Consider the following 72,089-nt stretch of genomic DNA (forward strand, 5'->3'; position numbering starts at 1 on the left):
TCACGTGGATGATGATACAGTAGGTCAAATTTCTCACAATGGTTGTGAAATGCCCAGGGATGCCCGATTGTTCATTAAAGAATACCTTCAGTTTGGAAAGAAACTGACTTCAAGTTAGTAAAACAGGACATTTTCACATGCCAGAAATGATTTTCAGTTTTAAAAGTGTTGTTCAGAATCTGTCTAGATGACTTTGAGCAATTACATAAAATATAATTTTAAATTTCTCCAGATTTTTCCTTTCATATTTCCATTAGTCCTACTTTATCACTAATTATCATTATTAGTCTCATGCTATATGGAGAAAAGTTATATTTCAAATTCGTATCTGTCAATCAGTTTTCAATTGATCATGACATCTTTGGGATCCTTCTGAATAACAAGTAAAATTATTATTGACAAATATAATACTTGCAAAGCTAGAAAGGATGTTGAATATTATGTATTTGTGTGTGATTCATTTATTAATATAACAAATGTTGATTGAAACTTACCATGTCCCAGGCACCATTCTAGGGACTGGAAAATAGCTTAGAATCTCTGTTCCCAGAGAGCTTATATTTTAATTTGTGGAACATTAATGATAAATAACTGGAATGTGAGGTATGTTAAAAAAAAAAAAGTAGGGGCCAACGAGCGGATAATAGCAGGAAAGAGAGATATGTAATACAGAGTGAGGGGTACTTTAATATGGTGTCTAAGGAAAGTCCTCATTGAGAGGTTGATTTTTGAGTAAAAATGTGATTGCTGTGGCTCCAAGAATGGAAGGACTGACAAATTAGGAAAAATTCAAAATCTTAACAATACAAAATCTTAACGGGGTAAACTGGGAAAACAGGAACTTCCATATATTGCGAGTGGTAGTACAAAATGATATGACTCTATAAGGGAAAATTTGTCAATGTCTAACAAATCTATTCTGAGACATATCTCCATGATTTTCAAACAATATATGCATATTATGTATAAAGGCAAATTACTAGAAAAAAATATTAGAAACAACGAAATCTTTAGGAGCATGTATCAAGAAAATATAGTACATAATAATAACCATTATTGTTTTAAGCTACTAAATTTGGGGACTATATTTTTCTACAACCATAAGAACTGGGACAAACGATGGATAATAAACCACTGATTAATAAAAGAAAATTCATGAGTTCGTAATGACAAGAATGGAAGGAAGAAAGACGGGGTTGGGGGAGGAATAAAGGGATGCAAGACGGCAAAGGGAAAGAAAGCTCATTACAAAATACCAGCTAATAAATATAGAATGAATGACAGAATTATATCTCCATTTTGCAATCACCAAGGTAACAGTAATTTAAACAAGGATCATCAATGGATATTAAATCCTTTGGGTGAAAATTAGAGAGGGCGGGGAGCCATGTATTCATCTAGTCTCAAAGTATCATCCACAAATTACTTACTAATTGCAAAGGGAAACAATCAACCTTTATAACGGAGAGAGCTGCCAGATACCAACTTCACCAAATGATTCAACGTAGCATCACCAATTACTGGAACAGCTGCTGGTATGAGCTACCTTAATGTGATTAATATACATCATGTATACTTGCCAAACGTGTTTAACCTGAATTTATTCACGAGAGAAAAAAAATAAGGCAAATCTAAAATGGGGGATGTTGTCTAATACAGCGGGTCTGACATTTAAAAGTTAATGTTACAACAACAGCAACAAAAAAGACTGGGGACTCTATTAGATTAAAAGGGACTAAAATGACACAACAAGCAAACATAATGCATGAACCTTAAATGTGAAGAACTGCATGTTAGATAATATTATCAAATTATTTGTAGTTTTCTCAGGTGCAATAATGGTGTTGTGGTAACATAAGGGAATATACTATTTCTTACAACTAATTTCTTACATGCTAAATTATTTAGGGATAAAATATTATGATAGCAATCTACTTTCAAATAGTTTAGCAAAATTAAAATTAAGTGTGGGGTGTATGTGTGTGTGTTTGACAGTGAGTGAGTGAGAGAGAGAGAGAGAGAGAGAGACAGAGAGAGAGAGAGAGTGCAAATATGGCAAAATATTAACAATTGGTGATTCTAAGTAAAGGCTATATGCTTATTCATTTTATTAACGTTCCTGCTTTTATATAGGTTTGAAGATTTTCAAAATAAACTTGAGAAAACAAGAGAATAGAGGAATTGAATTGGAAACCAACAAATATAGACAAATATATTTTGTGGAATTCTGCTCCAAAATAGGAGAGAATTAGGACAGTAAATGGGGGAAATGAGAATCCTTAAATTTCTTGATTTTTAATTTAAAGAAAATTATTTGGAATATTTACACATAGATATATAATTTATATGTAGAAACCCTACAAAGCTTTCTACCTTTGTAGTAACCTTTGCTTTATCATGTTCTCACAATGTTTTTCTTTTTATTTAAAAATATTCCACTACAATAATTAAGACAATGTGGTATTGGCAAAAGAATAGATATATAGATCAATGTACATGATAAAGAGCCCAGAAATAGACCCACATAAAGAAATCAACTGATTTTTGACAAAGGGTTAAGGGCAATACATTGAAAAAATATATAATCTTTTCAACACATGGTATTGGAACAACTGGACAACTGCATTCCAAAAAGTGAAACCAGACACAGACCTTACTCCCTTCACATAAATTAACTCAAACTGGATCATAGACATGAATGTAAAACACAAAACTATAAAATTCAAAGATGATAACATACGAGAAAATCTAGATGACCTTGAATATGATGATGACTTTTTAGATACAACACCAAAAGTACAATCTGTGAAAGAAATAACGAATAAACTGGACTTCATTAAAATAAAATTTTAAAAAATTTCTGATCTGTGAAAAGACAAGCCACAGACAGAAAAATATTCGCAAAAGACACATCTGATAAAGGATTATTAAAAAAATATACAAAAATATGAACAGACACCTCACCAAAGATAACATACAGATAGCAAATAAGCATATGAGAACATGTTTTACTTCATGTCTTTAGGGACATGAAAATTGAAACAATGACACTACACATATATCAGAATGGCCAAAATTCAGAATACTGACAATACCAAATGCTGGTGAGGATGTGGAACACTAGAAACTCTCATGCACTGCTGGTGGGAAAGCAAAATGGTACAGCCACTTCGGAAGACAATTTGGTGGCTTCTTCCAAAACAAACTTATGCTTATCCCATATGATCCAAAAATCACACTCCTTGGTATTTTCAATTCCCAAAAGAACTGAAAACTTATGCCACACCAAAACTGGCACACAGATATTTATAGCAGTTTTTTTATAATTGCCAAAATTTGGGAGCAATTAGGATGTCTTTCAGCAGGATAAATAAACGGTGGCACATCCAAAAAATGGAATACTTTTCAGCGCTGAACAAAAGTAAGCTATCAAGTCATGAAAAGATATGGAGGGACCATAAGTCCATATTACTAAATGAAAGAATCCAATATTAAAAGTCTACATACTGTATGACTCCAACTATATGACATTCTGAAAAAGACAAAACTGTGGATACAGAAAAAACATCAGTGCCATAGGTTAAACAGGTGGAGCACAGAGGATTCTGATGGCAGTGAAACTATTCTGTACAACACAGTAATGGTGGATAAGTGTCGTTATACATTTGTTAACACGTGTAGGATGAACAACGCCAAGAGTGAATCCTAATGTGAACTATGGACTTTAGGTGATGATGATGCATCAGTGTAGGTTCATCAGTTGTCACAAATGTACCACACTTGTCCTGGGTGTTCACACTGGGAGAAAGTATGAGTGTTGGGCGGAGACAGGGTACATGGGAACTCTCTCTGTACTTGGTGCTCACATTGCTGTGAAGTTCAAACTGTTCTGAAAAATACAGTCTATCGAAAAGAAAAATAAATACATCCAACATTAGGACAGGTATAAGTTTGAGGAATAAAATAAAACCTAATTTTAATAACCAATATAATTCACTAAATACCACATGCATTATTTTAATAAAACATTTAATACATGTCCGTGAAAAATTCTACTTATCTTTTAATCCTCTTTAACCAAGAAATCTTACTTTTTACTAAAATATTGTTTTAGTATATGGAAGCAACCCAAGTGCCCATTACTAGATGATTGAATAAAGAACATATGGTACATACGAGTACGTACAATGGAATATTACTCAGCCATAAAAAATAAAATCTTACCATTTGCAACAACATGGTTGGACCTATAGGGTATTATGCTAAGTGAAATAAGTCAGACAGAGAAAGACAAATAACATATGATCTCTCTTAAATGTAGAATCAAAGAACATAAGAAACAAACACAACAGAAACAGACTCATAGATACAGAGAACAAACTGACGGTTGCCAAAGGGGAGGGCAATTGATGTCCTGGATGAAAAAGGTAGGGGATTAAGAAATACAAATTGATAGTTACAAAAGAAGTCACAGGGCTATACGGTATAGCATAAGGAATATAGTCAATAATATTGTAGCATCTATGTATGGTGTTACAAGAGTACTAGACTTATCAGCATGATAGATGGGAGGGGAGATGATGGCATGGTAGTTACACAGTAGTTATGAGGATGTAAAGTACAGCATAGAGAATATAGTCAATAATGTTGCACCAACTATATATAGTGCCAAGTGGGTACTAAACTAATCGGTGCTATCTCTGCATAAATTATATGTTTCTAACCACTATGCTGTACACCTGAAATTAGTGTAAAATAATAATGAATGTCAAAAAATAAAAGTTAAAAAAAATTAAAAATAAATAAAAGACTTTTATTTTTGCGTGCTCAGATGTATTTTCAGTTTAAAAATCAAGATACTAAGAACTATATTGAAAATATTTTCACATCTTTTTATTTCTCTAAACATCTATGACTAGGATCCTTTTTGTACTTAGATTATTGAACCTCTCCTGTTGTGGCTAAAAAGAAAGAATAAATACATCAATATTCACCAACATGGTAAGCATAGGAATGTTGTATCATTTTGAATGGGCTAAATATTTAGAATACAATCTTGTGGTTGTAGGAGTGGTATACAGATATGAGAAAAAAATACATGAAGACAAAGCACGTGCATTTTTAGGTAAAAATTTGAGCACACAGAAATTTACTACGTGCAGAATTTATGAATGAGAAGCCGGACTCATAGACTCGTGAGTGATGAAATCATGATGAATAATGAATGTGAATGTCACAGTTGTGTTAAAGGTAGCCTTCTGGTAACCTCTGGTAGTTCCTTCTCTTTAGCTAAATTCGTCCTGTCCATTCTAATGATAGGAAACTCTAGGGTTTATTTTATGCTGTTTTAGGTCATTTGCGCGCCTCACAAAAGGTTTTTTGAAAAAAGTCTTGGCCCTGCTTGAAGGTATTCCTATACCTGACCTCCAGGGATTAGAAACACTAGTTCAGCTCTTTAATTATTTTATCAAATGTCAGCCATGCTACCTAAATGCCGAAATTTTAAAGCATGGAGGTTGCCTTTCAATCAATACGACAAGACATCTATACTCTTTCGATTCACATCAGAAAACTCACTGAGACAACTGCAGTTCCAGGTAAGGACAGACGAGCCTGTTATTTACAGAGATTCTCTAATTTTCACCTTTTTATCAGTTCAGATCATAAGAAACGCCGCATCTGGGTTTACTGTATTACATTAACTCTTTCAACATAGAAATGCCTTCTCAGAACTACAATTTAATATAGTACTTTGCCTTTTATCAGGAGAAGTGTATGAAATAATGACACTATATGGCACATTCTTTCATTTGTTATTGTTTTCATATGACAAGTGCTCATTATGAAGTTCCATATCATTTATAATGTCACATGATACATTTTTATGAGTTCAGAACCAGAACATGTTGCCTATTCTAGTGATTTGGCATCCTTTATCAAATGAGAATTTTTCAGCTCACCACTGTTGTCTGTTACTCAGATGCTAGGAAACAAAGTGATCTTTTCTGATCTTTTCATCAGTTAATCGCCTGCCTCTTGTTATTCTGTCCTTGTTTTCATTTCACAGCAATTCATTTTATCTCTACAATATTACTAAACACTTTACATATTCTGTGGAAATAAATCTTGGTATGTTTGCTGAGCGATTTAACTATGTGGTAATCCATGGCACTAAATGAGAACACATAAGCAAAAAGTCAGATTCAATCTCTTGAAGGAAGCCCCCTGAGACTCACAGCAAGTCAGACATCCAAGCAACAATTGATATAAAATGAAATATGAACTATAATAGAAATAGGTACAAGGTGCAGTGGGAATATAAAAGGAAAATGCCTATGGTTTGATAGAAGAGAATGAGAACACCTCACAAAAATGTGAACTCTTAACCTGGGTCTACAAGGATGAGAAGGAATTTACAAGCAAATATGTTTGTAATATATAGCGGGGCATGAATCCCAGGGCACAAATGCAGGATACATGAAACAACATCATCTTTCCATAACCAAATGGTACTGTCCCTTAATCTGAGTAATTTGGTCTCTCTCCTATGAGCCTATAAAATCCTCATGTGATCTAGGGAGTTCAAGAAAAACGTGGCTTTGATTCATTTTATAGTGATTTCACTCTAGTGTCTTTCACTTGGACATGGCCTCTTGAAACTCAAAAGTCAGGCATTTGATTATTTTCCTTCTCTTTGTATTTTTGTTGTGGCATCCCTTCTCAATGGGTATAACAGCAAGAATACAAAACTGCGAGAAAGGGGGAAACTGGATACTCTGCTACCCAGTAATGGGTACCATAACAAAATATTGTCCTTTACCTGAGAGGAACCTCAGTAGCGAAAAGAACCTTAGATGTTATTTAAGTCAGCTCTTTCACCTTCATTTTTATGGAATAAAAATTTGCAGCGAGAAATGTCCAAGTGACTCTCCCAAGATCACCCCAGTCGATGAGAGTCATGCAGTGTACTTCTGACGCCTGCATCAGCATTGTTCCTGGTCTCTTCAGTACATTCCTTTAATCTGGGACACAAAAGACTCACCAAAGGAGTTTGTTAAAGTGTATTGAACGTACACATATAAGGGCTCTGACGTTAGAGATTCCAATGCAGAGAGGGCAGCCAGAACTGCAGTTTAAACAAGCATCCCAGGTGATACTAATGCAAATGACTGGCCCTTCCAAAAAACTCCATAAGGGCAGACGCCTGTTTCTCTTAATGTTTTCATACCAGGGCCTATCAAGCACATTAGTGTATAGGAAATGTCTAATGTTGAATGGATGAGTAAACCATATTTCTAAAAACACACACTCCTTGCAAACCTTGGGGTTTGTTTCTAGCAAAAGTACTGCCAAATTCTTCTTTACTGGATTATTTTTCAATTGTTGTCTTGGAAGTGTAATGCTTCTGCATTTCTTTATAGATTATGCTTTTCAATACAAATTCCAGATCAAGCTTTTTCAACACAAAAAGCCAGCAACCTCAACTAAATCCCAGAATGTGAGAATTCCAGCAGCAAAAGAGAATGATTAAGTTGCCATTGTTCACCATTTGAACATGTAAGATGTAATTCCAAACCAAAGACAAAGTCACCTTTTTGGTATTTTGTGATTTATTATAGCATTACCTTTATTTAAGAGAATATAAGAACCCCCCACCCCTGTTAAATATGTGACTACTAAATATTTCAGTCTACAGAGTGAATTTATATTTTATAAACGAAATATTCTAAATAACAGCAACATTTTTTAAAATGAAGATAAGTGAGGATAATGATACGACATGGAAAAAATATATTCATTGGCTTCTTCTAAAGAATCAATTCTTTTCTATAAAATAAGTTATGATAATTTAAAATAATATCTGGGGAAAATTACCACAGATAAATAGCTCATTAGGAAAGAAGTTTACATGCAAATCCTGAAATCAGGACTTTTCCAACATTGTTACATAATTTGTATAGTAATTAGTATATCTTCATTTTATAATGATTTGAAGAGAGCCTCAACCTCAAAATAATCAGCCCGTAACATGTTATCTCCTAAATAGCCATGTTTTGTATCTCACACCACATGGCCTCTGCCTTCCAACTTTAATTCACATAATCTGGTTATCTGGTTCTGTAAGAATTACAAAAGTCCATTTCAGTGGGGTAATTGCAGGTGAGTGATATCCAAGACTGAGAAAATGTAGATTATTAGATTTAGCAAAATGTTATAGTATGATTCATATTTGTTGATTGTGAAAATGCTTTGGGGAGATTGAATTAGCAGAAAGAAGACCTTTTAGGAGGCTCAGAGAAAAGAATCTCAGGAGTGTAATTTTGGAATGAATTAAGTTATTTGTAGATCTAAATGAGCATGTCTGAAAATTAATATAACAAAAGATTGGTACATAAGAGCTGAAAGTCAGCATATAAGCCAGATTGGTTTTGACATTTGACAAGCAATTATCATAGTAAAAGTAATCATAAAATCTCAGGATGACTAGGTATCTAGTGATTGATTTTGGCTAGAGTTTGACATAATTATCTAGATATTCAGACAAAATTAAAAATGCTAATTTGCTTAAACCATATTTTTTTCTGTCTTATTTGGATAACTTTCATATATTACTAAACTTTCTCCAGATGGTTCATAATTTTGGTTTTCGAGTAACTATTTTTCTTAAAAACTCCCATCTTTTATTATAAAACATCATTTATGGTGATAGCCCAGAACAAAATATTAAAATCACAATTCTTAAAAGTATTCTACTTCAAGGGTACATCTTTATTTCAATTCATATAATAGTAAGTTTTACACAGTGTAATGATTCTCCAGTTATTTAAAGTGAATTACAGAGTAGCAAAATTGGTACGGAGAGAAAGGCCTTTAGAATAGGCATGAATTCCAACCAAAAGCTTTATTCCTCTTGACATAATTGACCCTGATGTTTAGGATAATGCAGCTTAGATAAAAGATATCTTACTACAGGCTTTGGCAGTGACTACACTTGTACCAAAAGATACTAGTGAAGAAATTAGGTTTAACCATCCAGCCACTTAGCCGCCCACTCTGTAGTGTTCCCCAAAAGCTTGCATGGTGGACCCCAAGCCCACTCCCTTTCATAGATGGAAGCAGAAATTTCATTTTGAACAGTGCACGAAGTCACCAGGATAGGAGATTACTTTGTTGATCACTATAGGCTGCAGCATTCTTTGCACTAAAACAATATGGGTAAAGAAAAACTGAAGAAAGAGAAATCTATATTGAATTAATATATTCCAAATGAGAAGTGTTATGTTATTTATTGAAAGGACAAAATATGTTAATCCAAAGAACCACTTTATCATAAGTGAAAATAATCTTACGTTTTTTTCTCGAAAGTGTATTTGTTCACTTCATAAATAAAGTGATAGACATTTAAAGGTAAATAATAGACGAGAGAAAAATTTCTTAATCTCAGTAGACAGTATTTGTGGGTGTGGGAGAGGAGGGTTCGTTTTCATTCATAGACCTACAAAAAGTAATTTGTGATGTTTGCTCAATACCTTCCCCATGCATATTATCTCTGTAAGATGAATCTTCTCTAAGACATGTATTGCCCTTTTATGCTGACTGCATGTGTGCGTATGCATAAAATGCCACATTTCCAATTAGGATGTGTACACTCAGGAAGGATAACATATCAGGGCTGTCAGGCTAAAAGCCCTATAGCTCAGGAGAATTTTCCATATCATTCTGTGGGCCTGCCAAGGTTATGGAACGTGGCTGTTACTTTTCTTCCTCTTCTCTGTTCTTACCTTTGATTCCAAGTCACCCTCCCTCTCAAGATAGATATTGTTTCTTTAGATGGCTCTAGAATTAAAGTGAATTGGTGATCTATCTTACTAAAACTTAAGTAATGCTTTGGTTTATCCCAGTAAGATACATTCCCTGTTGTTTCCAATATGGATTAGTTTCCAACAATTTGGCTTTACCTCTTCATATAAAAAATATGCTGTTAACATGCTACTGAACAAGATTGCTTTTTGTGGAAATAACTACAGGAAGAAATTTGTATTGAAGTCTAGCACTTTATGATGTCTTCTTTGAAAACCTTAACATTTTTCAAGTGGAAATGTCACAATATTACTGTGTTATATATGTATTAGGGTGCACTGTTTTGGCAGAATGACCTAATAGGATAATAATGTGAGATTTTCAAAGAGACATTATAAATCCTTGAAAAACAAATATGGTGTTTGGGAATACACAGTGTGTTTTTTTCTCTGAAAATTTTAAATCCTTACATTGTTGACAGTCAGGGAAAACATAATAAGATAGATGGGGAAATGTCAATATCAAATTGGAATGTCCAGTAGAAATATAATTTATTTGAGTATACTGCTTTCAAAAAGTTATAAAAATATTCCAAATCATGATTCAGATTTTCACTAGGTTCAACTTAGTAGTATATAAAATTATAAAGTCAAAGGCCAGATGTGCTACATTTTAAGCTATGTGTCTGAGGCAGAGAATTTCTGCTGTTTTTTGAAAGCCTTATTTAAGCACCATAGATATGGACATCTCCAAATCATCCAAAAGTATCATTTATATCTTTATCACCTGAGAGAGTTAGATAAGATCACAGAACTTGAAGAGACACAATAAACAATCTGGTCCATTTTTCCTGCTATTCACAGAGTAATCACCATATTTTTCCAGGCTGCACAGTCAATAATGCATTCGAATGCTTTCCATTTGGTTCTCTACAATATTGGCTTTAATATCCTCATCTTGCAGTTAAAAGTTCCTTTTCCCTAGTTTTCTAATTGGCCTATGTTGATCTTTTTACAAGGAAAGAGGCAATAACTAGCAAATTGACGAAGCACATTTGCTCTCCTTCAAAGCATGTTACAGAGAGCAGCTCAGCCCATCGCACTTAGTCCCGATGATTTCAGAAGAGGGGGGAATTTTATTATTCCCAGGGGAAAAACTCTAGGCACATGAACAAGAAGGGCATTTTCTCTAGGCATATTTACTCAACGTAAATGTGGGCTTACATTTAAGACTGCCTATTTTGTTTATCTTTCAAGTTTGACACTACCATTTTAAAGCTATAAGTCAGCTCTTAAAGGCTTTAGTTTTATTAAAAGTTTAATGAAACAAGATTTGTTAACTCAGACATGGTATGTTTAGGCTTTTTTTTGGGCATAATAGATTCTTGCATTGTAAGATATACAGGCTCTCTTGCTGAATTGATGGAAGTACAGGGAAGGTTAAATGACTTATCTGGGATCACATCAAACTTTAGTGGTTCTATTCAAATCAGAAACCTGGATCACAAGTCTTTTCTCTAAGCTTCAGGTCATGAAGTTTATGTTCCAAAAAACAGTTATTTTCTGCATTAAATGAGGAATAGTGCAATTTATTCTTGATGTCAACTAAAGCATCGCTGTTTTGTTGTTTATCACAGAAGGATGTGCAACCACAGATAAGATTGAAGTTGGCTTTACAAGATATTTTAATGCAGCATTATATCTTAAAATAAAATTTAGGGCTTATCTGACAATTAAGTTCGCGAACTTGTTGCAATGCTATTGCTAACAATTTTTGATATCAGAGGGATTATTCATTATGAGTTTGTACCAAATGGACAGTTTACTTATTTGTAAGTGCTGAAAAGCATGCATGAAAAAGTTAGATGACCTGAACTTTTCACCAACAATCCATGGCTCTTGTACCATGATAATGCACCAACTCACACGGCACTGTCTGTGAGGGAGTTTGTAGCCAGTAATCACTGTATTGGAACACCCTCCCTACTTACCTGATCTGGTTCCTAATGACTTCTTTCTTTACTTGAAGATAAAGGAAATGTTGAAAGGAAGACATTTTGATAACATTCAGGACATCAGGGGTAATACAATGACAGCTGTGATGGCCATTCCAAAAAAAGACTTCCAAAATTGCTTTGAAGGGTGGACTAGGCACTGGCATCGGTGCATAGTTTCCCAAGGGGAGTACTTCGAAGGTGACTGTAGTGATATTCAGCAATGAGGTATGTAGCACTTTTTCTAGGATGAGTTCTTAAACTTAATTGTCACATCTCGCATATTCAGTGTATACAGATTTAAAAATTCTTACCACACTAAGATGAAGGAACTACTTCACAAAATCATAATGAAAAATTTCAATGACTGCATGTCCCTAGAAATAAATCCAGGAATGTTATTCTAATCATTATTGAATAAACAATCAATATCACTCAGGTTTTACAAAAGAAATGGATGAAAACTGATTCTTGCCCTGAAAGAGTTTACAATCACCTTTAGTGGATGGAACAAGACACAGTAAACAAAAACAAACAATGCAAGACTAGGTGTGACTAAGCACTAAGTTCTGTTTTATAGATGGAGTCTACGTTCAGTGACAAATCAGGAAAGATGAAAGAATGACTGGCAATGTTTTCCTGAAGAAATTCAGGAATTAGACCTTCCTGAAGAAGGTCTAAGTTAAACTCGTTTTCAGTGGATGGATACACAGGCAGAGGGACAAAGGAAAGATGTTCCAGTTTGGGTATGGGATAGTAAACATGGGATGCTTCTGAGATGGTAAAAGATATGTATGAGACAGTAATTAAAATGAAGTCTACATGCTTATTTGGTCATCAATTCAGCAAATATTTATGGAGGTCCTACTATTCTAGATACCTGGGATATAGTCCTGAGAGTAGAGGAAAAAGAAGATAAAGCTCATACTCGTATATCATTTATGGTCCCAGCAGGAAACACGTGACTTATCTAAACAGGGTGGAGAGTAAAATGAGAAAAACTATTGGACTTTGGGTAACAAACACACGATGCAATATAGATCATGTGTTATAGAATTGTACACATGAAACTTATATAATTTTATTAACCAGTGTCACCCCAATGAATTTCATTTAAAAAAAAAAAAAGACTTTTTAAAAAGATGTGAGCAGGTTTTAAGGAAATCAGTAAAGAATAGTGCAATACCCTAAGGCTAGCTATAGTGAGAAGCAGTTCGTATTTTTAGGTTTGAAAGAACAAAGGGAGCAAGCAGTTACCAGAACCCAAAGAAAAGATACAGGAAAAGGGCTGCCTGACAAGAGGTATGGCCTTCAGTAAAGGGTCCCTACCAACTTTCTGAGACCAAATGGGAATGAAAACTGCTTTTTGCTTTCCCCCTAATACTCCGCATTAGCTAAGTGCAACTGGAAGGCAGAAAGCAAAGGAGCCACTCAGTGCAGTCAGTACGGGTCTATGCAGGGCCCCAGAGAATGGTGAAGAAGAATGGAGGCAAGGTTTGAAGAGGCAAACAAATATGCAATATAGTCTCTGTATCAATCAGGGGTCTGTCTACCAGAGAAATGCAGCCAGAGGATACACACATACACATACACAGAGAATTGATTTACATAAATATATATTTTACATATATAATTTATAATTATATTAATTTAAACATATAAATATTAAATATAGTCAATACAGATAGATATATATAAATAAATACACACACATATATACATATATATATACATATATACACACACACACACACACACACATATATATATATATATATATATATATATATATATAGAGAGAGAGAGAGAGAGAGGAGAGAGAGAGAGAGAGAGAGAAAGAGAGAGACAGATCAAGAAAGTGGCTTTCCATGATTGTGGACATTGGCAAGTCCAAAATTGACAGAGCAGGTGGGCAGCCTGGAAAGTCTCAAGGAGAAGCTGAAGCTGAAGTCCACAGCTAGAATTTCTTCCTCAGGGAAACCTCAGATTTGCTCTTAAGAACTTTCAACTGATTGGATGAGGCCCATCTACATTATGGAGGATAGTCTGCTATCCTTAAGATCAACTGATAATAAATATTAACCATATCTACAAAATAACCATGGTAACACCTAGATTCATGTTTAATTTAATAACTGGGTACTATAACCTACCCAAGTTGACACATAAAACTAACCATCACAGTCCCTATTCTTACGGAGCTTATCTTTTAACAGAGCAGAAAGAAAAAAAATAATTTTTAAAATACACCTCTCAGGTGGTGATAATTGCTAAGAATGAAGCAAGTCTACGGTAGTGATGGGAGGTGCTATGTCTTAGACGGGGTGGACATCGAAATGGCTAAGGAGCTGATCTCTGTGCTGAGATCCAAATGAAGCCAGCAAGAGAGCCATATGGATATCTGCACAAATTATTCCAGGTAGATGCCCAGACAATGGTTGAAGTTTGACCTGTTAAAGGTACTAAGAAAGACAGTTTTAAAGCAGAGGTAACCAGGAAAAGAGTGGAAGAGATTAGATAGTAGCATGGGTCAGATTAGAGCCTTTTAAGATAGAGATGTTTTTGGATTGTAGGTTGAATGCAATAGAAAGCGTTTAAATTATTTGGAACAAAAATGTAATATGACCTGGCTTAGACTTTTGTTTTTTCGTTTTATTTTGTTTTGTTGTTGTTTTGAAAGAACCACTTTGGTCTTTCAGTGGAGAAGACTATCGGCGTCAGGAGTTGAAGGGGGAAACAGGTCAGAAGCTCTGGCCTCCATGCAGAGTGGATTACAGTTGTGGTGTTGGAGACTAATATAATTTGAATGTCAAGTCAACATGATTTGCTTCATAGATGTGAGGCATATAAGAAAGAGAGAAGTGAAAATGGCTTGATGTTTGGCCTAAACAGCTAAGTAGAATTATTTATTCATATGCTTAGGAGTAAAATATATATATATATATAAATACACACATATATATAAACGCATATAAGATGTAAAAGACTAGGGAGAGCTAGGTTTGGGGTTAGGAGGATGAGGATTCAGGAGCTCTATTTTGAGAATGGCAGTGCTTATTGGTCATCTAGTTGGAAATGGTGAATAAGCTGTTAGTGCAGGGAAGAGGTTAGGGCTATAGAAATATATTTAGTGCTTGCAATTAGGTTGGTACAAAAGTAATTTAGGTTTTTGCAATTTTTTTTAACCTTTTAAACTATAATTACGTTTGCACCAACCTAATAACGAAGATATTGAGAAGAGTAGGACAGAACAAACAATGGGTATATGATAGAGGATTATGACAGAGGATTAGTGGGCCTTATGAGAAAGGGCAACATAGCCCACGGAATCATACAGTAATAGCTTACACATTTGTCTTACTACTCTGTGAGTTCCTTCAGAAAATAAATGTTGCCTTATTCATTTTGGATGCTTAGCACACAGCTAAGTAGCTAGCTAGCACATGATGGCCTCTTGATTACTATTTATTGAATAAATGAATAAACGAATGAATCAGTTAAGGGATGGAAGACCACTGAATGTTGAGAGCAGACGCCTGGCATGATCAAAACCACTTCCCTCTGCCTTCAGGATACTACACAAAACAAGAGACTTCCCCGCAGATCACTTGGCAGTTGCTCAGTTGATACAAGTGTGTAGTGAAGGAAACAAGGTCCTTAAATGTTGACAGAATTGAATTGCAGCCCCAACTCTGTTACTCGCCATGTGAACTTGGCAAACTATTAAGCTCTGAGAAATTCTGTTACCTCAATAAAATGCCTGTGCTTCTGACATAGTGCTTGGCACATAAAAGGTTTCTAATAAAAATTAATCTCCTTGCTTGCCTCTTCAAGAACCTCATTTAAAAGACCTGGAACTCCAGAACTGAAGTACTGATACATGCTACACCATGGATAAACTTTGAGAACATTATACTAAGTCAAAGAAGCCAGTCACAAAGGAACAAATGTTGTATGATTCTATTTATATGAGATGTCCAGAATATCTGTAGAGACAGAAATTAGATTAGGATGTCTTAGGGCCATTGTTGGAGGAAAGAGTGGAATGGGGAATGACTGCTAATGGGCACGGGCTTTCATTTTAGGCTGATGAAAATATTCTCAAATTAGATTGTGGTGATAGTTGTACAACTCTGAGAATGTACTAAGAAACACTGAACCGTACTCTCTAAAGAGCTGTACTGAATGGCATGTGAATTATATCTCAATTAACTTTTAAAAGACCTCGAACCCTTTATGAATTTTAGAAAACACTTATCTCATGGTTTACATAGCCCAGGAAACCAGTTACAGCTCTAAGTCATGCAGGTTTTGCTTTGTTCTTTAAGAATGTCAGAACTCATTTAAATCTACTCGTCTAATTAATACAATTACTTCAGTGATTCTCAAAGTCTTTTACTTTTTTTCCTCATTGTAGGCCCCATTCACATATTCAAATAACATTTACTGAAAACTGCATTGTAGATACAATGGGAATCCAGTCCCATCTTAGATTCAGTCTGGTCTTGTCAGTGGTTGAACCTCCAGTTTATAAATTATATTTACAATAGAACCATCGATTTGATGGTTAATTTTAGGAAATGACTTTCTACGTCTCTCACTTTCATAGATAAAAGAGAACTGCACTGATATCACAAAAAGTTTTGAAAAATTTATGGTACACCCTTACTAATAGAAAATGAAATATAGGTCAGTGTGGGTGAAACAGGTATTGAGAAGGGAACTTCAGTGTCCATTCCCTACAGGGAATTTTTGAGATGTTTTATACATAGGAGTCACAGGAACAGATAATTCTACTAGGTATTAATTTCATGAATTTAATGATTTGCAAATAAATACAATTGCTCTCTACTCATAAAAATCTCCTTGGAATAACCTTTTGGGTAAATCTTTATTATCTAAATATTGCTTATAAAAATTAATTTAAAAAGTAAAACCTCGAGAGAAAAACAGGCATAGAAACTAAAAAATGAGTCCATAACATAAATACAAATGCTCTATTTACATGAAAAAACACCTCACTAGTATTCAAAACTATGAACTAAAACATGAAAAAATCTTTAGTTTTTTTTTTTAATACCTATTTCTACTGTGGAGTAGAAAGAACATGAAGAACATAATGATTGAAGAACATAATGTAAGCCTTCTGGAAAGAAATTTAGCATTGTGCTTTAGGAGCTTTATCAATACAATTACACTTACAGAAATGTTTAAGGAAATAGTTAGGAATGCAATTAAATATCAATATATAACGACTCTCACAGCTAAAACCTGAAAAGATCATTAATAGTCAACAACAAGGAAATAGCTAAATAAGGGATAGTTCACACAATGGAAAACTATGCAGCATGAAAAATAATTTTGATGGTAGAAGGAAATGTTCAATATAATAATTGTTTAAAATTATTATTTAAAAGCACCAGGACCTCAAATATACACTTTTTAAAGTTAACTTATTGAAGGGGAAAGGAAATTTTTAAAGAACAGTCCCTTTAAAATTCCCACAATATTTTTTCCTACTTTAATTTAGGGCCTGCCTATAAAAAAGATAATGTTTCACCTTGCTGAGCATCATAAGTGAGTGATTTTTGAATATAATCACAATAGTAACTTTTCTACACTCTCTACCCTAAGTTTCTGCCATGCGATGTTAAAATGCAAAACAAAATAAAATAGAATAAAAAAGCAAATAAAAACCTCACTTGGACTGTAAAACAACAATATTATTAATTAAAAAAATATTGAGTCTACCATGACCCTGTCATTGTTCTGGGTGCAAAAATACCCAAATATTGGGGCCGGCCCAGTGGCTCAGGCGGTTGAAGCTCCAGGCTCCTAACTCCAAAGGCTGCCGGTTTGATTCCCATATGGGCCAGTGGGCTCTCAACCATAAGGTTGCTGGTTCAACTCTTCGAGTCCCGCAGGGGATGGTGGGCTGTGCCCCTTTAACTAGCAATGGCAACTGGACCTGGAGCTGAGCTGCGCCCTCCACAACTAAGACTGAAAGGACAACAACTTGAAGCTGAATGGCATCCTCCACAACTAAGATTGAAAGGACAACAACTTGACTTGGAAAACAAGTCCTGGAAGTACACACTGTTCCCCAATAAAGTCCTGTTCCCCTTCCCCAATTGAAAAAAAAAAAAAACAAAAAAACCAAGTATTAAATTTATTGAAAAGGGTTTGACCATTTTGATGCTGGGCTCATAGTCCTTAAATCATGAAAGTGATTATTTAAAATACTTTATAATGTTGGTCACTGAAGGCGATGGCTATACGGGGATTGATTACATTACTCTCTCTAACTTTGTGTATTTTTTTCAATTTGCACAGTAAAAAATGAAAATAAAATAATTTACAGGAACCAGTGAGACCATGTCTAATCCAAAATGGTTAGTTTTCTAAAACAAATTCGAAAACCTTCTCAGTTATACGCACACATGTCAAGTTAACAGAATTTGAAAGTACATGTTTTTTTATTTAAACATGGATAAACAATATTCGTAGGATTTAAATTGTGTGATACTTTAACCATTATTTAATATATGGAAGATGTTATTTTATAATCATATGCATGTATCAAACTTTGTATTAGACAGGCCTTCATTTTATATAGGAAAAAAAATTGGCATAGAAAAGTTATATCATATTAACAGATTCATCTTTAATAACCTGACATTTTATTTTAGGCTCAAAATTCTATCTAAGCAAACTCATTCCACTAGGCAATTCCTTGTATGCTTTTATTATTAACTTTATCTACAATTTGATAAAATGATTGCTTTTCCACATTTAATACACTATCTACCATAAAATAATAAAAACATCTTAGAGCTATATGAACCTTAGAAGTTATCTAAACTATGAAATAATTAAGGGCAGGGCCAATGACTTCTCATTGTCACATCCCTAATTGTGGGCATTCAATAAAAATGTGGCATTGACTAGATTTAGTCTACTTCCCCATGGAGTGTAGTGCTCTTTTCCAAACACTCCTGACTGACAGATGTATTAGTCTTGATACAAATGATTCCAATGACAAGGAATTTATTAAATACCCCTGAATAAATTTTGAAGGGTTTCTATAACAAAGTACCACAAACTGAGTGGCATAAAACAACAGAAATTTGTCATAATGGTTCTGGAGGTAAGAAGCACAAAAGCAAAGCGACAGCTGGGACAGCTCCCTCTGAAAGCTGGAGGGGAGAACGCTACCTTGCCTCTTCCAGCTTATCGTAGTTGTCAGCAATCCTTGACATTCCCTGGCTAGTAACAGGGACAATTTAATCTCTGCCTCCGTCGTCACGTGGCATTCTTGTCTTGTGTCTCTGGATGTACATGGTGTCCCCCTGAGTCTGTGTTCAACTTTCCTTCTTATAAGGACACAAATCATATTGGATGAGGGCCCACCCCAATGATCTCAAATTAACTTGACAATATCTGCAAAGACTTTATTTCCAAATAAGGTCACATTCACATTTTCTGGGGATTAAGACTTCACATATCTTTTGGGGATATAATTTAAGCCGCAGCATCCCCACATAGGATAATGCAACACAGACAACTGTAGGAAGTGGAGAGTGATCTTTGGCCGATCCGTTAAATTCTCTAGGATGAAGTTGTCTCATTTTTAACGTGACTAAATTAAAATAAATTATAATAAAATATAGTAACACCTACTGAGGACTGAGCATGTGCTAGGCATGTGTTCTGAGCACAGCAGAATAACTCCCGAGTTCTCAAGAAGACCCTATCAGCTAGTAATTTTAGCCTCATTTTATAGTTTATGTAGTCCAGGCATAGAGAGGGAAAAGTATCTTTTCAAAGTCACAACTAGTGACTGGAGAAAAGGGGAAACCAACTCAAACAAACTGGACCTTAACCCCACGTTGACTAGATTGCAAAGTTCATTCTGAGTCTGAGATCCTTGCTTCAAAATTTCACCATTGTTCTTTGTTCTGCTTTAGTACTCCTTCTACATGAAAGGCCTAATATTGAAGATAGTATTATATTCCTACTAAGTCATTTCTTCTTCAGTATAAACATTATCCATTCCTTCAAACATTTTATCATGTTGAATCATTTCTAAATCTTTCACTTAGAATAAACCTGAGTTGATTGTGCATAAAATTAGAATTACAATTATCTGCACTACCTGCCTTCTAACTTAAACTTAAATATATTTATATATCTACATACATATTGAGAGAGAGAGAGAGAATGCCTCTTGCCTATCCAGAAATTACAAATTTTGTAGCAGTAATTGAATAAATTTATTTTCATAGATTCCACACTAGTAGAACTGAAGTTAATAAAGAGTCACAACACATATTGATAATACTATTTTATATACTTTGTAACTTTTTTTTTTTTTTTTAAGAAGGGTGCAGCTCACAGTGGCCAATGTGGGGATCCAACTGGCAAGCTTGGTGTTATTAGCACACGCTTTAACCATCTGAGCTAACCAGACACCCCTATTTTACATACTTTGAATGGTAGGCAATTCTGAATATTTCTAAAGCATTTATAATAACTATTACTTCCTCATTTGTGAACTCATAAAAAAAATCAAGTAAAATGGGCTTGAAGGGCTTTAGGATTATTTTTATATAAAATTATAATGCCCCTTATTATATCACATCTCTGTTCACAAGAAATTTCTGAGAGCATTTAGTCAAGCATGAAACTTTTTGCTGTATTTTTAAGTAATGCATTTTTATATCAAAATCAAATCTAATATGTTGCTTTCTATTTTTAGATTTTAAAAAATATCTCAAATGCCTTTGATCTTCATTTTGATCCACATACATGAGTCTGCAATTGGATTAGATAAATTTGGACTTCATGAAAATGAGGCAGAGTTAAACTATTTCATGGTCTGGTTTCTTATTAAGAAATAATATCATTTTATTATGGGTCCGTGGTGTCCTGGTCCTAGAGAAATGCTAAAGCCAACTGTATGCTTTTATCAGAAATTAAACTTTGACTTAGAGCCAAGATTCTGGTCTTCAGCTAAGATGCTTTGCATCTATGGCAGCTTTGTACTTCATGGACTAATTGCCATAATACATGATTATTGATGCAGAATCTTTTGTGGTTGTTTTTGGTCTGGCACGCTTGCATATCAAAAACTAAAGCTGTAACATATTTAATAGCTAGTCACACTAACTTGTCAGAAATTTCCACACTTAAGCCCTGAAACCCTTATTCCCCTGAAGTAAAGATACCCTTCCTTTATCCCCATTCCTGCACCCACATTTCTGCCTGCTTACCACTAATATGGCTCAGATTGTCAGTCGCTGGCATCTAGTAAACCCAATTCCTACCGACCAACAGAAAGTACTAATTATATCCTACAGCTAATTAGAAAGCAGCCTTTTTGCTAAAGAACAGTTTATTTAGCTTATCAATGAATACAACTTGGTTTGAATCTTGATTTAAAAATCAAAGGGAAATGGAAAAGAGATGATGAGAGCAAGAGATGTTTATAAAGCAGAGATCCTTGTTCATTAGATTTTAAAAATAAATACAGATTTTATATAAGGACTGGAAGGAGAAGCTTTCGATTAAACCACTAAAACTGGAGGAATTAAAGTGTGTATCTGCATTTTGAGAAGCTGACTTACCAAATGGAGAAATATGTTATTTTTAAATCAGAGCATAATTGTAGTAGATGTGTCAATGACCTAATTTGAAAACTGATCAGCTTCTTTAGAAAGATATGGAGAAGGTCATGTTTTATTGATGAATGTTTCATGAGTAAGATGTATGATTCAATGCATATGCTTAGGTTAAATGCTTTTGATCAAATTTCTGTAATCTGTATTTATGTTCATGGTTTACATCAGATTTATTAAAGGAAAGATACAATTTCTCACATGAACAGGGTTTTACCATGAATTTGGAGGTGACATACTCTTAGGCAGGTGCTCACCATGAAATACATAAATAATAGCCTGATCTATTCACTTTTTTCCCCCTTAATCTTCATAATCAAATCTCATCACCACAGCAACAGTGAGACATTTTCATGCTAATTTGCAAAACTGTTGCCAATTTACCATGACTAATTAAAATGTGAGTCTCCGTGACATTTTAGGTCAGTGGTTCTCCACCTTGGCTGCACTTTAGAATTATCTAGGAAAGCTTTTTAAAAATATACAATATTGCCACCCCTACACATTAATTTAATTCAGAATCTCTGAGCATGGGGTCTAGGAACAATATTTTTTTTTAAGTCTCCCAGGTGATCCAAATGTACAGGTAGGATTGAGATTAATCATTCAATGGGAAGTTAGGTCCTCAAAAATTGGGAAGCCATAAGAAAATGTGTTGAATTACCTAAGAACCAGATACAAAAAGAAATCACTTCATAAAAAGAATTAATCGTATAGGCTTGGACAAACTCAGAGATACTATATGTGCAGAGTTTTGCAAGGGGTACATGGATCCCTCTGAGAAGCTGATGAAAAGTTATGGACATTTTCCCAGAAAAGTAAACACATCTACTACAAGCGCATGAAAGTGGCATGGAAGGTGATATGTTTGAAAGAGAACCAGAATCTCTGAATGAGAGAGAAGAAAGAAATGTCCTCAGAGATAAAAGAACTAAAATTGAGAAATGAAGCCCAATTATTATATGCACTGGGCCATGCAGGCAGAGATTATATTAATATATAGAGGTGTGAGAGATTGAAAAACTTTCCAAAATGACATTTACTGGTCTGATTTGTAAGAGAATATATATGTACATGAACTTCCTATACAGACTCAATTCTTCGCTCAATCTAACACATGTCCCTCCTATTTGCCACAAGCTATACCCAAAGTGAAGATTTGTGTATTGCTTATTCTAGTCCAGCTTCCTGCACCGTTTTACAAAAAGAGTTTTAAAAAATTTCCTGTGCGGTATTCCCTTTCCTTCAAATAATATTAGGCTAATGCTGCTAAAGCAGACCCCCAAATTTTAAAGTACTTCTGATTTCAACCTCAGCATACTAAAGGATCCAGTAGCTATCCACTTCAAGGTCTTTTTTATCATTTGAATTTTATTTCATTCTTTTTCTCTAGAATTTTCACTCAATGCATCCTGATTTTCTGTGAGCCAATCTTAGATGATTTCATTCAAATCAATCACTTTAAATTTTCTCAATCCACCTCTTTCTATTACAACTCAAGAAGCATAACTTAGGTGTTAAAATCAGCTCTGAAGCTCTTCTAACTATATTCATCCAGCCTAATAAATCTTAGATTATTCTGTGCTTTTTCTAACAGAGAACTATCAAGCCATCGGGTACTCTGAATCAAAGGATTTCTTAGAAGTCATAGCATTTTAAATCCATTGGATTGTATAAGTAGACCAAACTACATCAATACTTTTAAAAAGTTAAGAATATTTCAAGGTTTGTGTTCATGCTGGTTTTAGTGTCTTTCCAGTCAAGCCATTATCCTTGATATTGTTATTAATAGACGAGCAACAAACCAGTTCACATCAGTGGCACACTAAACAGCATGGCCTGAGCTGCCAGCATAGGCAGGAATAAAAAACTGATAAAAGACTAGAAAAGAAAATCCAAAAGATAAAAGAACATGTCTACATAACAATGTACCTACACAGAAATGTATTGTAGGGGATCAATGAAAAAAGTTATCCATCGAACAACAGAACATCTAAGGAATACTAAAGATTTGGCACACATAGCATGATCTTCCTATTCTGTTGTACTAGTGGGTGATGTGTTGGATTGGATATTAAAATACCTCTGTTACTCTATATCATGAACGACTTCATTTAAATCACAACTAAAATCTTGATCCTCTGGTAACTAGATTTCATTTTATTGTAGCCATTAATATTGACTAGTTCCCTTAGCCGAGTCCTCATTGCAGGACACTTATATAAGTTTATATGGGTCTTATTTAAAATTAGAACACCTACATTATAACTGATATATATATTATATATATCAATAAAATATATATATCAATAATATATATCAATAATATATATCAATATATATCAATAATATATATATTGATATATATATCAATAAAAAATATTATAATTTACTTTTCTTAAAATCTACCCATTTCAACTTCTTATATGGATATGTTTCTTTGTTTAGATATAGTTTATAGTTTAGTCCAGTTTCCTATATCTCAAGAATAATGAGTAGAAATCCATTGGAAAAAGAAGTATAAAGTTTAGATCATCCCAAAGTTATCCCTAAAGAGCAGAAAAATGGTTGTATGTATAAAATTTTGTAAGCAGTAAATGTTCATTAAATATTTAAAGAAAGGCAGAAGAATTCAGAATCACTCTTGCCCCATATATCCAGCATAGTTTGAAAGAACATCTTATGTCTTCCATGAAAATTACCAAGAATTTCTGAAGAATATATTTTTATTCAAAATATTTTATCAAAATTTACTTTACTGTTTATAATCATCTAAACAATTATTTGATACTGCGTGTGAGAAATGTAGCTCTGCAGTGTTTCACTTCTTATACGTTTATACATAGAACTTATCAAATTTTAATTTCACCAGAAATCTAAGCTCAAACCCTAAGAATCTTTAACAGATCAAATTCTGATCCTTTTGTAGCCTGCTGTGCTGCACTGTATACAAGAATCACCACCATGAAAGAATTGAGAACGTAGCCAACAGACTATAATTACATTATTCAGTGATCTGCAGCCTGTGCCTCAAGCAATGGTTCAACACACTATTAGTAGCAGTGAAGACTGGAAAGCAATAAGTGAAAATTCAAACCAAGAAAAATAAAATCAAAAGCAAAAAATCGTATTTGTAAAAGGGTTTCAAGTCTAATTACAGCATCCAAGATTACACTCGAGTTGAGATTTTGGTAATATCAAGAATCCAACAATTTGGGGTTGAGTATTTTTGCAGGAATTTTACACTACTGTGATCTAAGCCAACACTAGGGCATTTTAAGTAATGGCAGCTAGTCTGCCAATTTCAAGCCTGAAACATTAAAATATAAATAATGTTAAAACGGGCAATTTAACTGAAGTAATCAATATTTGATTTATACAAGGAGATGCATCCACAGCCATGCAACAACTAGATTCCTGAACAGAGCCAGGGAAGGACTGCTACCTGCAAGTTATTCATCAATCACACACACACACACACACACACACACACACACACACACACGTATGTATTCACAATGTTAATCAAAATAAATACTCTACTTAAATCAGCAAGCAGTCTAGTAGAACAAATCACATATATCAGTGTGGATTTCAAACATGGGCAAAAGAACAACCTTTGTTTGCAGCACAAAAGAAACTATGTCTGCTTGGAACACAGCCATACCACTAAGTGATTTACTGATAACTTGTGGTGCAAAATGCTGCTATCATCAGATTCCTTCCTTTCGTAGCACTATACACACTTTGATGTTGAGATAACATATACACTTATATGCAAGATATAATGGAAGCAGAAATTGCTCCCTTGATTTAACCAGTAGTTATTTATGAATGTTGATCAGTGCAAAATTGTGATTATTTGCAAATCCTCATTAATAACACCTCATACTATTTCTGCAAAAGCAAATGCACTTTGACATTCAATATTTTTTTCTTCACAATTATTTGAATTCCCTCTGAACACAAGTAAAAAATAGGTAATTTTACCCATGGTTCAAATAGCAATACAGTTTATTTTAGGATAATGGTGAGAGCCAATGGGTTCTTTGTCTGCTTCAGTGTTCTAACAAATAAAATTGCTTCTCTTCCCACAATGTAAAAGGCCAGAATGGTGTTACTTTTCTCTAGGAGATTGTGCAAAGATAGCTCTATGGTTAAAAATCCCTTAAGTGTTTCCAACCCTATCAGTGAAATTTGGTTGCTCTTATTAAAAAAATAAAAACCATAAAACATAAGAAGCAAGTATAGATAACACTCGAACATTATAACCTCCTGAAGAGTTTAAGAGGAAAGAGTAGCACAAAACGAAAACCTCCCCTTTTGTAATATTAGTTTTAATTTGAACATGAAGCATTTTGAGGTATTCATAAATAACTGCTTAGTAAAACTATTTGAAGGACTGTAGACAAAACTAAAAACAAGGTAAAGTAGCTCAGCAGCACCTTTGAACCCCATATTTCTGCTCCTTCATCCCATCACAATTTCTGGGCTCAATTCCATCCCTATTTGCCTAATGACTTCACAGTGGATATCATCACACATGTCTCTTTCTCAACACGTCTGTCTTCTTCATGAAAACATACATGTCCTGAATTCTCTTTCCACAGAACATGTCAGTGATATTAAACCTCGAATAGCTTTCATTTATACATTCTGTGCAAGAATATCTATTACACTATAATTAAGATAAACATTCCCCTTATTCTGAGAAAGATATTTATAAATTTATTCAATTTAGACTACTTATTTATGTGTTAATGTAGACTTTCTAAGGCTTTAATAGCCATCATGAAACCCAATGAAACTATAGCCTTGAGAAAGCTGTCTTACTTATCTTTGAACAGTTCCTAGTACCAATGCATGGTAGTTACTAAATAAATGTTGGTTGAACTTAATTACCTCCAATTTAGTCTAAAATAGTGTATCGTTGATGGAGGATGCTTGCCCTTGGTAATGGCTAATAAGTCCAAGTGAGTAAAATTTTTAGTTTATTGGATGGCTTAGAAGAGTCATTAACCATCAATATATCAATGAACAAGACCCTGCCACTATTCCCTAAAAAACACACTACTTAGTTACCCTTCATGAGGGAAACCCAGCATCACATCCATCATACTTTGTAATGCTTCAACATCTGATCATATCACTTTAGTTTTGGGGGCTTGTATTTGAAATTGTTGTTTTCTGTATCCAGTTGCTTAATACATACAGTATACAAGAGCATGCAAGTAGGAGGCTTTGGTTTAAATCACTTCAGAAGATGCTTTCTTACCTGCCAGTTCACCCCTCCATTGCCAAATGTTAATTATATATATGCCAAAAATCTACATTCTAAATCAGACATCACACACACACACACACACACACACACACCGTTTGTTCTGTTTTTTTAAAGAACTCTAATACAGAGTGTACGTGCGCGCGCGTGTGTGTGTGTATTCTCATCTAAAAACTACCTTCACAGAAACATCTACAATAATGTTCCACCAAATATTTGGGTCCTGTAGCCTAGTCAAGTTGACAGATAAAATTAACCATCGCATATTTCACACATTTCTGTTCACCTATATCACAGCAAAAGATGAAGAAACTTAATTGTTCATATAACAAAATACTCAATTGGTCTTTCTGCAAAGCTGACCCAAATCTCCTTCTTAATTTTTGACTGAGAAAGCGATCAATAAAGGGAATATATGTTTTGGCTCCATATCTTCATTTTGATGAAAATACCTTTAAGCACAAACATGCAAAGCTTATAGAATTGAGTTGCTAACATAAAAGCTGTCATACTTTATGATACGTACTAGGAGAATTTGCTTTTCTCATAACATTTGGTTCTTAACCAGTTGCAATAAAATTTCTTTATTATAGAGTCCATAAAGCATTTTCACCTCCTAAATTCAATTTTTAAAGTAGCCATTAAGTGCCTACAATGTACCCATTTGTAACGGCAATTATGAGGCTAACTCTAGCCAACAGGAAGAGGGTGAGATGAAATAAAAATGTTACCCTAAAGAATTTACATACTGTAATTTTTTCTTGGTGTAAGTAGAATTCTCTACTCTATATACACAGCCAGGAAATATGAAGTCTTGTCCCTCTAGTTTAATTTGTAAAACATGTTTTTGAAGGTACAAAATCTAGACAAAGATGTATAAGGTTATTCTTACTGCCACCAGTCATTTTCTTAGAATGTACTTTTGATGGTGTCAAGTATCAATATATCTTTGATACAACCCAGTGGTCAGCAAATGATATCAAATTCAGCCTGTGGCCTGCTTTGGTACAGCCTGAGAGCTAAAAATATTTTTTACATTTTTAAATTGTTGTTAAAAAAAAAAAAAGCAAAGAAGATATACAACAGGGACATTTTGTGGCCACAGTGCCTAAAATATTTTCTGTCTAATGTTTACAGAACAAGTTAATAAGTTTGCAAACCCCTGGCCTATAGATTGAAGTACAAAACCCATAACACGACATTTAAGACCTTCCACACTCTAAAGGCAAATTGATGGACTAACCATACTTCAAATGTTTTCTGTCTTGGCATGTCTTTTTTCTCTCCTGTCACCTAAACTCATCTGTCCATCAAGGAACAGCTCAAGCTCATCCTCTCTATGAAGCTTTTTCTGGCTATCCAATTCCATAGCAATCTCTCTCTCCTTGGAACTCCAGTAGACATCAGTATTTGCTCCACTCACTGATGATCATGCTTCACTTTATGTACATATTTCTATTTAATCTTGTTTTCACAACAAGAATGTAGGATCCTTGCATGGTTCCCTTCTAACAGTGTCATGCAGATGTTTAGTATCAGTACGGCAAGTTTTAAGGACTTTCTAGGTACTACAAGTCTGATTTTTCACTAGTTAATAATTACCATTATTCATGAGCAATTGAAATACTGTCAATTATTGACAAAACTACACATATATTTTTCTTCATTTAATCCTCACACAATTTTTAGGTAAGTATAATTATATTTTTTTACACATACGGTTGATATTAAAGAGAATAAAAGACACACAAGAGCAATACACACAAGAGCACAAGTGCCAGAGTAAAGAGTGAAATGCAGATTAATAGAGAAAGAGAGAGCACACTCCCCAGTATTTACGCTAAAACTGTTCATAGAAATAGTAGAATTGGAGTGAGGAAACTTAATGAAGATTTGGTCGGGAGTTAACATTTAAACCACTTAGTTAACCAAAAAGAAAGTAATTCATGAGTTCTAGGTTCTGCAAGGAAGATAAATTTAATACAAGTCCTTCATAACATTGAATTTAAATGATTTCTTGGATCTGGCACCAAAAAAACACAGGCAACAAAAGTATAAACAGGTATAGGGGACTAAATCAAAATTCAAAACTTCTGTGCATCAAAGGATACAATCAACTGGGTGAAAAGACAACTTACGGAATGAGAGAAAATATTTGCAAATCATGTATATAGTAAAGGGTAAATATCCAGAATATATAAAGCATTTCTACAACTAAGCAACAGAAAATAAACAACTCAAATAAAAAATGGGTGAGGGACTTGAATAGACATTTCTCAAAACAATGATATCCAAATCACCAACAAGCCCAAAAAAGTTTCTCAACTTCACTAATTATTAAGGAGATACAAATCAAAACCACAATGAGATACCACTCATTGATGGCTACTATCAAGAAAGAAAAAAAAGAAAAAAGACTGGGGCAGCTGGTTAGTTCAGTTGGTTAGAGCATGATGGTCGTAACACCAGGGTTGCCAGTTCAATCCCTGCATGGGCCAGTGTGAGCTGAGCCCTCCACAACTAGATTGAAACAACTACTTAACCTGGAGCTGATGGGTCCTGGAAAAATATATTTAAAATAAAATTTTAAAAATTTAAAATTTTTTTAAAAAAAGACAGAAACATAACAAATGTTGACAAGGATGTGGATGTGGAAAAACTGGAAATTTTATGCACTGTTGGTGGGAATATAAAATGGTCAGCGTCTATGAAATACACTATGGTGATTCCTCAACAAATTAAAAATAGAATCATCAGATGATACAGTAATTCCACTTCCAAATATATATCCAAAATAAATAAAAGCAATATTTGAAATAGATATTTGTACACCAGTTTTCATACCAGCATTACTCACAATAGCCAAAAGATGGAAGTATCCCAAGTGTGCATGCACAGATGAATAGGGAAACAAATGTGGAATATACACACAAAGAAATGTTATTCAACCTTAAAAAATAAGGAAATTCTGACATACACTACAACATGGATGAAACTTGAGGACACTATGCTAAGTGAAATAATCTAGTCACAAAATGACAGATACTGTATCATCCCACTTATATAAAGAATCTAAAGTAGTCAAATTCATAGAGACAAAGTAGAATGCTGGTTGTCAGGGTTGCATGGAAAAGTTGGAGTTGTTTATTGGGTACAGAGTTTCAATTTTGCCAGATGAAAAGAGTTATGGAGATTATACAACAATGTGAATATACTTAGCAGTACTGAACTGTACACTCAAAATAGTCAAGATGGTAAACGTTATACATGTTTTTAATTAAGCATGTTTTTAATAAAATAAATACCTTTAATAGAGTTTTCAATTCCTGTCCTGAAGGAATGTTCACTACATTAACAAGACTTAAAGTGACTGTATAAAGCTACAAAAATCACAATTACAACCTAAAGCCAAATTCTTAAGATGGGCCATGGACCCAAGCACCTGAAGCATGTTAGAATCTGCTTATTTTTCATACCTGTGGAAATGCTGAAAGGTTAATGCATTCTCTAGTAAGGTTAAAAAAAAAAACAAAAAAAAAACTGTGGACTTACAAAAAGTCTCCTACACCTTTCTGGCAACCAGTGCCTTTACTCTCCCATGAGGGTATGAACACTATCTCATAATTTATTACTTTGCCTCATTTTTTTTCAGTCTCTTGCCTTTGCCAATATAATAGAGAAACTATGTAGAAGCCCAAATTCTCGTTGTTGTTCAAGAAATTAACCTGACACACAGATAGACACTAAACAGTGGATGGCATTTGTCATTTTTGTCCCATATGACTTGACAACTGTGATTTGAGTCACTCATGAGTGTCATCAGGGGATTTAAATAATTGCACATCATAAATTGATCCAAATTTTCATGCCACAAAATAATCCAATCATCAAGTGTCTGTTCTTTGAAAACCACAAACACTTACTAAGAGTTAGTACGGACTTCATTTCTATTGGAAAGAAACTTTTAGAAAGGTTGGAGAGTTATATACATGAAAATTTGAATAGTAACATAAGGCTAAAAATGTAAAGAAACTTAGGAAAGAGAGGTCTTAAGGAAGTGCATGTTTAATTGCAAATACAGTACCAATAAAAGGCTGTGGTTTTTGCACAGGCCCCTGAGACATTCAGAAAGCTTTATAAGGAAGGATGGATTAGAGTGGTAGTTCTTACCTGGGGGCAGTTAGGGCCCCTGGGAATGTTGAGCAAGGCCTGGCAATATGTTGGGCTCTCACCCTGGGAGGTAGAATGCTATTGGTGTCTGCAGATGCCAGGCATATTGCTAAACATCCTCAGAACAGCCCCCCACACACACCACCAAATAAAAGAATTGTCTGGCCCAATATGTCAGTGGAGCTAAGGTGGAGAAACCTTGAACTAAAGCTAAGTTGTTTCATAAAAAAAGATTTTACTAAAGTGTCACAGGATGGAGGAGAAAAGGTATGACAGAGGGAAGTAAAGAATCATAGACACAGAGGGTTGACGGGCTGAAGCTTTAAGGGGTGCTAAATGGATCAATTTAACTTGAGTGAAGGGCTTTATACAGCAATGACTACTCCTTATATACAGACTAGGAAGAACCTGAGTTTTGGAGCACAACTATTATTAACTAGATGTGAGAATTTCAAGAAGTATTTGTCTCCTCTGAGCCTGATTTTCCTTATCTATAGAATAAAGATAATATTTACCTATTATATTTGTTGTCAAGGTCATACCAGATAACTTCAAGTGCCTCCCATCCTGGCAGGACAATAGGGGACAATCAATGGGAGACAAGGAAAAGGCTATTCCTTCATTTCTCTAGACTCTGGGGATTACTGAGTTTCTATTTTCAATTACTGATTGAAATTTCTGAATTTATTTACTACTGTAGTCAACCAAAGGCTGATTAGTTAACCTTTTGTTATCTGCTTCCATCCTTTTCTTCATTTATTCAACAAATATTTCTTCAGTTATACTTCTTTTTGAGCAATGTTTCCTCCTTAAGAGAGCTTTCATTCTCTGAGAGAAAAACAGATTTAACAAAAAAGTAGGAGGAAGTCTTACAAAGCCTCTGAATGAATAATGGACAGAGGATTCCAAACTTACAACTTGATTGTTTCCTGAACAAAGATCATAAGGAATCCTAAGTCTAGAGTCTATCATCTCTTGTGATCACACATGAATGTCACCCTGAAGACTGATGTTATATCAAACAGCTCTGTTTTAACATGATCAGATTCTCCTTTTTCAAGTTGAAAACACTTTCCTTTGCAGTATCACCACCTTTAGTCTTAAACATTTCCCACATAACACATGGCCTTTGTTAAAATGACTGTCTGGTTCAGTGGTATATGTATTGTCTCTGCTTGATTAGGCAAGCATAAGAGGGTTTTTTTTTGTTGTTGTCTTCTGGAATAGCTTTGGCTACAGTGGTGTCCATGTTGAGTCCTGAGGCTATGGTAAATGAGTATTGGCCATCGTTTCTAGTACAGGGTGTAGTCTTAAATATGGAAAGGCGGACAAGCAGACAGAACTTAACATGTCATAAACCCTCTTTGCCTAAAACAGCTCTGCGAGGGCACAGAGTAGAAAATAGTTAATGTTAGCCAAAACAAGTAGGAAATTATGTCATTTGGAGTACTTGAGGTATGAACTGGAAGATAGGTAGGTACTCACCAAGTAGACAAATTAGGGAAGAGTATTCCAGGCAAAAGCCACAGCTTAAAGATAAAAAGATTTACAGGAGAAAGATAGCATCATCAGTTTGAAACACCACAAGCAGTTTGCCTAGGCTGGATCGTGGGCTGTGAGATGTGGAGAAGCAAGAAGCAAGAAGAAGCAAGAGAAGAAACAGTGGCCTGATTACAAAGGCCATGTAGGCCATCCTGATAAGTTTGGAAGGTTACGTGGAGTTCTAAAGAATTTCACAAAAGAAGGTAATAACATCATCTGATGTGTGCTTTTAGAAAGATCCTCTGGCTGAAATTGGCAAGATGGATTTAAAAAGGCAAGGCCAAAAAATAAATGCTGCAAGTATCAATACAGAAAATTCTTGATTTCTGTACTTGATCTTGTGACCATCATCCTGGAACAAATTAGATGATAAGGATGGGTCCCCCGTATATACACCTTCATCTGTATATAACATTACCTGGTAGGAGGCAACATCTGTTGCTTAGTGTATTAGTTAGAGCTCTCCAGAAAAAAGAAAGCAAAAGGATGGAGATATATGTATATATATTTAAATTCATTCACATGATTAAGGAGGATTGCAAATCCAAACTCTGCAAGGTAGGCCAGCAGGCAGGAGACCCAGAGAAAAGACAATGCTGCAGTTCAAGTAAAGGGCCTCCAGACTGAAGATCCTAGAGAGAGTCAGTGTTTCCGATCAAGTCCAAAGAAAATAGTAGGAGCAGAGAGGAAGTGTCTGGAACCAGATATGGACTTGCTTGGGTCGATATTTCTGAAATCTAAATTCAGTGCACTGTGGATTAGGAATCACATGTAGGAACTTAAAATGGTGAAGGATGAAGAGCCCGACTCAGATACTCACAACCACATACTTTAAACTTTCTTTTTTTTTGTTTAAACAGCGAGGATAGTCAGACAAATTTTGGTGAACTAACCAAGTGGGATATATCTGGTTACCAGGAAAAAGGTAATAATAATTACCCTTTGTACCCAGTAATGAGATCACAGGTAAATGACCCTGTTAACTAACACAATTTATTTTTTTCTTTGAAATAGATGCTTATTTAACCTCTGAGTTGTTTTTATTCCACGGCCTAATTTTCACCTGCATGTTGTGATTGTTTCCTAAGAAGGTAACCTATCAAAACCTTTTCCATCAGGGGATCTAATTAATTTTTGGAAGGCCAATCTTAACACATACAGTACTATAGACAGTCTACCATTCAAGGTTGTTCAATAAGGAATAGGTACAGTCAAAATAATGCACTAGAGACTTACAAATCTTTGAGATTATTTTTTGAGATAGCTGTCAGGGAGGAACTTGCAGTATCCCAGCAAGGATGACAACAAACTAACTAGGATATTGACAGTAGAAAGAGAAAGAATGGGACACATGGAAAGACATTGCAAAGCACATATGGAACCTAGTGACTTGATATGAGTGGATAGATGGTTACCATTCCAAAACCAACCAAGTGGCACAGGCAATAGGTCAAGTATCTCAGGGGGAAATGGTAAGTTCTATTTTATAAATGCTAAATGAGGGCTGTCAAAATATTATCCAAGAAGAAATGTTCATAGTACAAAATAGAAGCAGTGGTACACATGATAAAGATTTTTCGAAGTTAATATTGAAGAAAAACATAGGTGTGGGAAACCTCTGAAAAAAAGAGCTATTAAATAAATAAGACTGAAAATGAAAATAATCTGTTATACCTTTAGGAAAAGAAATCAGCAAGTTAGATAGAGAAAGAGCAGTTAGTATTGTATGGGAAACAATACTATGGTCAAGAGAAGAAATTGTCACTTGACTTTACATATGCCTCCCTTAAAACACTCTGAATCCCTAGCTATCACCCATTTCCCCTTTTATTTACAGAAACTTTTTTTTTTAAATAACCTTTTGCTATATGTCCCTGGTACCTGACATCCATTTGAACTTCAATTCATTACATAGGAACCATATAACAACCATTCCCATTAAACTGCTCTCTAAAATCTCACAGGGCCTCCTAAACTTTGGGAGAAGATGGGCTTCTCAGTCTCCAACCTGGTCTTTCTTTTCATTGTCTCTAAATATATTCTCCAAGGTTCTTTCCTCAACCTTCTTCTCATATTTTAAATTATCTCCAGGCAATTTCTCCTATGCACATCGATTCAGTCTATAGACAATCATGACCTCAAAGTCTTCACTCCAGTTCTTTCTCATGATCTCTGAACAATAATACTCGACTGTCCACTAGACATGTCCACTTTGAGGCCCAAATCATCTATATGTTAAGTTTCTCCAAATTTAATCCATATCCTTCACCAAAACTGCCATTCTTCCATTATTTCCAATCTTATATAAAGGCCTTCCTTCTCTCCAGTGGTCTAAGCTATAAACCTGGAAATCACTTTAGATTCCTTTGTCTCCCAACTACCATATAGCAATGTATACACCTGGGCATGACTTTATAACCATCTAAGTATTTCTTCTATACACCCCTTTCTTCTCTATCTCAACTGCTTTAAGAATAATCACCTGTCACCTAGAATACTGCAGTGGGCCACTAACTGATCAATTAGCTTCCTATCTTACCTTACATCTCTGCAACTATCTGCTTCTCCATGCTCTCTCCTCAGCATACCCATTTCAAATACATTCACCATACTGATATTTCAAAAAGGTTCTATGTCACAGTACTCACATTCTTAGAAAATCCTCCCCATAACCTACAGAGACAAATATGTACAATTCCCAACATAAACAAATCTTTCCGTGGCCTGGCTTCTGCCTAACTCTCCAGTAATATCTCTTACCTTTCAGCCTCAAAATGCTTATATCCAAAGTTTCCCTTCCTTAAACTTCCCAGTTAAGCTTGCTTTCACTATAAAGCCCTTACTTTTCATACAGCATCTTCTCTTCATGCCACAACTTTTTTGTGTGTGATTAGTGAACTGCTGTCATCATTCCTTTCTTGGTTCAAGCGTTACTTCCTTCTAGTACCTACTGTTTGCCAGGGACTGGGCTCAATGCCAGGGATAAAAAGATGATTAGGATAGTGCACTGCACATGGCAAACATCACTAACTGGGTGCTTAATGAAAGTGTGAGATAGAAACTAAAATAAATAGATGCAAAACATTATTATAAAGTACAATGGAACACATAAGAGAGAAATGTGGCTAGTTCTTCCTGTGAAGAATTAAGGAATCAGAAAAGGCTGAGTAAGCCAGGAGGCCTTAAGAGCTCATGTTCAGTGGGTAAACAGGAATGGAAGAATAATTCCACCAACAAGAGTAGCATGAACACAGACTACCATAGAGAATGGAAATTCCAAGTATTCAGAGGGTCACGGGGAGAGGTGACGAAGGATGAGGTTGAACGGAAAGAGGTGAAGACAAGGCCCCAGATGATAAGGCTGAAAAAGACGGTCGGGGCAAAATCATGAAAGGATTTGTATGCAAGTTTCCCATTGCTAAGACAATTGGAAAACTGAACAGAAATGGCTTCAGAGGAAGGCTAGAGTAGGAAGGGCAAGCCAGGAGATCAGGGATAGCAGTCACAGATTATCACTGGTGCTCTGAAAGTAGAAGATGACCATGTGAATTAGGAATAACAGAAATGATGAAAAGGAAAAACAGATATGTAAGCTATCAAAGAGACAATCGTGATGAACTTAATACAGACTGTATGTGCTTTGGGGTCAAGAAAAGGGAAGAGTCCACATTGATTTCTGCTTTTCTGGCTAATGTGATTTGGTATATGTTACTGCGACAATTCAACCCTTTCTTGGAAATGAAAATTTTTATGTGTAATTGTTTTCTTTTTATAATTAACCACTGTTAATAAAGATAAGCTAAATTGAACATGCCATTTTCTTGACTGTCAAACGCAAACCTAATAATTTAAAACAAAACGGTCTTAATTAATATTTATCAGTTGTATTGTTTTACACATTTTTCTTCTTGCTGCTAGCAAACACCAGAGGCATGTTATGTTTTGCATTCGTTCTTGAATCTCCAAGGATTGGATTACTACATTTTACCTTTTTTGTTTTCAAATTATGTAGACTCTACTTTTACTTCTAAAGAAAAATATGAATTTTTAAAACCTGTATCAATTAAATGTCTTTAAATAGCAGTGTGCATTTGCTACACAAGCTACTGAAAATAAAAATCAGTGATTTCAATGGTCTCACACACACACAGACAAAAGCCATACACTACTTACTTCTTTCTACAGTGTTGGCTTAATTGCAGTCCAAGTTGCACTTTTTCCTTTCCTCAGTTAACAATGCCAAAAACATATGTGGTGAGTTAACAGCCAAAATAATTGAAATGTGGGATTCTTGGCTGCCAATAGGGCAACACCAAACCTCAGGAGCTAACAAGAGGTGTCGATGAATCATTAACAAAACATAAAACTCTGAGATGGGTAGCAAGCGAGGCATCCAATAAGAGCCAATTACTATGACTAGTTCCATGAGTTTGCCTTTGGCTGGAAAGAACAGCCAATCAGCAGCCTCACAATTGGCTACCATTCTGCATGAAAGCGGATGCTTATATACACGCACCGGTTATGTATAGGTTATTTGCTTAGAGATGGAAGAGACCAGTGGAAGAGACCAGTAAAGTTCCTCTGCTTGTCATCACAGCATAAGCCTAGAGGGAAATTAGGTGGACTCTCCACTGCAGAGAGTTATACAGTCTTCCGTATTAATGACAGACATCTTATGCTTGAATGCTGGGTTTGTTTAAGAACTTTCACACATTTGATCGGTATAAGTTGTATATTCATACCTCCTAAGTATGTGTTAGAGATGACAAGGAAACTGATGCCTAGAAATATTTAATGGCTTGCCCAGAACCGGGTTTCCTGATTCCAGTGCCCATTCAGTAAGCTAAATTAGTACTTCTACACAAACTCTCTACATTTTGTTAGCATTGGAGCCTGTTTATTAACACATCCGTAGTTTAATAGCTTTTGACATAAAAGGAAGCTGACTTTCAATCACTTCTATTCCCATGAAAAACAATATTTATAAACTGTTAACATTTCATGTCATGTGTTAAAAAAAAATCCCAATCCAGTTGCTGTCAGCCAGCACTCCAGAAGGTAAAATGGAATACCCCCAGATTGTTGTATTTCTTGCCATGTTTGCTGCCTCACAGCACAAAGCAAAGTTTAGCCAGACAGACAAATCATGCAAATCAGACTAAATAACATCCTTGCATATTACTTGGTATTTCAAATATTTGGATTTCCTTCAGACATCTATTAATTTTCTATATTTTTGTAAGTTTCTACCCTTTAACTTATGATCTCTAGACTTTACCTATTATAAATATTTTCCATTGAAACAACCTTTAATTATTTTTGTTTATATATTTATTAAACACTTACTGAGTGCCCACTGTCTTTCAAACTCTGAATATCACTCCAAATCGAAATCAGCAGGTATGTTGAGATCATTGTAAGGCACAACAGTAAGTTTAAAAGTGGTTACCAAAACCCAAATATGTAAGTAATTTTACTGTGTATGTTATTTTAATCTGCTGAAAAATGGCATGCCCAAATATGACTCATGTTCTGTTAATAGAAAATAAGAATATCTCTGAAAATTATTTGTTTCTGACAAATTGTCTCCATGAATGAACGTTACAACTGAATGAAACTCTTGGGGAAAACATCCAAATGAAAAGTGAGAAGTCTAGTCAACCATCTGGAACTTTCATACACTATGTCAAATATCCAGATACTTGTTAAAATCTGGATCAGTGTTAGCTATCATTTAGTTATAGCTTGAGTTATTTTCTTTTTTTAACATTCAGATGATTCTAGTAAATGTTGGTTTCTAGACTGTCATGTATCCCTAAGATAGCATCTCATCAACACCATTAGGATTTTAGCTTTAGTATTGATATTTTGAATAAAAGCATGTGATTAATCAGTTTTATAATAACACAACAAGCAAGTACCAATGCACTTATAAAAGTATTTCAGGTAAATTGCCATGACTGATCTGAAGACTGGATTTAACTGTTGTGGAAATGTAACTGAAAAATTTAGACTGTCTTTTTTCTAAAACAGAAAAATAATCAAGTTTAACATATGATGTTTACTACTAACACTTGATAACCTTGATTGGACAGAGTTCTGTCATAAAACAACTAACTATCCTGTTCTCACACCTCCCCGTTAAGAAAACAATTTGGATGAGTCGTTCAACAAATGTAGACACAATGTTGAGCTTTTAAAGTTCTTTAAAAAATCACAAATTGCCCTTAGTTCCACCCATACAGTTTCTTGACAGATCATCTAATCAATATTTTCTATTTATTATCATATTTTTTCCCTAGAGCCAGGCATGCTTAACACTCACCAGTATAGGAGGTTACTGATAAACTTCTTTCTCAGATAGAAGATATTCTATGCTTTCAATGTATTTTTTGGATTATTTAAACAAGCTATTCTTCCTAATTAACTAAATATTACTGTTACCTGCTGTCTTAAAAAGCATAAATCTATAGCAGTAGTAAAGGCGTTTGAATGGTTTTATTCATGAAATCACATACATATATATGATTTCATTAAAAAATGTTATGTGTATACACAAATATATGTGGTGCCAAAAAATGTATGCACATTTTAAGAAAGGAAAACTGTATTAAAATTGTGATACTCAATATATACTGATAACAAAAGATGAATACAAGTCACATTTGACTTCTGCAATTACAAGAGGTGCTCAAAGTGCTTACCATCAGCATCCAGACACTTCTGATTACGGCCAACTATTGCTTGAGCAATGTTGACCAAAGTGTCCACCTGCATACATTTTTTTCGCACCCCAATATATATATATATACATATATATATATATACACTCTTATTTTGGTTTGCTATAACAAAATATCATAGACTAGGTGGTTTATAAACAACAGAAATTTATTTCTTGTAATTTTGAAGGTTAGAAGTCTGATATCATAGTGCCAGCATGGATGGGATATAGACTACCTCTTCCTAACTGCAGATTACAAGCTTCTCCTTGTAGTCTCACATGGCAGAGAGCAGAGGCATGAAGGAAGTTCTCTGGTGACTCTTAAAAAGTCATTAATCCCATTCATGAGGGTTCTACCCTCATGACCTCATCGAATCCTAATTACCTCCCAAAGGTCCCACATCCAATGGTAGGGGGATATGATTGCAATATATAAATTTGGGGGATACATAAACATTCAGTCCATAACAACATATATAACATTTTAGCACATTTGAAAATCTGCACAATGCTTTTTGATACTATATATATATAATGCATATGTAGTACCACTACTTTTAGACTTGCATTGTCCAATACAGTAGCCGTTAGCAGCAGGTAGGTATTCACATGTAAAATGTGACTAGTGCACTGAATAACTGATTTTTAATTAAACTTATATTTAAATTTAGAAACGGAGGAACTGTACATTATTATTCTAGTAAACATGATACTGTTTTGTAGAATATTTTACATTAAACATTGAATCATTGTTATTGATATCGTTTATTGGTGTGTGGGCTGAAGCACATGCATCAGTTGTACTTAGTTTTGTGATGTGCCTCGCAAACACATCAACAATTGAGTCAGTATCAACAGATTCAATTGGAATATTTTGCCTACACAGCAATTGTAATGTGTTTCTTTAAATATTTCTTACAGTCGACCTACATCACAGTGATACCTACCTAATCAAAACTGGTAATTAGGTAGGATATTGTTATTATTTTAATGATCAAATATTTTTCTAATTATAAATAAGCATGGACAATTTTTTTAAAATTTCAACGAAAGAACACTATTGATGCAGAATCTACACAAGATGCAGAAGCTCATGTTACAACTGGATCAGTAAAGAACAAACTGTAGGGTAGAAGTGTGCTCTGCACCATGACTGTCATGATGTAGTTCAAGTGCAGCTTCCCGCAGTAGAGCAAATTGGGTTGTTGGATAAAACAATCTTGAAAGGTAATAAAATGCTTAGTGCAAAGAAACAGTTTTGGCAGTTATATAATGAATTTGATAAGAAGTTTGCTCTCAAGAGTTAAAACAAGTTGTCAAAAAGAGTCACCTCAAATAAGTATAAAATTATGCTAGAAAAGTTTATGTTAGAAAACTTTCTAATAATTTGTTAGCAAGATCTGTGCTAGTAATTTTGGATAATCGTAAAACTACTTGGATACTTACACAAAAAGCAAAACCATTTTTTTATGAAGAGATGGTAAGAGAAATTATTATTTTAGCCTGCAAAATAAATGAATTAAATTTGAAGCTTAAAAAAAAAAGAAAAAGCTTATCTGTTATCTAACTCGACTGATATAAGAATTTATATTAAAAGTTAAACTTTTCATAATACAAGAAAGTAATTTTACTCATTTTTCTAACATGAATCAATATGCAGATTACATTCTGACAGCATTACATAAATGTCTACAAAAACTACAAGAAAAATCTTGAGAATGCTTTGTTGATATTGATAAACCTAGAGTTGCTTTTTAAGATATGCAATATTTCTTTGAATTTGATATAATTAATACTAGCATTAATTAATAGGCATAGTGATTAATAAATTTAATAAACTTAGGTATAGTTTTGAAACTGATACGCTTTTGCCTCAAAGTTCCAAAGTCAATCATTTCTTCTAAAAGAGATAAATGAGCTTGATCAACATGGACGCAAATACAGAAAGAAAATGTTTTCTTGATACTCCATTCAGTTATTGAAAAATTTTTAAGTAGATTTGGAACAAGTTGGGTATGTGAATCTACTTTTCAACTACAAAACTCATGAAATCTAAATACACATAAAATATTTCTAATGAAAATTTGGTGGCTAAATTGAGAAGTGCTGTAAGTGTAAAATATACACCAATTTTGAAGAATTGATACAAAAAGAAAAGGAAAGCAAAATGCAAAATATCTCAATATTATTTATATTTATTACTTTTTGAAATGATAAAATTTGGGACATACTGGGTTAAACAAAATGATTATTAAATTTAGTTTTTCCAATTTGGTTTTACTTCTTAACATGGCTATTAGAAAATTTTAAATTACATAGATGAGTCTTTTTTTTTATTAGATGGTGCATTCTTAGATAAATGAATAAATTACTTTGTAAAAATGTATAAAATATATATTTTTTGTTTATTTTGTTAAACCTATTTACTATTTGTCCTAGTTTTGTAGCCAGAAAAGGTAGTTGGACAACTCTTTCTTTTGTTAGTCATATTCATGGTGTAAAGTAACTTTTAAATAAATTACCATTTTACAGAATCAAATATTTTGTTTTTAATTGAATTTATTTAATTCAAAGTATAAAGGCTGACTGAAATTTCTACATCATTGGTCTATTATTTTCAGTTATGATATAATCGACAAATAATACTTAAAATTAAAATGTGTGATGTTTATGTAAATATAAAATGTTATTGGATAATATGTAGAATTCCATCAAGATGATAAAAATTTAAGAAAAATCAAGTATATTCACTAATGGCCAAAGATACTTGTAGTATGAGTAGGCCCTTTCTGGAAATCAATTAAAATACTTCTATTAAAAAAAAAGTTATGGAGTGAAATTTTTGTTTGCTTGATTTGCCAATATTCAAACTTACAGCTTCATACCTGCCCTGATAGGGAAGTAAGCTCCTGGACATAATCATGAGTAGTAATTACCTGACTTACAAATCCATTTCTTTGATGCCATTTCCATTATATCAGATATTGGGGATTTATTTCCACAATTATTTATTTAAAAAATAGATGATGTATTACAGAATTGTACACCTGAAATCTATGTAACTTGACTAACAATTGTCACCCCAATACACTTTAATTAAAAAAAAAAATTTTCACAGAAATTTAATGTTACATACAATCTTAAGGATCACTTTGTCCAGTACTCTTATTTTACAGATAAGGAAGTTAAGGCCCACAAATGATGGTAACACATTGTTAGTCAATTAAAGGGAATAAAGAGCTCAAAACTTCCTTTCAGGAAACCAAAATTTTCCCAACAAATACATTATTCTGTTTCTTCATGCTCTTGTCTTTGTTTAGTTCCCTTCTTTCTGTAGTTCCCTTGGCCAGCTTAGCTTTTTTTTTTTGGTCCAGGGTGAAAAGCAATTATAGGTGAAAGTAGGAACTGAGGGACTGTAGCCTAAATACAGTCACTTGTCACTTGATGAAGATATTCTGAGAAATGTGTCATTAGGAGATTTCATCCTTGTGAGAACATCACTGAGAACACTGACACAAATCTAGATGTCAGAGCCTACTACACACGTAGGTTACGTGGTAGAGCCTATTGCTCCTAGGCTACACACCTGTACAGCATGTTGCTGTACTGGATACTGTAGGCAGTTGTAACACAACGGTATTTGGGTATCTAAATATATATAAACACAGAAAAGATACCTTCTAACTCTCATATTTATATATGTAGTGTGTCTATTTATGCTTTTCTTTTTGCTGGCTTCTTATCATTTATTTGAATGGTTCTGTGGCAATGGCACATCTCTAATGCTCTGAAAAGCAAATGACCACAACATTTAAAAAACAGTTAACTATTCTATCTGGTCTATTGCTCAAAATCTCTGTCTGCTTTTCCTAGATCTGCAGATTACTTTTAGAATGCTTACAAAAATATTATTTTATATGTATTAAAACAAAATATTTCATTTGATGTTTTGTACTTGATTCGCAAAATAACAGTCTTTATCTTAATTCTTGCAAATTAAAAGCAAATCATCACTAATGGTATTTAAAATCCATATGAGATTTTCTTCTTTTGGATATTTGAGGACTTTATTCTTTGCTGCCCAAGGAAATCAAACAACTCTTCAGATTCCAAAATTGGAAGCTTGAAGAAAACTGAAATATATTGTGAAATATACTACATTGAAATATACACTTTATTATATATTATATTGGAATATATATTCTGAAATATATTGTGGAACTGGACAGAGTTTTAAAAACATGATTTCTATTTTACCATTACTTAAAATAGCAAAGTAAAAAGCTGTCAGTAGGCAGTTCTAAATAAAAGACAAACTTGTTAAAAATCGGTAATATCAAATCAGCCTGTTAAGACCGAGTCAATGCTGAAGGTGAAAAAAAAACCTGAGGAGTTCTTTTGATCAATAAAAGAATTTTCAAAATTTCTGAGCAAAATAATCCATTTTCCACATAGGATTCTTAAGTGTCATTGAAACTTTTAAAGTGTAAAAACATATAAATATAAGTATATAAGCATGTTGACCTATGTGCTCAAATCCATTAATTCCACTTTCTAGCCCAAATGTTAAAAGAAAGAGCTCACAGATGCTTTCAAATTTGCGATGACTGCAAGATAAGTCTCAGATGAGGATTGAGTATTGGCATAAATTTAGCTAGTTGGCATCAGCATTAGTAACAGGTGGCATAGTAGGCAGTGAAATTGTAAAGGCAGAACTGTTTGCATTTCCTGTGTTACCATCTCAATCTTTTTTCAGTATGTATTTTTTAGGAGGAAATTTTTTTTTTTTAATGGAAGCCTGAGAGCCCAAGAATATTTATTCATTATTGTTAATATTTAAGTTTCTATGGAAGGTTTATATCATATTAGAAATAATAATGGTAAATTTATATATCCTATGATAGTGTATAATTCTTTCATATGCATCATTTTATTTTGCCCTCCTACAAAGCATGAATCTGACACACTCAAAGAATAGAACACATAATTATATTAACAACTTCTATCAACTAACTTTATTGTTGTACACTTAATTTTGTAAAGTGTTATGCCACTTTCATAATGTTCCATCTATTGAAAGTATATTAATCTAAATAATTACTATTGAAAACACTTAGAAAATATCATCTACATAGTGTAAGTTTTCTTTGGACAGCAATATTTGGATTATGACTTACAATGGGCTTCAGATTTATTGTTTAGAGTTTACATTTTTATTAAAATTAGGTGGGCGGGGGGAGTGGGGGGTGGGGGGGAAGGTGAGGGGATTGGAGGGCAGTCGGTGACCACAGGATGGCCACGGGGTTTGAAAATTAATCTGGGGAACGTAATTTGGTGGTTACCAGAGCGTAAGGGGGTTGGGGGGGGGGGGATGAGGGTGAGGGGGATCAAATGTACGGTGATGGAAGGGGAGCTGACTCTGGGTGGTGAACACACAGTGTGATTTATGGATGATGTGATTCAGAATTGCACAACTGAAATCTATGTAATTCTACTAACAATTGTCACCCCAATAAATAAAAAAGAATAATAAAAAAAAAAAAAAAAAAAAAAAAAAAAAAAAAATAAAATTAGAAAAACAAGTAAAAAGTTCTTTAATATTACATTAGTATAACTAGAAATGATGTTAATTATTCATAAAAATGTAGATGTTCCTTTTAATTATAAGTCTAACAGTAAAGAAAAATAGTTAAACATTGTGGTCATGAAAATAGTATGGATTTTATATTCAGATAAAAAGTCTGCCTTTCATAATTCACTATCTTTAAGCTTTACCTCAATAAAGGAGAGAGAATAATGCCTACTTTGTAAGATTGTGATAAAGATTAAATGGATCCTTTTGTGGACTATGAGGAAAGGATCTGTTCCAGAACTTTCTCCTTGCCTTATAGATGACTATATCATCTTCCCTCTATGCATATCTCTGTTTCCAAATTTTCTATTTTTATAATGATACCAGTCATACTGAATTAGGGTCCCCCTAAAGACTCATTTTAATTCTGCAAAGAACCTGTCTCCAAATAAGGTCAGATTCTGAGATATTGGGCCTTACGACTTCAACATATTAATTTAAGTTGGGGACACAAGTCAACCAATAACACACCAATAAAAAGGTACTTAACCCTGTTCAAGTAAAAAAGGACCCGGATAATTGATACAAAGTACAAATTATATCTTTTTCTTCATTCAGTTGATGGGGAAACTGACCTTAAAATGGTTCCCTGCCATGTGGAACTGACCTAAACTGGTGGCCCTAGCGGAAAGAATGGTCCTCAGCCTAAGCCCCAGCCCACTTCCGCATAACCCCCTCCAAGCCACACCCGGAGCTAATCACCAGACGACACCTACCTCTTCCCCAACTCAAGGAAGTCCCCAACCCATAAAATCTTGCTCAAAACCTTGTTAGGGGCTCAGTCTTTTGGGAAAGATCCCGCTGAGCCTGCCAGCATAATAAAGCTGATTGTCCTAACTCTCTGAGTGCCAGTTGGGTTCTTTCTGGTCTTGGATTCTGCAACACAACAAAATAACTTGGATGATCAGGTAAGTTGTACCTGCATCAATTAAGACAAATGATTGCCCTGTTGGAGCTAATCCTACACATTGGAGTTATATTGAAATTTGTCATACTCTATGTCTTCTTTTTTCCTTCACCATTTCATTTTTGTACTTCATTGTACTGTTTTTATTCTTCCTGTCTCTATCTCTTTATAAACCAACTGTATCTTGGTTTTGAAGTCTGAATTTTCCATTTTGGAGAATCAATGTAAAATAAAATTACTAGTATTTAAGCCATTTGTGAACATTTGGCTCATATCCATGTTATTGGCCTTAGTGACATCCAGTGGCCATGACAAGTCAGTGGCAGGACTTCAGATCTTTCCAGAAGCATCTTTAATACATACTTCTTTATCTACAACATAGGAGAAAAAGATAATATATCTTTAGACCACTGATCATTTTAACCTAATTGTAATAGAATGCTCCCTGGTCATTTTGCATTCGTAAACTGAACTACCATATATATCAGGAAAAAAAATTGCATTTAATTTTATTTCATTACACCTTCATTAATGAATTAGTCTTTCTTGCCACTTAAAAATATTTAATCTACAAAGGTTATTTTAAAAGAATGTCTAAACAGGCCTGGCTTATACTACTAAATAGTATTTTGTTTTCACACATCTTTAGGTTAGAGTACTTTCATTTAAATAAAATTATCAAATTCACTTTTAACAATATGTGCTATTCTAAAAATCAATTTTTTTTCTAGATTCTTCTGAGATAATTATTTAAAATATTACCTATTTCATTAATGAGAAAGTTTGTGCTGAGATGACTATTAGGCCCCAGGTGCCTAAGTCAGAGACTAAAGAATCAGACTGCAGCTCCACTTTAAAAAGAAGAGAAAAAAAGAAAGAGCCCACAATATCTAAGGTGCAAATTTTTATGCCTTGAGGCAAGTTATTTAGTTTTTTAGGCTCAGTTTCTGATAATAGCGATACTGATCTATATTACAGTGCTAAACTAAGAACTACAAATAATGATTACCTAGTACTTTGAAGTTTAAAAAGTCAATCATGCAAATTTGCACATGTACAAAACCTGAGGGGAATAGGGAAGTAAACCTTTCTGTCTTTCTAATTAATAGCAAGGTAATCCATTTTAGGCCCCTTTATTATGCAGCACAAGGGTAGGAGCGAGGCCTGACCAAACAAGCCAGAGAATGCTCCCTCAATGTCTGTTTGCAGTGAATAGAATTCAGAAATATGGTACTTATAATTTCACTGGGAAATTGATATACATATATGAAATCTCTAAATAAGTGTTCGGTTTAGAAGTTGAGTAGAGGAATAATGGCAGTCGCTGCAGTAAGAAGTAAAGCCTTCAAGGGAAAGGAGTACCCATCTTACAAGAAGCACAGGCATTCAACTCTCAAAGAAAAGCATGAAGAAAGGGAGAAAAGAGACCATTTAATATGGGGCAGAGACCTGGGTAAAATGTGGAAGTGAGACACAAGCACCTGGGAATGGTGAGGGAATAATCCTGACCACAGGTACAGGTGTTTTGTTTTGTTTTGTTTGGGGGGTTGGGGGGAGGCGGGAGTAGTGGCTGCAGGACACTTGGTAAATAAGTGAGGGTGGCCAGTTAATACATGCTTTAACCAAAGGGTGATGGACCTGATCACCAGGAGGAACAAGGGGTCATTACAGATGTTTTGAGTTTAGTGACATGATACAAGCAGCATGAAAATAAATCTAAACTGTTATTTGAAACAAAGATGCACTGTGTCTCTTGTTAGGTGACCATTAGAGAAAATCTACCATACACTTACGAAAGCTTAGATGGTAATGTTGAAAAGGAAAGGAAGATTAGAGGATCCCAGAGCACTAAGTGAGCCTGGTGATTGGCAGCCTGTGGAAGACACAGGTCAGTCAGGAGTCAGGAAGCCATTCAAAATCTCAACACAGAATTGTGCTACTTCTGAAAGAAAAGAGAAGGGGACATAAGAAGGGGAACTTTTTGGTAGGGAGAAAAAAAACTTACATATTCAAAGGAAAAGTCCAGTGAGAAACTAGACATGTTAGGGATTGGGATGGGGTTATGGACAAAAAAGCAATGCTGTCATAAATCATAAATTCCTAAATGGTCAGATCATGGTAGGCAGTCATACCCCAGGAATATAACTGTTTTGGCTTATCTTCTCCTTAGCAAGCCTTGGCCATTGTTTCTGTGCATCTAAGTTAACACACCTCTGAAATGTCTCTTTTAGACCCCTCAAGAGAGTTTATAATCTTAACTATCTTAATTCAATCTCTGCCTTACTTTCTCCCACCTTCATGTAATTTACCTTAAATTCCCTGCTTAATTTCAAATGCATAAAATAAACTACAAAACTGTCATTCCCTGGAGTGTTGAGATCTTGCTCCCTGGTATATCATCAGTTTGGCTCAAATAAACTCATAAAAAATCTCTACAGGTTTGGATGTTTCTTACATTGACAATAGTGTCTCAGAAGTGAAAAACATTTAAAAACAAAACAAAACAAAAAGAATGGAAAAGATATATACAACTGCAGTAGGGAAATCAAGGAGAAAACACCGAGAACAGGCATTCAGTTCAGTTGGGACAGGAAGAGAGGAAAGAGACGGAGTTGGCCGTGACTAACTTCAGAGAAAGTGGTTTCATGGAGTGATTGGGTTTTCACCCAAATGTCCAAAAATTTAGGAGGAAACATGTTATGGAGGGAATAAACTGAATTGAATAAGACCATCCAAAGTACCTGACTGATAACATAAATTGAATCATATTAGAAAAGGGAAATAGGATAAAGTAAATTGCACTTTTACGGAGAAAATTGACACAACTTACAAAATAGAAGGAAAGAAGTTCAAGTTTGGGAAAGGGAAAGATAAGGAGAAGATAGGAAAAGTTAAAGGGGAAGCTGGTAAAGAGAGAAGTCAAATAAGTTCCTTTGTAACTGTGGAGAGATGAGAGCCAAGGAACATCAGACATCCATTTGAAACATTAGACATTAACTTTTGATCGGATACGTCTAATTTAGATAAATATCTAAATTTATCTTTCTAACTAATAGCAAGGTAATTCATTTTAGGCCTCCTTTGTTATGCAGCACAAGGGTAGGAGCCTTTAATTTGATAAATAAAGATGAGCGATCTGATGGGATTGAAGGCTTAAAGAAAGAACACAGGGCCTGAAAAGTTTCTGTGGACAGTAATCCAGGGAAACAATGAGGGATAAATCAAAGGAGTGTAGAGCAAAAGAACCTGGCCAAGTTGGAGCTGTACAGCAGGCTTTACCAGGGAGCCAGCTGCACGGAACCACACAACTTGCTCCAGCAGCACTCTGCAATCTGCGAGCAGAAGGCTCACCATGGCGTGATCCAAGGCCAGACATGGGGAGGGCCCACGAGGGAGTCCAAAACGATGGCAGGAAGAGCGCTGAGGCAGCTGACCACTTAATACAAAGTGGAAAGGAGTCAAGTTTAGTCTAATGAGAAAAGCTTGATCTTAGCAAAAAAAAAAAAAAAGGGGGGGGGGCGGGGCTGGGGGGGAAGGGGCTGGGATGAGTAATTTTGTAATTCCCAAAGCTGAAAGCAAGTTTCAAGAGTTATGGAGGAAGCCGCCCGGTGGCTCAGGCGGTTGGAGCGCCGTGCCCTTAACACGGAAGGCTGCTGGATGGATTCCCACACGGGCCAGTGGGCTCTGAACCACAAGGTTGCCAGTTCGATTCCTCCACCCCTGCAAGGGATGGTGGGCTGCGCCCCCTTCCAAAAAAAAAAAAAAAGAATTGGAGGAAGGAAACATAGGAAAATGTGCAAAAGAGCGGAATTTGACATCTTAGTGATTGGGAGCAGTGGTTTATGCTAGGGAGTTCCACACGACTGAAGTGGCACTGAGATGGCATTAACCATGAGGTCAAAGGTTCTGATAAGCTAAGACCTTGGATGTTGAAAGATGCCATTTTCAACAAGAGAATGAAACAGAAGTAGGTCAAAAGCTGTATTCTAGTAGTTATAGAAAATGGAATTTTTTGTTAGAGCAGTGGTTTGCAAAACACCGGCTTCAAATCGGCAACACCAGCATTACCTGAAAAACTGATACAAACACAATTTTTTAGGCCTCACCTACATACTGAATCAGAAACTCTGGGGTTGAGGCTCAGCAATCCATGTTTTAACAAGTCCTCCAGAGGGTGATGCATGCTCAAGTTTGAGAACCACTATCATAAACAGAACAAGGAAGATGAAAAGGACAGAGGACGAGGGCCTTATTTATTAAAAACTGAAGTGAGACTTCATTAATATTCTGAAATGATCATGTAAAACACATATGATAATAATAGCCAAGCAATAAGTACTTATACACCCTTTTGCATTTTACAATTTTTTTTTAATATAGCTATAATTTCTTCAGCAAAGGAAAGACCTACAGAGTGGGAGAAATTATTTGTAAATCATATTTCTGATAAAGGGTTAATACGCAAAATAAACAAGAAACTCCTGCAATTAAAAAGCAAAAAAAAAAAAAAAAAAAAAAAAAAAAAAAAAATCCACCCAAAAATAGGCAAAGGAGTTGAATGGATATTTCTGCAAGAAGACATACAAATGACCAACAAGAATATGAAAAGATGCTTAACATCAATGAAATGTAAATCTATAAAACAATAGTACCAACCCCTGTATGGAACTCTAAAGGTACCTACTCTTCGGTGCTAATTTTAAGACAAAAAATCAACACATTTACCAACTGCTCATAGCAAAGAATTCAAAATTGCAAGAAATACATGCAAAGGTTAGGGATGTTGCATTTTAAGAATATAGCAAATAAACTGTTTGAAAAAGAATGCATTGTAGGAAATTATAATTCTCAACATTATAAATATGAGGTCGCTTTGTGATTTTTCAAAGAGCAACATTTTAGCAAATATATTCTGAAGAATCATGACAAGTTAGACATGGTACAATTACCTGGTAATTATATAATTTAAAAAAAATACATTTGTTGTTAGATGATTTACACAAAAACAATTTAAAGTGCTGTTTGAACTTATTTAATTATTTAAATGCCAGAGTAATTATGTTCTCTAGAGAAATCTTAGTCAAATTGTAACTTCATTAGTAATTGGAAATAATGATGCTTATTAGTTTCCCAACTGTACACTTAGCTGTATTCCAGTGATGGCCAATATGGGATCCAAATAAATGACAATGACTGAGAAGCTCAAGTGTCAGCACACACACAGTTAATAATGAGGAAATACACAGAGGACTTCACATTCACCCAAGCCTAAATATTCCAGCTGAATGATTTTTAATTTATGCACTAAAAAGACACTACCAAAAGCCCACTAACAAATTTGTGAAAATCATATTTATCTCAAGAAAATACTTCAAATTTTGCTTAATTACAAAGGCATCATGTTTGTGTCATCTCAATGAAGTCTGTGTTCATTGTAGAAAAAAAATTCAGATTAAGTACCAAGAAAATTAAAATGCCATATTTCTACTATGCGTAGATTATTACACACATATTTTAGACTACACCTTAGTGTAACACTTTCCAGATATTTTGCTATCTCTTCTCTCTCTCTCTCTCTCTCTCTCTCTCTCTCTCTCTCTCTCTCTCTCTCTCTCTCTCCACACACACACACACACACACACACACACACACACACACACTTTTTCAGTTACTTAATCTCTACATGTCTTTATCAATAACTTTTCATCTTACCTAACACACAGCCTACATTCTAATTTCCCCAATATTCTCAGAAACTCTGTTGCAGTTTATCCAAACCAGAACACGCACTGTATCTGTTTTTTATTTATTTTTATTTTTTATAGTACTTGATTAGATGAAGCAGAGGATCAAACCAGTGATTTGGAAGAGACGGTAGCAGAAAACATCCAATCAGAACAGCAAAGAGAAAAAAGAATCCAAGAAATAAGAATAGCTTAGGAGCTCTCTGTGACAATTATCAAGTGTACCAACATTCACATCATAGTGGTACCAGAAGGAGCAGAACAAGGAATTGAAAACCTGTTTGAATAAATGATGGGAAACTTGATGAACCCAAAGAAGCCCACACCAAGACACATAGTGAAAATGCCAAAAGTTAAAGATAATGAGAGAATCTTAAAAGCAGAAAGAGAAAAGAATTTAGTTACCTACAAGAGAGCTCCCATAAGACTGTCAGATGATTTCTCAACAGAAACTTTGCAATTCAGAAGGAATTGGTACAAAATACTCAAAGTGATGAAAAGCGATGATCTACAACCAAGATTACTCTATCTAGCCATGCAATCATTTAAAATTGAATGAGAGATAAAGAGCTTCCCAGTCAAGACAAAGCTAGAGAAGCTCATCACCCAAACCAGTATCACAAGAAATGTTAAAGGGACTTCTTTAAGAAGAAGGAAAAAGTGATAAAAATATGAATAATAAAATGGCAATAACTACACATATATCAACAATTACTTTAAATATAAATGGATTAAATGCTCCAATCAAAACACAGGGTGGCCAAATGGATACAAAAACAAAACTCATATATGTTGACTATAAGAGACTCACTTCAGATAGAAAGACACACACAGACTGAAAGTAAAGGGATGGAAAAAAATATTTCATGAAAATGAAAATGAAAAAAAGGTGGGGTAGCAATACTTATAGCAGACAAAATAGAATTTAATATAACAAGAGACAAAGAAGGACCCAGCAATTCCACTTCTGGGCATTTATCCAAAGAAACCCAAAACACTGATTTAAAAAGACATATGTATCCATATGTTCATTGCAGCATTATTTACAATAGGCATGATAGGAAACAACCTAAGTGTTTATCAATGGATGAATGAATAAAGAAGAAGTGGCACAATATATACAACAGAATATTACTCAGCTATAAAAATAGAATGAAATCTTGCCATCTGCAACAACGTGGATAGACCTAGAGGGTATTATGCTATGTGAAATATGTCAGGCAGATAAAGATAAATTCCAAATGATTTCACTTGTATGTGAAATCTAAAACAATAAAAATAAAAAAAAATAAATGAACAAACAAACCAGAAACAAATTCATAGACACAGAGAACATTTTGATAGTTGCCAAATGGGTGGGGGGGTTGGGGGAGGTGGGTGAAAAAGGGGAAGGAATTAAGAAGTACACATTGGTAGTTACAAAAATACAGCTTATAGGGATGTAAAGTATAATATAGGGAATATAGTCAATAATATTGTAATATGTATGGTTTCAGATCAGTACTAGATTTATTGGGGTGATCACTTTGTGAGTTATATAAATGTCTAATCACTATATTGTACACCTGAAACTAATATAATCTTGAATATCAACTATACATGTAAAATTAAAAAAATTATAAAAAATAAAAATAACTTGATAAAATGTATTATATTTTTCTACATTGCTGGATTTGGTTTCTTTATATTTTGGGGGGGTTTCTTACACTTATACTGAGGGAGATTGTCCATATATGTCATTTTTCTCACAATATATACCTTCTTTTTTAAAAAATGTGTATGTTAGACAACATACTTTTCTGGAAAATTATGTACAAAATTGAAAATATTTGTTTCAAAGAAGTGTTACCTATACAAAACCTGGGGTAGATATTTTGTGAGGACAGAACCATCTGAACTACTAGTTAGATTATGTTCATTTTTATATAGTTTATATTTCTTCTTGATTAGGCCTCCATTTTTGTGGAGGTTGTTCATTTGTGTTTTCTAATTTGGAGCAAAATTTCTTCATAATAATATCTTTCAAACTCTGCAGCATCTGTAGTTGTGTCTTTCTTTTTAATATTGTTTATTTGTACTTTGTCTCCATTTTCTTAATTAATCTTTTTGAAAGTTTGTTGATTTTAGTTTGTTCAATGAGTCAGTTTGGCTGTGTGATTTTCTGTATTATGTATCTATTTCCTTTTTCATTGATTTTTATTTACTTTTATTATTTCTTTTCTTCTTTTTTAGAGGATTTCTTCTATTCTTCTGTCTTTCATTAGACATTTAATTCATAGTTTTCAGCATTTCTTTTTTTCATAAAGTAATTAAGGCTATAATTTTTCTTTGTGTAAGCTTAAGCTGTATCCTATAAATTTTGATGTGAAATACCTACAACTTTTGCATTGCTGAAAATATTTTAGTTTCCATCTTGATTTCTTCTGTGTCCTCTGAGTAATATAGAAGTTGGCATTAAAATTTGAACATATGTGGATATTCCATATATGTACACCTCAAAGATATCTTTGAAATTTGTTATCTGGAGGAAGAACCTTCTAAGCAGAGGCAACAGCAAGTGAAAGGCCTTAAGTACAGATATATGTACTATATTCAAGGTTTTACAAAAAATTAAGGGTAGTTGGAGGACAGTCAAAAAAAAGAGTAGAAAATGTGGTCAAAGGGTAACACAGGACCAGATCCTGTCAGATCTAGACGAATCATATTAAGGCCTTAGCATTTATTATGAGTGACATAAGGAATAGTGGAAGGATTTTTATAAAATCTACATTTTAGCAGGATCTCTCTATCTGCAGTGTTAATAGTAGGTGGGGGTGGGGTAGGGGCAGAAGCAGAGAAATCAATCAGGAGTATATTAAAATAATTTAGATAAAAGATGCTGAAGGCTTTGACCAGGTGTTGTGGAGGTAGCTTAAAGGTCAAAGTCTGGATATATTTTGAAGGCAGAACTGGCAAGATTTTCTGCAATATTGGATGTGAGTGTAGTAGAAAGAGAAAAGTCATGGTTGGCAGCAAGATTTTTAGCTCAATAAACTGGAAGAATATGATTTTAATCAGCTTAAATGGAGAAGACCACAGTGGGAACAGCCAAGTTCTGAGGTAATAACTTTGAAATACTTTAGATATCAAGTGGAAAAGTTATTTGTGCATTTCTGGAATCCAGGGCCTGGGAGTCATCAACATTTAGGTAATATGTCAACCAATGTGACTCAGTAGACTATGTAGATAGTAAGTGTAAACAGAAGAGAATATGTCCAACAACTGTATTCTGGGACACTCCAATAGTTAATGATAGAGAAGATGATAAGCAATCAGAAAAAGACTATGAGAACAAGGTGTCATAAAGGTAAGAGGAAAAGTAGGCAAGTGTGGTGTTGGAAGCCAAGTAAAGAAAGCATTTCAAGATGAACACAGTGATCAACTGTGACAAACGCTATTTGTAAATCAAGATGAGGAGCAATGATCACTGGCAATGGAAGATCACTGCTGGTCCTGATGAAGTTCAGGTTTCGTGCAATAGTGTAGGACGAAGCCTGAATGCAATAAATTCAAAAGGGAATGAGAAGAGAGCACAAGCAGGATAATTCCTTTAGAGAGTTATTTTAAAAGTGGAGATGAAAACTGATGTCACAGCTGGAAGGAGATATGGAGTCAAGAGCAGATCATTTTTGATAGTAGTAAAATAAAATCATACTTACTTGACTGGAATAATCAAATGAAAGAAAAAAAATGATGATACAGGAGAGAGCTGAGAGAATTGCTGGCGAATTATCCTTGAGTGAGAGAGGAAGGGAGAATAGGATGGATGGTACAATATGGAAGTTGACCTCGGTGAACAGCTTGGAGTGTTTATTCATAGCAACCAGGCGACAATGGTGTCCCCATAAACTCAGCTGTAGATACCTGGGTAAATGTGGTTGGAGCTCTTGGAATTTTTTTTCTGATTGCCTCCATTTTTCAGTGAAGAGGGAAAATGTATTATCAGCTGATAATAAAGATAGGAAGACATGTCGCAAGTGTGAAGAGAAGGGAGAAAATAAAGGAATATGTTCAAAACAATCAACCAAGAAAATCAATTGTGATCAATAGGCAACATGAAAAACCCTCTTAGTTTAGTAATCTTAAATTTAAAAGTAAGCACATTTTATTTTATTTTGCTGTTTGTTTGTTTGTTTTTTGTTTCTCCAGTTACAGTCTAGGCACAGAGTATACAGAGTTGGAGTTGACAAACGCTTTAGTTTTACCAAGTGAGTGTGATAAAGAGCAAGAGATTTGAAGGTTTGTTATATGCGGCTCCTTTCCAAAAGTCTGTGGTTAGTGATTTTTTTTTAATTACAAATTTATTTGCAATCATCATTAGATCCAAATAATAGTTTTTGACATTATGTATTTTCTCCATTAACAAAAACTAACATCATGGCAAATAAGGAAATTATTCCCCAAACTACTTTGAACCATGATATTGAAGCACAGTGATTGAAAATAAGTAACTTACGGGCCTGCCAGGTGGCTCAGGCAGTTGGAGCTCCGTGCTCCTAACGCCAAAGGCTGCCAGTTCGATTTCCACATGGGCCACTGGGCTCTCAACTACAAGGTTGCGGGTTTGACTCCTCAACTCCTGCAAGGGATAGTGGGCTCCACCCTCTGCAACTAACAACAGCAACTGGATCTGGAGCTGAGCTGCGCCCTCCACAACTAAGATTGAAAGGACAACAACTTGATTTGGAAAAAGACCTAGAAGTACACACTGTTCCCCAATAATGTCCCGTTTCCCTTCCCCAATAAAATCTTTAAAAAAAAAAAAAGAAAGAAAATAAGTAACTTTCAATATGAACAAAAACTTCCATTTAGTATATCAAAAATAGTTTATATAATAATAGTAATAAATATACAATCCCTTGGAAACAAAACATAATTTTAAGACACTATCACAGAGACTATTATAGACAAATTTCTATCTCAACCAATATGAAGCTACAAATTGATTTGTTTTGTATCTCAGAAATAAAATGTACTTCTCTTAGCACAAAAATCAAGAAGATGAAATTCTTTTATTACTCTGCAAAAACGTATTTTTAAGTGATGGATACTGGAGGCAATAAATTTATTTCAAGTAAGTTTTTATGGATAAGATAAAGTGTGCACAGAATACGTATTACTTTACTTATTTTATTTTAAAATATATTCTTCTCAAATATATCTTAAAAATCTTTACAGTGTCATCTTGGCCTCTCCTGCCTCCTGAACCTTTCTCTATTTGCTTCACACCACTTGTTCTCATGGCGTTCCAACTCCCATCACAATCACATGATTGACCATGATAGAGGAGAATTTGGCTTTCCAGAGACTTTTTGAACCCAAGTGAAACCCAAAGAGACAGAGAATAAGATCTGGTTTCCCAGGTAGCTGACAAAGAGGACAAATAATGCAGTCTATAATTGAAGGGAAATGTATATCTCATGTGCTGGGCTTTGACCAACAAGGACAAGAGAGAAAAACAAGTCAGTCATATAAGCTCCTCCTTCTTCCCTTAAATATTCTATTCTGAGGCATAATCTCTGTGTAGACTCTGGAGATTCCTGAAAGGTAGAGCAGGTGAACCTACTGAGTACCCAGGTGTATCTTTTGCAGTTAAACATCATAAAACAAGTCTAGTAAGATACTGCATCACTTTGCACTGTAACTATCTAGCCTTCCCTGCCTCACTTCCCTTGCCCTTGTTCTCATTTCCTAGAATAGCACCTCACAAATAAAACATCAGTGCTTAATCCTTGTATTAGACTCGATTTTCAAAACAATTTAGACTAAAACAAAGCACATGTAAAGTTATAATTTTATAACATAGCAAACATTCATGTAATTATCACCTAAGTTAAAAATTAAAACATACTTTAGAAACTTCTTGTACCCTTCACCAAATACATAGAAATAATCATTTTTAAATCAACATAATTTGAATTCTGAGCACAAGCCCATTGAACTGGCAGGGAGTAATCTCCACCATTCCTAGTGCTCCAATTCTCTTGTACTTTCAAAAAAAAAAAAGTGCAAAAAGTAAATTTCTTTAATCACAGGACACACTATCTTTAAACACTCTGACACATCAGGATTCTCTCCCTATTCTTTAGTTTCTTTATTGTCTCCATCTGAAACACCTAGCAAAATAGCTTCAATAGCTGAGGTTTTCACGGAACAAAAGCCCGAAAATTGAGTGTTTTGCAGGCCATGTCTGTTTAAATCCTTTTATGTCCACTTATTACAAACCTCCTCAAAAACAAGGCAGTACAAAATTACTTGTAAAACTTAAACTACAAAGCAGTACAAAAGCACTTGTGAAACTTAAACTTCTGATGATATTTGTAAAACTAGAGAGGAGAAAAAGCAGGTGTTTGTATAAAAACTCAACACTGTTTATGATAAAGAAACAATTCTAATACAAAGGAGAAGCAGTAAATTAACTGACCTGTTCTTCTACTTTGTAGCATTCAGCAATTTTTTAACTTTGTAAACTGAGAGTTTCTTATTTGATTTCAACTGAATAAGATGAGAAATTGCATCAATTTTGTTATTTTAAACTTTTTTATTGTTGTACTATACCATACAAAAAGTGAATAAAATATGTTTTGGTTAATGAATTATTATAAAGTAAACCCCTGTGTAAACACCTGAAGAAATAGAACGTTACCAGCAAGTCTCAGCATAAGATCTCTTCCACAATCCATTTATAGTGTTCCTTTTCTTTCTCCCTTATACACTTGTAAGGTTTCATCCCTAATCACAATGGTTTTCTTAATCTATTTTTGAACTTTATGGAAGTAGACTCATATAGGTATTATTTTTGTATCTGGATTCTTTAAAAATATTAATATTATACATCTATTTTATTCCATGTTTTTGCCTATAGTTTAATTAAGCGCATTCATTTTTCCTAAATAAGTATCCCGTTATAATTATAAACTACAATTCATGAGCTCACCTCATGAAAGACGTTTAAAGCATTTCCAGGTTGGGGTTATTTTGCATAATGTTATTGTGCAGATTCATGTATGTGCCTTTTAGGGCAAATGTGCATACATTTCTGCCAGAAAAGTTCTTAAGTGTAGGATTTATGAGTCATAAGGTATGCATATCTTCAACCTAGTTGATGTCATACTGGTTTTCAAAGTGATTGCACCAATTTATACTTCCACCAAAGCAGTATGAAAGTTCCTGTTGTTCCAGATCCATGCTAATACCTGTCCTTTTCAGGCTGTTAAAATTTTAGCCATTTTGGTGGTGTCTAATAGAATCTCATTGTGGTTTTCTTTTACGTTTCCCAATTTCTATTAATAAAAATAGTACTATGTGCTCTGTTGTATAATTATTGCGTACATGAATATTCTCTTTTACAAATTGCCTATTCTACTTTGGTGCCCATTTTTCTAGTAGGTAGGCTTTTTTGATTGTCCTTTTGGATTTTTATGAATAATTAGGTTGGTGCAACAGTAATTGTGGTTTTAGCAATTATTTCTAACCTTTCAAACTGCAATTACTTTTGCACCAACCTAATACTTATGAATTCTGAGCCATTTATAGTTATTTGGATTGCAAATGTATTGTTATTTGGCTTGATATTTACTTTCTTAAACGATTATTTTAACGAATGAAAGATTTTTCTTTAATGCGCTCAAAATTACCCATTTTTTAAAGTATCGTCTCTTCTGTTTAACAGTATTTCCCCAATCCTCCAGCGCAATATTGAAGCTAAGTGATACTAGCAAACATCTTTGCCTTGTTTCATTCCCAAAGGAAACATTAAGGATGGGATTGGCTTTAGGGATTTGGGTTTGTTTGTTTGTTTGTTTGTATACCTTTTATTATATTAATGAAGTCCACTTCTATTCTTAATGTTACAAAAAGCATTTTTCATGAATTGCAATTTTATCAAAAGCTTTTCTGCATTATTTCAGCAGCTATATTTTTTTGCATAATTTTGTCAATAAGGAATAGTGTAGAACATGTTCAACATTGAACAGTTTATTCCTGAAAAAAAAAAAGCCAACTTTTCACACAATATAGAATCATATGTTGCTGACTTCAGTTTGTTGATAGTTTAGTTAGAATTGTTGCATGTGTTCATGAGTCAAATGACTGATAAACATGAGTCAGTAATGTTCCTGTGAGATTTGGTTCTACAAGTTATGCTGACCTTATCAAATAAGCTCAGAGTATTTCATACATTTTAAGTCCTTGGAAGAATTTGTATATGTTGGAATTATTTTTTCCTTAAATGTCAAGATCTGCCTTCTCTCTGGAAATCTGCCTTTAAGATTCTGATTACCTAATCCTCCTGGAAACTCAAAGTCTGTCTCTTTAACTGAGTGAGAGGGGTAGGATTTGCTTTGGATCCCCTTCCCAATTGGAGGATAAATCTGTTCTTTGTTACTCCGTCATGACCAGAAGCAGAAGTCAAAATATATAATAATTTGATGGAGATTATTTTGTGTGTTATAACTTTGTCCAGAGAATTATCAATATTATTTTTGAAAATGAACTTTCTTTATGCTCTGCAAAGAAAAAAATATATGTGATCGATTGCATCAGGATGTCAAATTTCCCAGAACAGGAAACAAATTAGTCTCCTAACTTTTGTGATATTTTAATTGTATTTTGTTTTGCATAATCCTCTTGTCTTCCTCTTCTTTCTGAAGGTAACTGGTGTTTTAATGAAATTTTGAGCTGAGAAAAAATATGGAAATTGTTTAGAGATTATAATTTAAAACACTTTGAGTACATTTTTTCTAGGGTTTGGTTTTCTTCTTAAGTCAATTTTGGTGATTTATATTTTTCCGGAATTAGACTCTTCCATTCATTTAGGATTTATTTTTAAAACATGTTTCTTTAAGGTAATGGTGAATAACTGATTCTGGATGGTGAACACACAATGCGATATATAGATGATGTATTAGAGAAATTTACACTTGAAACCTACATAATTTTACTAATAAATGTCGTCCCAATACATTTAATAAAATTTTGAAAAACAAACATTTCTTACAGATCATAACCTTACACATGCTTTTAAAAACGATATTAAAACTGGAATCAAAATTGTGTCATGTTTTTTTCTGATTTGTTATATCTGTTCTCCTTCCAAATACATTTTCTGCAATTTCTCTCTAAATTGGTTATTTCAACAGAAAATATTATTTTACTTGATATTTCATACATTTGAAAAGAATCAACTGTTAGAATTATTCATCATTAAACATAAATTTCTATTTTTTATTTACTTATTTTTTCTTTATGTTTCCCTTACATTGCTTTTTAAAAATGTCTCTTGATCTCCATTTTAATATTTAATTTATTTATTTTCATTCTTTCCACTTACATATAAAAAATATTTTCACTATATGGATCTACAACCAAGGGTACTCTACCCAGCAAGCTATCATTTAAAATCGAATGATAGATAAAGAGCTTCCCAGCCAAGGAAAAGCTAAAGGAGTTCATTACCACCAAAACAGTATTACAAGAAATGTTAGAGGGACTTCTTTAAGATAGGAAAAAATAAAAATAAAAAATATGAATAATAAAATGGCAATACTACATATCTACCAATTGCTTTCAATGTAAGTGGATTAAATGCTCCAATCACATAAGGTAATTGAATGAATAAGAAAAAAAGTCCTTACATATGCTACCTATAAGAGACTAACTTCAGATTGAATGACACACACAGATTGAAAGTAAAGGGATGTAAAAAGTTATTTCATGAAAATGAAAACAAACACACAAACAAAAAAGATGGAGTAGAAATACTTATACCAGACAAAATAAACTTTAAAACAAAGGTTATAACAAGAGACAAAGAAGGACCCAGTAATCTCATGTCCTGGTATTTCTCTAAAGAAACCCAAAATGCTACTTTGAGGGGATATTCTCCTCCATATGTTCATTGCAGCATTGTTTACAATGGCCAAGATGTGGAGGCAGCCTGGGTTTCTGTTGAAAGAAGAATGGATAAAGAGGAGGTGATACATATGTATAATGGAATTTGCTCAGCCATGGAAGGAAATGGGTTTTTGCCATCTGAGGCTACATGAATGGACCTGGAGGATATCGTGCTGAATGGAATGTGTCAGAAAGTGAAAGACAGGCATAATGTAATTTTGCTTATATGTGAAATATAAAGAATAAAATAAACAAACAACACAGAAGCAGACTCATAGATACAGAAAACATTTTGATGATTGCCAGATGCGGGGAGGGTTGAAGGAGGTGGGTGAAAAAGTGGAAGGGATTAAGTACAAATTGGTTGTTACAAAGTAGTCATGGGGACATACAGTATAGCATAAGGAATATAGTCAATAATATTGTAATAATTACATATGGTGTTAGATGGGTACTAGTTTTCTTATCAGGGTGATAGACGGGAGGGGGTTGGGTGGCAGGGTGAAAAAGGTAAAGAGATTGGTACCTTTTGGTAGTTACAAAATAGTCGTGGGGATGTAAAGCATAGGGAATATAGTCAATAATATGGTAATAACTGTATAGTGTCAGGTGGGCACTAGACTAGTCAGGGGGATCACTTTGTAAATTATATAAATGTCAAACCACATACTGTACACCTGAAATTAAAATAATATTGAATGTCAACTGCAACTGAAAAATTTAAAAGGGGGGGGAATGTGAAGGGCTATAAGTGGTCCAAATTTTCAGGTATAAAACAAATAAATAAGTCATGGGGATGTAATGTACAGCATAGGGAATACAGTCAATAATATTGTAATAGCATGGTACAGTGTCAGATGATTGCTGGACTTATCATGGTGATCACTTTTTGAGGTATATAAATGTTGAATAAGCATGGTGTACACCTGAAACTAATATAATACTATATACTAACTATATTTTTTAATAAAAAAAATCTTTTTTTTTTAAATCTTTAAAAATACATTTAAAAAATTGCTGTGTTTATCAAATACTGAAAAAGTGCAAAATGTGGTCTTGGCTAAACATTATAATTTTTGGCTCCATCTGTAACAAATAAACTGTACAGTATGTTATATTTTAATTTCATACAATTAAACAGCATTAATTTTGTAAAACGATAAAGGCTTTTAAACCTGCATGCATCTTCTTTTAGAAAAAATAAGCAATGTCTCTCTTCTATTATGTTATCTATTAATTAATAAAAGAATCATATTAATCACACTTCCGTGTTTCTTTAGATTTGCATGAGCTTAAAATACCCTTTTATCTACATTAGGTAGAATGTCAAAACTAGTTTTTGGATTATTTAAAAGCATGGTAAAATCACAGGCTTTCCTGATACTATATCCTATTTTTACAATACATTAAAACTTAAGAAAAGTTTAACAACAACAAAAAAAATTCACTATGAGTTTACTTCTGAGTATTGCTTTACCACTGCCACATATGTTTTGAACAATAATATCCTTAATAATTGTTAGACTATATGCCATTATCTGTGATTTTAGTTTAATATTTTCTATGAAGCAGTGATAATTAGGGAGTTTTTTTAAAGTGTTTATAAAATCACTTCAATTTTTGTCATTTTATTTCTTAATTTGTTGAAATAAAATTATCAATCTTTCACACTGTAATTGGAAATGGTTCTCATTTTAAGAGTTATATTGTGATTATTTAAAATTATATGCTCAATTTATTGGACACAGTATATAATTTCAAAATTATATACCTGTATATTAATTCAACTTTTTATGACAATCCAATTCTCAATGACTTTAATTTTGCTTATATATGGCCTTGACCAAGAATGCTATATTAAATTATCTCACTATAATCATGCCCTGTGTTCCAGTTGTATTACTAACTGTTCTTTTTGTGATATTGCCTTTGTAATTTAGACTTTAAAACAATGCATTTCCTTATTCTTATTGTGTATTTTACCTTTTTAAAATATGTAATTACACATTATTCCTATCAGATTTCAAGTAGGAAAGTGATGATACAATGAAATTGAGTAATTTGAAGAGGGTTTAATTAAGGAACTATTAAAACAAACACACACAAAAAAAAGGTTTCCAAGGTAGGAAAATCACAAAGCATAAGGCAGATAACAGAATTTCTAAAAGGTGACTACCCCAGATCTGAAGGAAGAAAGAGCTGTGCACAGAGAGGGTTACCATCTTCCATGGAGGTTCACAGACAGCTTTCAGCAACCTTGTACAAAATTGAGATCTTCTGTTTCACTGCCTAATATTTTGACTATAAGGATGAGAAATTATTCCTTAGGAAGCTAAAACTGTAAGTATTATAATTACTCTTTTTTCAAGAAATAGATAAAAATGCACAAGTGTATTCATTCAGATCCACCTCAAGTATTACATCTTTGATAAAACTTTCTTTGAACTATGTAATTATTTCGGTCACTGTTATCCTACCACTAAACTTTGTACACATTTCTATTATTACACTTAACATATGATATTAAATTTTTATTTTTTATCTCCTTTCCTAATACAGGGTAAATTCCTTGAAGAGAAGACTGCTTTATTTGTATTTTATTATGCAAAATGTGTCTTAGGATTGAAAGCAATTATTTTCTGGGAGTAGACTGCAGACTGAAGTTAAAACACTATATATGAGGTCAGACAATTAAGTTTTCAAACTCATCCTAGAAAAAGTGCTACATACCTCATTGATAAATATCACTATGATAACCTTTGAAATATTCCCTTTGGGAAGCTACGCACTGATGCCAGCTCCTAGTCCAAACTTCAAAGCAATTTTGGAACTCTTTTTCTGGAATGGACATCAGAGCTGTAGTCATATTACCTTTGATGTCCTGAATGTCATCAAAATATTTTCCTTTCACTATTTCCTCTATCTTCAGGTAAAGAAAGAAGTCATTGGGGACCAGATCAGGTGAGTAGGGAGGGTGTTCCAATACAGTGATTTGTTTACTGGCTAAAAACTCCCTCACAGACAGTGCCGTGTGAGCTGGTGCATTGTTGTGATGCAAGAGCATGAATTGTTGGCGAAAAGTTCAGGTTGTCTAAGTTTTTCATGCAGCCTTTTCAGTACTTCCAAATGGTAAATTTGGTTAACTGTTTGTTCAGTTGGTACATATTCATAATGAATAATCTCACTGACATCAAAAAAAAAAAAAGGTTAGCAACATCGTTGCAATTGTCAGACCACATATTTTGACATCCATGTATTCCCTTTGGCTCTCCAGTAAAACTAAAGTATACTAAGGTCTACAATAAATGTGTCCTTTGTCTCATATATGATCATTTATGGATGTTTCCACATTAGTCCTTTAGTGTCCAGAATACTAATTGTTTTACAATTTCCCTTTTCCACTGTCATAGTGATCAAATTTATAACTAGATTGCATTTCCCATTCTTCCTTGAAATGAGACATGGTTATGGGTCTAAACCCTGAGCCAAAGGATGTGAGAGGAGGTGATGTGTGAAACTTCAAGATTCACCAAAGAAAAACAAACAGACAAAACCAAATTGTTACATCTTCTACTTTATTCCTTCCCACAGCTAGATCATTGATATGAAGGCTGTAGTTGGAGCAGACATTTTGGATCATAAAGTAAAAATAATTTTTTGAGGACACTGGAACAGTACATGATAAGAAAGCCTGGAGCCTGCAGTTCAGAGCCATCATACTTGCTCTACATTCTTTTGTGAGAGAAATAATCTCCAACTTATTTAAACCACTGTTATTTGGATCTTTATTACAGAAATTGAACCTAGAATTCATTCAGTAAAGTCTTGTAAAATTGACTTATCCTTGTCCTTCACAAATTATTGTGCTCTGTTTCACTTTTTCTTCATTTGAAATAAAACTACTGTGTTTCCTCCAAAATAAGACCTAGCCGGACAATCAGCTCTAATGCATCTTTTGGAGCAAAAATTAATATGAGACCGGGTCTTATTTTACTATAAGTAAAATATATAATATAACATAATATATAATATATATATATATATTTATTATAGTATATATAATATATATATTATATAATATATATAATATAACATAATATAATACCAGGTCTTATTTTACTATAAAACTGGGTCTTTTATTAATTTTTGCTCCAAAAGATTTATTAGAGCTGATTGTCCAGCTAGGTCTTATTTTTTGGGAAACACAGTATGTAGAAACAGAAAAGTAAGCTATGATACAAATCAATATATAAAATGTCATTATGAGAATGTTTTATGATATTCCATGCAACTTTCCTAAAATGTTTAGTTCTAAGAAAAGATTTTAATGACTAGAAAACATTCTTACATTTGGAATATATTATCATTAAAAGAAATTATTAATATCAAGACAGTGTGAAAGTTAGCTTTTAAACTTAGTATAACATCTTGAAATTATATTGGTCTTATTTTATTTTGTTGTTATTGATATTTTCACTCAGAAAAGATGCTCCCCATTGTTAAATTTTCGTCTTTTTATTTTTCCTGGAAAAATGTAATTATAAGTATTCAAATCTAGGGGGAAAAAAGCACATAGCGAACATTTCTGTAAATTGATGTGAAAAGACACACAGAAGGGTTAAATGAGTGTTTTTTAATGAATTAGAATTAAATTATGATATTTATTTGTCAGGTTTCTATGCTTTTCATCTCATGGCACATAGAGACAATAATAATAATAATATATGTATAGAACACTGGGGAGATGAAAGCTACGGCTTTAGCTACAAGAACCATGTAGCTCTTGCTACCCTAAGACCCCACTCATCAATTTGAAGGTAGAGGGAGTCCTCCTCAGACACTCTCATAGCTCATTTCAGGTGCAGTGTGTATCATTGGTTAGAAAGCACTGATTTAGAGCACTAAGGACTAAATGTGTAGAGAATCACTCTAAAGGCAAAAGTAGCTTTAACAGAAGGTTGGATGAGTTGAAACAAAGACAGAATCATTAAAAGCATACTGTTAATGTACCTTCCCAGAGGAAAGAAACTGAGAAAACTAAATTCACAAAATGTTACTGTATCATCATCTATCAGCATTTATTGAACAACAAATCATTGAGGGAATAAGGACATATGACTTTATACTAGAAATGGTTTATTGCCTAAAAAAGCTTTCAATTTGTTTAGCTCATATAATCATGATATTTTGTGACATTTTAAGTATATAATAAGTACAATCATTAAGATTCCATGTTGACATTTTCATGGTTTTTAATGAATTTCTTGTAAATTTATTTGAAATGCACATGCAATAAATTATAACTTAGTATGAGTAAATCTGTGCAATTTAAAGAAGTGGCAAGTATTCCTTGTGTTCTTGGCTTAAAAACTGAGTCAGTTTTAGAAATTTGAGACATGATCTCCAATAATGAGATTCTCACTCAATAAAACTGTATTTATAGCTTTAAAAATGTGAAGAGAATGTAAGTGTGTATTCAGGCAAGGTGACAGCATAGTAATGAGAGGTTCACATCAGATCAAACAAGTCTTTTATCAAACTATTATATAAAAATAATTGTCATTTTATTACAAGTAGAAGTAATAATGTAATAATAGGTGCCATTTAATGATACCCTGCTAGTCCTTAACAAACATTAACTCACTTATTTTAGTTCTTAAATCACTCCTTCAAGGTTAGTTTATTGTCCCTATTTTATACATACATGAGGTTTTAAGGGATTAAGAAATTTTCCCAAGGTCACTGAATTAGTAAGTGGTAAGCTGATTTACAATTAGCTGCCTAACTTTATGTGCCAGGAATATCACATCTCTATCACACCTTTTTTAAATAAAGCACATTTTGCAACTGAGCCTCCATCCCACTGAACTCAAGAAAATTGAGCCCAAGTTTTCTTGGTTTCCCCCAGAGAGATAGTCAAGGGGAAACTGGGTGTCTTCTGTTATGTAATATCTAGAAAAGTTACCATGAGCTGTTCTAAGTAAGAGCTCCCTGAGGATGAAGGAACAAGGACCTGTTGTTCCTGCGTAGGTCCATCATTTCTCTTGCCCAAGAGTTAGTTTCCAATCTCAGAAGTCCTTTTTCTTCTGTCTGCAAATTCAGTTGGGAATAAGAATAATTTACAGGGAGCAAAAGCCAGGGATTCTATCCGACTACTTACTACATGCAGCCCCGTGCCTTCCTCTTTTGAGACAGTGACACACAAGTCAAGTTGGTAAGATGGTGAAATGAAAATAGAAGGAGAAAAAAATACATTAAGTATACTTAAATGTCATCAGTTAAAAATATGATCCCAGCATATCATCTTCTTCCCAGAATACAAGAGGAAGTTATTAAAACTTTTCAAGGCAATGTTATCTAGCCTCTGACCATGAACAAGATGGAAAAAGATGAATTACCACCAACAGCATGAGTCATTCCTCATCAGACCACATCCCTGTATAGGAGAACTAAATAATTTCATCCTACTCCAATAAGAAATTTACTTCTTACCTAAACGTTAAAAGCCATTTTAGGATAACAGAACCTTCCATTAAAGGGTAATTAGTTGCTTTGTAGAGTAGGGAAGGAACCAAAGGCTATTGTGCACAATGGCAACGCTTTGCTACTTATGGAAAGGTTCCCAATCTCAACAGCAGGTTAGACTTCACTTCCCTTCTTTCTTTAAAAACAAAACAAAACAAACAAAAAAAAGTGAGAACTGTCCTTGGGAATTGTGCTGTGCCTGCTCAGCTCTAACCAATCATAGGCTCCATAGATAAGCAAATATGGGCCTACTCTCACACTTGTGGGAACATTGAAAAGGATGAGCAATCTCTAGAAAGCGTGATAGGGAAGAACACCGCTCTTTGGGGAGGGGATGGTGGTCGGTTGTTTGTTTTTATCGTTTGAGCACCCTCTAGGTAATCAGTCTTTAATTGAATTTTAAGAGAGTGAACACATATATGAAAAAACACAGCGATGGGTTCACAAAATGCTCAGTCCCTTGTTAAGTGACTTTCTGGGGAGAAAGTAAAAAACATCAGGAATCAGAAGGACAAAATACATACACAGAATTACCTATGATTCACCTTAGTGAGTTTAAATGATGTGGCCTAACTGTGGCCATCCCCAGGAAGCATCATACTGAAGTAAATGCTAAGTGAAAAAATGCCAAGCTGTGTATTGGAAACGAATGTGCTACTGTGATGCAGTCCTGAGAAACATCACAGCAGCAGTGTTAAAACACTATTGTGCTAAAAAACAACAACAACAAAAACCCTACATGGTACACTTCTGCCTCTGCTCATATTTTAAAATGCTGGTGTGAAGCCTTGGCTCCAAAGACAAAGATCCTGCCATGTGCAAAAGGATGAGTTTCCCATGGTTAGAGATTCCCAGAGAGCTTTCTGGATGGTGGGGTGTGGGGAGGGGTGAGAACCTGAGGAGCGGGAGAAGGTAAGAGTACCCACAGTGCTCCCTTCATCCTTGGAAGCTTTCCCACGGGGACCCTTGGGAAAGTCTAAGCTGTCAAGAACTTTAGATATTCATTCAGAAATTGTTATTCTACTATAAAGAGGCAAAATGGTAAGAAGAGAAATGAGGCACACTACACTTGATTCTCTCTTTTGCTCTCCTGTGGAGAAGAAAGCTCTATAACTCAGGAGGTCTATTGCCTGGTGTGATAGTTGTTGACTAGCAAGTTGTCAGCACACAGTGATGCTGTGAAGAGTGAGGGGGTCACAAGCTTCCGAAGGGCACTGAGTGGAAATGCCAGAGCAACAATAAAACAAAATCCTGCTTATCCCCAAATGTTAGAGAAAGCTGTCCTCTGAAGAAAGGTGTGTGTGAAAAGGGGATGAAAATCAAAGTTGCACTTATTTACACAAAGATTGTCTAGCAATTAATTATAACTTCATGATCTCATTTATGTTCCCATCAAAAATTATTAAGCCCCTCCTATGTATCAGACACTGTGGTCAAAGAAAGAAGACTTAAAAAACTAATCTCTGCTGTACAGATATTAATATTCTAAGTGCAACGTGAGCAAATAAACATTAAGTACGGTAAGTACTGTGGCAGATGTATGTACATATTGCTATGGTAGTATATAAGAGAGCAATCCCATTCCAATGGGAGGAATTGTGGAAGGCTTAGCAGAGGAGGTGATACCTCAGTACAGTCTTCAAGGTGAAGTACAATTTATTCCAGGTGAAATTTGTGTGTAAGGAACTTGAGTCAGAGGGAGAAGAGAATTCAAGTGAGTTTGCACCATATGCCAAGACGTGGAAGACAGAAACATGACTTACATGGGAAACTAAGTTTGCTCATTATGATGAAACATCTTTGTAGGAGTGGGAGAGATGAATCTGGAGAGCTGATAAGGAACTGAGTTATGTATGGATGAACTGATTAGCCATGGTAAAGAATTTGGACTCCGACCTATAGTCATACAGGGATTTTTGCGTTCAGAAAGGTTATTCTGTCAGAAATACAGAGGACATATTGAAACCTAAGACTGTAGCAATAAACCCTAGAAGAAATTATTAAGACTTAGGGTGCAGGCAGTGAACATTGGGATGGAGGTAAGGAGAGAGGTTAAAGATGTGAAATTGATATGAATTGGTGATGGATTCGATATGACTAGTAAAACATATGGGAGAGAAAGGATTGACTCCTGGGTTTATAGTTTTATCAGATAAATAGAGATTGGTAAATTGAATGAAAATGATGAATTTAATTTTGATCAGGTTGAGTTTGGTACTCTGTGTCTGTATAACCAAAAGAAAGCTTAATATGAAAACTACTAAGGAACTGAATGTACAAACAGACAGTGGTCAGACAATATATTACAACAGAACTCTGGCCCACAACCTCTCCAGCAACCAGGACTGGGAACAAAACCACAAGCTCTACAGTAATTGTCCAGAAGATTCAGGGCTTGGTCAATGAGTAACAGTTTCTCTATTTATTGCCCCAACTTCCAACTCAGGATGCACCAGAGAAAGCCGAACGTGCCTCCCATACAAATCACATAAAATGCCCAATTCTTCCCTGTGCCAACAACTTCCATTCAGAGCATACCTGAAGCCTTTTCTTTCTCTCACTATAAAGTTTCTGCACACCTCTGCTTACCATTTACTCTCTGCCATATACGAAAGGTGGTGGCTGACTCCCTTGCTATGGCCTCTGTTTGTTCTCATCTCAGTGGTTTTCATTTATTCCCACAGGTTTACCAGAAGTTCCATTGAGATACAGTGGACACTGCCTGTTGTCACTGACCCAGGAATTTGATAAAGAGTAATATCCATAGGAGTCCCTTGTGTTTTGGTGCTGACAGCTCGATGAGTCTGTGCTGATGTGATAAGTCAGCACTGGATCTGAAGTCCACATTCTTTGAGTTGAGTTCCTCACTAGCTATTCTCAGTTTGGTACCCAGGCTTTGTCTTTCATTCCAATTTATTTGGCATCCTTGGTAGAATCACAACATTCCTTTTTGCTCTCTTTTATGCATCCGTTCTGTGTTGTACTATACCTAACAGTATTGTTTCTCATGAGGAAAGCCAGAGGTAGAAGACAGGCAGAAGCCAACAAGACAGGCCCTGTAAGCCTTTATTCCAGCCCCACAGATGGGTGAGTTTAGGTGTTCTCACTGGACCAGTGTCCATTTGGACAAATGTTGCTGTGAGTCACCAATAAAACCTGATCAGTTCTTTTTTTTTTTTCAGTTCTTTAATGCTTCAATTTTTTTTGTGTCTTGGGAGTATGTTTTTAATCCAGAGAGCATGTTTTCTCTGATTGCCCAACTATGAGGGTGCAGGTTTTTGAGATTGTGTGCAGAGGCAGCTAACCCTCAGGTTGGGGACCCAAGACCCAAAGTGTGCACATCACTTTCATCTGACCGTTGCCAGCTTTCGTGAGGTCATCTAAATCTACGTCTTTTTGTGGTGAAAACTCATGCGTCTTATATATGCTCCCATTACTCTCCTAATGCTTTATTTAGCAAGGATGACTGAGATTTCTATGACCACTGTAAGGAATATTTGTTTTAAACAAAATTGTTCATTCGAGAAACACCTTAAAAAACAAAACGAATAACTGCCATTTGCAATAACATAGATGGACCTTGAGGCATTATGCTAAGTAAAGTAAGTCAGAGAAAGACAACTGCTGTATGATCTCACTATTGGTTGGGAACTCAAAAATAAAGAAACAAACAAACAAACAAAAAAAAAAAACAAGCTCGTAGATACAGAGAATAGGTAGTTGGTGCCTGAGGTGGGCAGTGGGGGGTGAGCAAAATGGGTGGGGTGGGGTCAAAAAGTACAAACTTCCAGTTATAACTAAGTCATGGGGATGTAATGTACAGCATGGTGATAGTTAATATTATGTATTGCATATTTGAAAGTTGCGAGGAGACATCTTAAAAGGTCTCATCACAAGAAAAAAAATGTGTAATTATGTGCGATGATGAATGTTAACTTTCTGTGATCATTAACTTACTGTGGTGAGGTTAACTTACTGTGGTAGTCTTGCTGTGGTGGTCATTTCATAACATATACAAATACCAAATCATGATGTTATACACCTAAAACTAATATAATGCTATATGTCAATTATATCTCAATTTAGAAAAGGAATAAGATATCTCAGACTCAGTGGACATCATTTTTTGACTGATATGCAGGGGTCTCCTTCTGATTCAA

This window comes from Rhinolophus ferrumequinum, chromosome 4 (genome assembly GCF_004115265.2).
Source record: "Rhinolophus ferrumequinum isolate MPI-CBG mRhiFer1 chromosome 4, mRhiFer1_v1.p, whole genome shotgun sequence".
NCBI lineage: Eukaryota > Metazoa > Chordata > Mammalia > Chiroptera > Rhinolophidae > Rhinolophus > Rhinolophus ferrumequinum.